Consider the following 72,089-nt stretch of genomic DNA (forward strand, 5'->3'; position numbering starts at 1 on the left):
AGGTTTACTTCTTTTCCACTCCATGCTTCTTCTGGTAGTCCAAAGTCCAATGCAATTGATGGTTTTTCATTAATTAGGTAAGCTGCAGTGTTCACAGCATCCTCGTGGAAAGATTTAGGCAGTCCAGCATTAATCCGCATATTTCTGGCACGTTCTATAATAATTCTATTCATGCGCTCAACAACACCATTATGCCATGGTTTCTTAGGAATTTTTTTATGCCTTCTAATCCCACTAAGTATGCACTATTCTTCAAATTCATCACTATAATACTCTCTGCCATTATCTAACTTGAGTCACTTCAATTTCAGACCTGTTTCATTTTCAACTAAAGCTTTCCATTTTCTAAACTTATTAAATACTTCAAATTTATGTTTCAGAAAGTAAATCCAAAGCTTTCTAGTATTATCATCAATAAAAGTGACGAAGTAACGAGAACCACCAAGTGAAGGTACCCGAACTCATCCTCATACATCAATATGAACAACTCCAATTTCTGAAGCTTTGGAACCCTTTTGACTTTTGTAAAACTTACCATTTTTTTTTCCAAATATGCAATCTTCACAAAAGTCTAAAGTAATTTGTTTTAGCCCAGATAATTTACCTTTCGAATACATTACCTTTATTCTCTTCTTGCTTATATGCCCAAGCCTTTGATGCCATATATTTGCATCTAGCCATGTGGTTGCCACTACAACTGTATTATTGGTACCAGATATAACATAAAGCATACCTTCTTTCTTTCCACGCATTATCACTATAGCCCATCTTGTCATCTTCCATGAATCACCCAATAATGTGGTAAATGTTCTTGAAATCGCAAGTTGCCCAATAGAAATTATGTTCCTTTTTAATTGTGAAACATGCCTCACACTTTTCAATTGTAGAGATGTTCCATTTGATAAGTTAATATGTACATTATCCTTTCCAACAATGTCGCAAGGTTCGTCATCCCCAAGATAGACCTTTCCAAAATCACCCTACACATAATTATGTAGGATTATTTATAACAAGTAGCACGGAATGACTCACCCAAATCTACAACCAACGAATCATTGCGTGCAACAGCAGATAAGATCAAAGTACCAAAATCATTATCATCATATAGGTTTATCAAGTCTTTAATTCTTTGATTATTATTCTCAATATGTTTCTTTTCAACTTTTCAATCCCTTTTGAAGTGTCCCGTTCACAGTTCCAACAACCATTTTCTTTTCCCTAAGGATATCTTGATTTGTTTCTCCTTGATTTTGATCACCCGCGAGTTTTATTTCCTTTCCTTGAGGTTTTGCCTCTTTCTTCCATATTTAAAGCATTTCTTGATGTCTCTGTTGCTTTTAAAGATTTTCTATGCACTTTTTCACTTAGGATAATAGAAACAACATCATCGTACTTAAAGTACCAAAACAAGAAGAGTTGCTCACGGCCATCACTAGATTCAATCCAGATAAAATTGGTAAAGCCTTGATTTCATCTTCAAAACTAATCATAATGAATTTTAATTGCTTTGTGACTGTATTGAACTCGTTTAGATGCTTAGTCACATTATCACCGTCAACTATCTTCATATTGAAAAGTATTTTCATCAGAAATACCTCATTTAAGGTAGAAGGTTTCTCGTATATCTTTGACAAAGCAACCATGATCTGACGTCGTCTTCTCCTTAGAGATATTAAACATCACAGATGAAGTCAATGATAGTATGATCGTACCAAGAGCTTTCTTATCAAGAATCTCCTAGTTATCATCTATCATGATTGCAGGCATCTTCGATTTTCCTCTTAAAAGAAGATAAAGATCTTTCTGATAAAGGGTATCTTCAATTTGTATCTTACAGAATCCATAGTTTGAACCATTGAACTTTTCGATTCTCAATTTTTCTTCTTTTGCCATTACTCCTACTTGAACCCAAAAGCTCTGATACCTGTTGTTGAGAAAAATTGGAACAATCGAGTTAAGAAACGAATCGAGAGAAAATACAAATCACACACAAAAACACAAAATTTTACATAGTTCCCTCAAGATTGAGGTATGTCAACGGATCACACCGATTCCATTATGAAAAGAAAACTCACAGTTATAGATTCCACCCTTTCACCAAAAATCCAAAAATATATAAATGCCCCAAGAAACCTATCTAGGGTTTCACATAATAGTGAAATTACAAAAATACCCTTGGAAAAACGTGGCTTGACTTACAATACTTCCTTATTGACCAATACTATCAAGATCCCCAAACCACAACAAGTTCCTCAATTCACTTTTCACGGATTAGTTGTATACCAACTAATTACACTAACTACATGTGAGATATCAAGTCTAGTGCACACCATCTAATATGTAAGGTATCGAATTGTATGTACATATGGTACTAGAGATATATGCTCCACTTCATCATCTATAGTTGGACATTATTTTGCATATGGTACTAGAGATATATGCTCCACTGAAGCATGTTGAAAATGGTGTTCTCATAGGTTTTGCATTAAGCATGTGAAGCTCTCCAACTCTTTCTCGAGATATTTCTTCTAAGACAACCATAGTTTTCAAGCCTTATAATCATGACATATTTGTAAGCTAAGGATCTTTCTTGTTACCCCTAAATCCTTCATGTCAAACTTATTTCTCAATAAAGACTTCAACATATGAATTTCATATTTTCTCTTTTTAGCAACTAACATACCATCAGGTGTATAGAGCAAGCACTATAAGGAAACCATCAACAACAATTTGAAATAGACACAGGAATGTACTCATATCGCATATACCCGTGTGTCATCATGAATGAATCAAAATGTTTGTACCATTGCTAATGCAACTTCTTTAAGCCATCATAAATTTTTTATTTTGCTCACATAGTGCTTGCTTATTTCCTTAAAGCTTTCAATTTTTGCATGTATCTACACTCATTTAAGTTTCTATGGAGGAAAATCGTCTTCATGTCAAGTTGTTCCAATTTCATTTCATGCATTGCCATCATAATTAAGATTACTCAAATCAAAATATGTTTTACGATCTGTGAAAAAATCTCATTATAATCATTTACCTTTCTCTTTAAACAACCAATGAGATATTAATCATGCCTTTTATTTTCACCTTCTTTTTCTAAAAGTGATTTTTTTATGAGACCCATTTGCAACCAACAGCCTTTCCTCCTTGAGAAATTTCATCAAATCCTAAGTTTCATTCTTCTATAGATTTTATCTCCTTTAATCTTACAATCCACCACTTGTCAATCTTTAATGCTCACTATGTCTTTGTAAGAAAATGGATCTACACTAACTATTAAGGGAAACGTGACCATATCTTCAAAGTCATACCTTTGTGATGCTTTCTAAACATGCATTTCTCTCTCTATCTATCAAATAACACTCTTATTGTAGCTATTGTGGGTCGGTCTCAACTTCCTGATTTTCAATTCTTTCCACTGATGATCTATTTTCATCAAACTCCACCTCAATTGTTAATTTATGGAAGTCAATTTACCTTCATCTTCAATTTTCTTCAGTATGTTTGTTTCTTCAAATACATCTCTATCTACAACCTTCTTTTAAATTGGATCTCATAGTCTGTAACCTCTAACCACTTTTTCAATACCAAGAAACATGCACATTTTTTTATTTTGAATCCAACTTTGATTGTTCTCCACTTAGCATACACATAAACATAACAACCAAATATTTTATTAATTGAAAATTTTACTAGTTTATCTAACCAAAGCTTCTATAGAATTTTTAAATCAATGGCCGTGAATGGAGATTGGTTGGTGATGTTACATGCCTTGTTCATTACGTTGGCCAAAAAACATTGGCAAGCCAGTATTGAGCCTCATGCATCTAGTCCTTTCTAACAATGTATCATTTATTCTCTTTGCAACCCTATTTTGGTGTGAGGTTTCTTAATTGTGAAGTGATAAGTAATTTGTTATGACTTACATAATTCAATGAATTCTAAATCCATGTACTCCAAGACGTTTAATTTGAGATATTTTATGTTCCTTTTTATATGATTTTCAACTTTAACTTTCCATTGTATAAATCTGTTGAAAACATATGACTTATTCTTCATAAAATAAACCCATGTCTTCCTAAAGTAGTTACTAATAAAACTAAAAAAGTATCGTATGCCCCTATGTGAAAATATTGTCATTGATACCAAAATATTTACATGTATGTTGTTATACCCTCAAATCCAACACAAATCCCAAGGATTCGAATACTAAATTTCAAGACAAGATAATCTATCCCAACCCATGATAAAATATAATAATAGGTAACATTTCATGTTTAACAGTGATAACATAGGGAAATAAAATTAATAATCAATAATCAGAGTTGCAGAAGCTAACATCAATTATAATCTAGATCCATAAACAAACCTCAAAGGACATAATCATTTCGAACTACATTAAGACATACAAATTAATAGTACTTAATATAACGACACACAAAACCTAAACATAAGTTTTTCAAAAATCGAAACAAAAAACAAGTCCTAAACTCTAATAAGTCTCAAATTGCGGAAGGTTGTTACTTGTTAATATACTCTTCCTCAGAGACCTCTTCATAATATTTTTTTATATACATTGACTCTTCAACAGCCAAGTAATCTGAAATAGTGAATGATTTAAAGTAAAATATCTATCAATATAGAAATAAAGAAAAATACATAATATAAACACAGTGGTGTAGTCGACAAGATACTTAAGGAACACATCGATATAATCGCCTTGGCTATAGAAAATCAATATTCAATACTTAACCTCCGATGTGGAATCCCACCTTTGTTGTCTAATTGTGTGGTTAGTTTAACATACCATAGTTGGGTAACCATTTATCCGGATCAGACTGGTCGCTGACTAAGAACCTAATATTGAGTTCAACTAACGGTAAGGTCAATCGTTTGACAACTACAAACTCTTAGTGAATATTAACTAGTCCAAAAAAGACTCATCATGTTTAAATCTATCACGACGCAATACATTTGAACCTTAACTATTTCTAAACTATACAAAGACTATCTTTTCACATTAATATTCATCAGGAAAGAAGATAAATTCCTAGATATCACAAGTTGTGCAACTCCCCAAGGTATCTTATAATACTGAGGATCAAAAATCACAAGTGTTATTCTAGATTAATCTGTCTCTTTTGAAAATACAGCAACGCATTATTCTTTTTAAGTTTTCAATGACTTTTTTCTAGTAAATGAAAGTAATTTTGTTTGTGCACATATACATAATTTCTTTTTTTCAAAAAAACAAATAATGGTAGTGATCTCTAGACAATGTTACATCGTGTCCATCCATCCATCCTTCAATTAATCATATCTCATGTGGTCGTGGGTATGTGAGATATCATTTCCATCCATCTATCAATCAATCATGTCTCGCATGACTTTGCCATTGAAAATGCTAGATCACTGGCCCATCAAATAGTAGAGAACATATGTTCTCTCTATCCATCAATCAATTCATCAATTATTCATTTTTCTTAAGTATCTACCAAAGTACATCTTTTTTAGAAATATTTGAGATTCTATAGTATCAACAAAATTCATATGATTGTCTTAATTGAGTAGAAAAGACTTGAAAAATGAGACAAAACAATAAATAATTAAAGTTGTGAATCTTAATTGAGTAGAAAAGACCCAGAAAATACAATAAAATAATAAATAGTTAAAGTTGTGAGTCTTGGTTGAGTAGAAAAAACTCGAAAAATGTAATAAAAAAATAAATAGTTAAAGTTGTGAAAATTTGGCTAAGTATTGAAAATGTGATTTTTCAAAGTTCTTCAAATGTACAACAAATTTTTGGAAATGAAAGTCTTAATAAATGAGATTTGATATCAGATAATTTTTGGAGCTTAATTCGAAAGGAGGTCAGAAAAAATAGGGATTGAAAGCTGATAAAAATGTTGAAAATCATTATGTTCTTGAATCTAAAAATTAGATTTTGATCCTTTGAAATTTTGATTTTTAAATCATTTCCATTGTTTTCAAATAGGGGGTATTCCCTTAATTTAATTAAATAACTTAAAGAACTTGAATGATTTTAATGAAAATAAGTTGCTGGATGTGTCTGGCATTATGTTGGAATGTGTTTGGCAAAAAAATAGAGATTTCATGCTAAAATCGTTATATTATAGCAATTTCGACATATAATAATTTCAACACAAAATAGATAGTAATTTTGACCATAGCGATTCTAAAGTTGTTAGTGTAGTGACCAGACCATTATAATAATTTGAAATCACTAAAGTAACGCTTCGAGGGTTAAAAATGCGTTCTTCGAAATTTCTTTTCTAGTTTTTCCCAAAAATGAATCTTTTTTACCAAAACTTGTTTTTTCTTATTTTATTTTCAAAATTTTGTAAGGAAATATAAAAACAACTCATTAATATAAAATAAAAAATAAATCTATGAAATCAAAAACCTAATCTTGGCATTATTTAAAGTGATTCAACTCTAAATAAGAAATCCAACCAAATTTTTTTTGATAAATCTATATGTCTTCAACAACTTACAACGAAAAGGTAGAAGGAAAGATTTCTAACTTGTTTTGCTTCTTTTACAATGCGATCTATTAAGAATGACTCTTAAAAATGCTATTTTCTCAAAATCCTAATTTTGATCTTCATATCCAAACACAAACTCTTCAATTTAGAGTGAAAATCTCGATGAAACAAAATGTTTCTTTCTTCATGACTCTCAATTCTCGATATAAAGTATTTGAATTGTTACTTAAAGGTCTAGGATTTTGAGTGTTCCACATTTAGAGAACAAAGATGGAGGAGAAAGAAAAAATTTGATTTTTTCTCTTAAGTTTGATATTTATATGATACTAGGGACGTAATGATAATTTATATAATTATTTTTTTGTTAAAAAATTAACACTCATGATTTCAATTTACACAAATTTATAGTCCATTCTAGATCGTTTTTTAATATGAATCTAATGGTGTACTCAAATTCTTTCAAAATATCTTTTATAAAAAAAACACATATTTCAGTTAATCACTTATGCACACTTATCGAGGTACTTACTAATTTCTCTTAACCCTTCTTTCCAAATATTTTTATAGAATTGGTTCTAATTATTCATTAAAATTCTAGGAGATTCACATAATATAGCAATCAACCACCTCGAGATACGAAATAAAATTTTAAGACATTACATATGTAGTCAAGAATACCTTTGTTGGCATGAGATATTGCCTTGAAATTGACCCTTCGTTGTTTTCCATACACAATTTTCATAAAAATCTATTTTGCATTACTTTACTCCTCTCAACAAGTTTCTTTTATGGAGTTCCATCATACTACAAAGTCATATCATCAGTGGAGGATTCTATCGATGTAGAGATTACAATTCCACCTATAACCATATCCCAACTAGCATGTAGAGGTTTTCAATTTTTCAGATATTCATTATCACCAAAGCACCCTTCGTGATTTTTATTACTCTCCCTCTTACCGAATAATTGCAACATAGAGAATCTAACTTACCTTACAATATTAGATTTTTCCTCAACTCTAGAATATATCTAACATTGCCAAAAGACCTCACAATCCCATCATACATCTTAATTTTAACCATGCCTATTCCAAAGGACTTACGCAACATCATTTTTCATTAGAATAGTACCACCATTACAAAGTTTATACTTATCAATTCAATCTTTACTTGAGCACATGTGATATAAATAACCTGAATCTTAGATCTTAGACTTTGTCAAAAAATCAGTGTCCGAGGCTAATGATAAAATATCTTTGTCAACATCACTGTCATCTGACATATAATAAAAGACACTGATCGAATTTGAAGGCTTCTTGTTCTTGTCTTCCATATCCCGTTTTAGGATTTTACAATTTGTCATGTAATGCCCCATCTTGTCATAGTAGTGGCATTCTACATTTTTCGTGGTTGTTTCTGACTTGGACCAAGATTTATTCATGTTAGAATTTTTACTACTTACCTTATTTCTGTCACACTTTGATTCATACATGAGTCCTTTTTGGGAATCATATCTAATGAATTTTTTTTCTCTTCTAATTAGACAAAAGAGCTTTAATTACCTCCTCCAAATCCAAAGTTTATTTCTCGTACAACAAGGTCGTGATTAAATGATTAAAGAAATCAAGGAGATATGCCAATTAAAGTATTGTTGTATCCTCTTCAATTTTTACGCCAAAATTTACCAATTACTTGTTCAGACTTTTGAACTCGTTCAAGTGTTCCAACAAATCTGCACCCTTGTACATATGCAAATTGTAAAATTATTTCTTCATGTACAACTTGTTCATCAAATTGTTCCCCGTGTATAAACTCTGTAGTTTCTTCCATAGAGTTTTTATTGTTTCTAAGTTGATCACATTGTGAATGACTTTATCTAATAGATTGAGATAAATCGCACTAAATGCCTTCTCGTACATCTCTTTCCAATCATTGTCATTAATCTTCTTAGGTTTTTGTCTTTACCTAACAACGCCTTGTTGATTAAGGAGATCGTTCATCATCCTCTACCAAAGAGAATTTTTCTTGTCGTTAAACTTTTTGATCTCATATTTTGTGTTTGTCATCTTTGCTGTTCAAATAATAAAAACCGTAGTTCTAATACCACTTATGCAGAAACATGATAAGAGCAAAAATTAAACGAAAGTAATCACACAAAGAATATAAGATTTAAATGGTTCACCAAATTGCCTACATCCACGGAGGAGATGGATGTCGATCCATTCTCAATGATAAAGATTACAAGATCTCGAACCCATGCAAACTCTTTTAGCCGCAAGGAACCTCACAGAGCACCCTTACACCCAAAAAAGGACCCTTTTACTTTTGATTAGCCTCATGAATCCAAGGCCAACTTAGGAATACTAGACATCTCACAACAAAAGAACTTGGGACGTATGTTGACCAATTTTTCCAAGAATTAACAACTTTAGCAAATGGAAGAGGAGATTCAATTCTTTACTTCATGCAGATGAACTAAATATGTTCTCAATGAAACACAAATGATGATTTTCTGAAGAAAAGGAATGGTACCAAAAAAAAAATTAATAGAAGCGGAACCTAGAAAAAGTTTTAAAATTAAGAAACAACCTTCATATTTACATGATTATTATGATGATCTGACGACTTCATGCCCCTCAATGATAATCTGCTCAAAAGATGTAGAAATTGTTGAAAGTCGTGATGAAATTGATTCTATCCAGAGGGGGGGGTCCAACCTAACTTTTTGAATATCATGAACATAATATATATAAAAAAATGCGACAAAAATACAGAAATGTTTACAAGGTTCACCAGAAAGCCAACTATATCTCTAGGTTCGTAGAGCCGATCCACTTTTCTAACTTGGATTAAAAACTTTCCTTCCTTTTGACTATGGGAAGCATGTGATGTAGCGTTGTAACCTCATGGATGAGATGGGTTGCCTTCAATGCAACCAGTACTCTCAGTGACCAACAAAAGCCATCAAATATGGCATGGTGTCTTTTGGTCAGTGATACCTCACTTCATCTAGTCATGTCACGAATTCTCTCTCCCTTCTGAATTGTGTTGTAATTGGGATCATCCCTACAGATGCTTCCAACTTTTTTTTACCTGAACTATGTTTAGACTTGGGAAGGGTTGCAATTACTCATGATCTAGGTGCTAGTCGCCTTCAGGCTTGAGACCACTGATTTCAATTGTTGTCAGGAGCAAGAATCGGGTATTTATCTTGGGTTAAGTGATCTATATTCCTTTATGTGACTTGAAGATGGTAAGGCTCCATGCATCAAGCCTTGGATGTGTTAATTTCTACTATTCCACAAATTCTTGAATAAAGACTAAAGTTTGTAATTTGGTTGAACTGCGTATGGATGATAAAGTTTTACTTGTAAATGTTTATTTTAAAAAATAAAATAAAATAAAGGTTAAGGTTGATAGAACTATAAATAAATTTTAAGGCCTGCTTATTGGAAAAAGTCTATAATCAAAAGGAAGGAATAAAATATACAAACACATTCTTTCTTATAGTAAATTTTATATCCACAAGAATATTAATAATTTCTAGCGTAAATTAATTTAAAATACGCCAAGTGGATATAAAAACAACATTCTTGAATTGTGTGTTAAAGAGAAAATTTATATGGAATAGAGTTAAAGAACTTGTTAAATCCTTAAATGGGCTAAAATAATCATCTGGACAATATTTTATATGAAATTTCATCATTTAATACTAGACTTGATTTTGTAGTAAATAATATGGATTCATGTTTATATCCTAGGAACAGCGGGAATGATGCTTATATATTTTTATTATTGTATGTTGATAATACATTGATTCCAGGAAATATAGCATTGTTATCTGAAACCAAGAATTAGTTAAATTTTCATTTTTGAGTTGGGAATAAAATCACCCAAGATAGACCAAACCACTTATTGACATTGACTTATTTAGAAATTGTATTGCAAATGTTATGGAAATGTGCAAATTAATTGACACACTTTGATATAGATTAAATTATCCAACAAGATGCATCCCATCAATGATGAGGAAAAGCACTCAATTTGAAGAAAACCCATTGTTTAGGCTATGGGAAGCATCAGGAATGCAATATTTTGTATGAGATCAGATTTAGCTTGTGTTGTAGGTCTCATAAGCAGATTCCAAAGTATTCCTAGATAGACTGCCACATTGGCAAGTACAAAAAGGATTCTACATCATATTAAGGAACCAAGAATCTTCTCATTTGCTATCAATGCAGTGAGTGACCCTGAGATACAAGAATTTACAGATGTTGACTTGAGTTACAACATTTCTTTTTAATTGGTGATATGGATGAAACAAAATCAATATTCGGTTATGTATTTACCCTTGGGATGGTGTTGTGTTATGAAACGACAACAAAAAAAATGGCAGTGTCTATATCTACCATGGAAGCGGAGTATATAGCCTTATTTAGTGTTACTCAAGAAACCCTTTGGTTAAAACACTATATGAACTAAAGCTGGTGAAATCCAACGGACCTAAGCCATCATTTAGATTGCAAAAATCCAAAGTTCCATTCTAAATCAAAACACATTGAAATTAAATGTCATTATGTTAGAGATGTGGTTGAAGAAAAGGAAATTGTGCTCCTCAAGGTCCCCTCGTCTAAAATGTTTGTTTATCCAAAATTGTTGACGAAGGAATTGTTTGAGAAAAGATTGTGTAAATGATTTTTAAGTCAAGGGGAGAATGCAATATCATATAGTTGTGAATTTCATATATTATGATGTATCTTTTCTAGTTGGAAACACAGAGTACATCAAACTCTATTCAAGTTGTTGGAGGGGATTGTAATCCCTTCCAAGTTCACATTTGTAACTTTTGAATGTTACAAATAGGCAGACTAAAAGAGCCTTTCTTATTTGGATTAGTGGTTAATGTGCTAGTGTTAGATAATAAAGATGCATGAGATACATTGTATCATTGTCAATGATCTCATCAAAAATAGTAGGTTGTGGTAGAGAATGATATATTTATATTCAGTGATGGTGGTAGCAAGATTGCCGAAGAATGGTGTACCAAGATCATGCTCTTAGTAGAGTTTAAGGTTTGATACCATTAAGATGAAACATTATTGATTTTTTCTTAGATGATATTATTCATGAACCCTAATAGGATATTTATAGATATTACGTTAACCAAGATATAGAAACTAGCCTAATATAAAGATTCTAATTTATCAATACTTCTGAATGTAAAATCTTCTAATTGATATTTTCTGATCAATATATCATTCTCCACCATAACCTACCGTTTGTGATCAAATGCATTGGCAAAATTATGCTTGTATGAATCTAGGTGCACAGAGGCCCTATTATTTTGATAGTTCGGCCCAGTTTCTCCTGATCCAGATGTTTTAAACAGTCATATGGCTTGTCCTACATCAAATTTCCTATTCTCTATGAGAGTAGCAATTATGTGTCTGCATTGAGATGTCTAGAGTCATTTTCCATTACATGAAACCTTTGATGAATGATATTCCCTTTGGGAAGATGTATTAATGAGATCTTTCTATATGGGTAAATCCTTTTGCCATTGAGATTTTGTCAACATAGAGCTTACAGAGAATCTATCATGATTAGCATAATCTTCCAATTCCTCTTTGGCCTGTTTGGGTGAGTAGGCACGCCCATGCATGAGTGTGCGGGTGGGTTTACAGATTCCAAAAGCATTGCATGAAACTCAATGCCTTTGAATTTTTGTTTTGTTATTCTTTTTAAAAACCTACTACACTTGGTAAATTTTAGGTTCTCTCATATTGTGGAGTGGTTTCAGAGAGAGCGGAAAGTTGGCGAAAATGTTTCCATTCACGACCTTCAAGCTTAAATTTCTATCTCAATTCGGCTAGTCCTGAAATCTGATGAGAAGTTTAAAATTTTAGGTTGCTCAAAATTTCCAGTATTCAGGTAGGTAATGGCATTGATCAATGTCTTCTATTTGAACAATGAGACAATTTTTGTATCTGAGTTAATGTGTTTAGGAGATCAAGGGCATTAAGATCATATCTCTTGCTCTTGCAGATATTAGGTACATACTGCAATGTCCAGTCTAGATTGGAGCACCAACTCTAGATCCATGACACCAATCAAGTAGACATGAACTGCAAGGTTTTGGACCTTTTTTTTATATGACCTAGCAAGATATCAAAATCATTTGGAACTAAGGAATGATCTTGAACTCATGATAGAGGGGTAACATTCTTCATTGTGGTTAGTTTATTACATTAAGAGGCTTGAAAGACATGGCTTGAACCATTCCAGAAATACTTGAGATGATGTGATGCTTTGTAGTAGTATGAATGACAGTATACCCTACATTATATGCCAGTTATGGGTATGGATGTATTTCTTATGAGTTTCTCATTTAGAAGGAACATTCAAGTTGAAGGTTCTGAAAAAGAAAATTGAAGTCTTGTAATAATAGAAGACATGGCTCTAGCAGAATTGAATGAACATGGCTCTAGCAGAATTTCTTTGTGATAGGTTTCTATGATGATGATCGAAGTGTGTCCAATTCATTCATTCCTATTCTTCAGTTGACTGCAGTCCAAGGGTTATGGATCACTAATCGAACTGAATTTTGGTGCCATCCAAAAATTCTGAGTTTGTGGGACCAAAAGATTGCCATCGGCAATTTTGCAATGTGGGGTTGATGAATCGTTCTAACTCCTAAGCATATTCTCTTCAGAGATAATAATTCAATGTGTCAACATAAAGGAGTCCACGATCAAATATTCAGAGTGATCAGACTATCTCAACCATTGGATTCTATTCCATTTGCATTGGATGGTAAATAGAAATGGAGCTGATTTCCCAAATAAAAGGTCTGCAGATTTGAGTGCTTCAATTATCTGATCTGTTATACAAGCTTTAGAACAATTGAAAAACACTCAATATGTAAGTTGGAGACAATTGGAAAACATCAAAACATTTAATAAGAAAATTCACATAGAAAGTTGGGGGATAAACATTCAACGATTTAGTGGTCACCCTTATGACCACTCTAGTAGAAAATTCAAAAAATAGCCCATAGAACACCTCAATCCTCATCAATGTAGATGGTTTCCTGCTTAAACAAGCCTCCAAAAACCTTCCTCACCTCCTTTTTTGGCTCTGTTGTTTTGGATTTTGGTTTTGATTCCTTCCTTGGTATCGAAAAGGGTGATTTTATTTTGGGTTGTTTGATGATGGCCTTCGTAGCAGGCAGTGTCCGAGCTTTCGCCTGACCCCTTACAGTGGCAATTTGTACTTGTGGTTCCTCTTCAGACTTTTGAACAGCCGTTGCAATTTGTGAGCTTAGTTTTTCCCAGGACAACCCTGAACCAATGTCTTTTGCTCTGCTCAAGAGGTTTTCTACTGAAGTCCCTGCAGCCTCTGCCTTCTTTTCTGCTTCTTCAGCAAGACTAGTGGCTTTGGCTTCTTGTTTTGATAGCTTTTTCACTTCTTTTTCGAGATTCTTTGCTGCCTCAGCTGCTTCACTAGCTTTCTTTGTGGCTTCTATTGCTTCTTCTTCTGCTTTTGCCTTTGCGAGTGCTTCCGCGTAGGCTTTCCTTCTTCCATCCTCAGGAATGGCACTGCAAATAAGAAATATTCACACAAAGTTACACCTCTTTGAATTAAATTTAAAAATATATATATACAATAAAATTATCATATTTGTACTTATATTTTTGTCTAAATTCATCTTCATTTTATGATATTACAAACTATGATCACCTGAAAAGTTCATCTATAGGCTTTGAGGGTGCAGATGGATCCGTAGAAACTTCAACTACCTGAACAAAAATACCGAAGGGTCTAATTCAAAGCTAAACATTCATAATATTCATTTGCATATACCCAATAAAATTGCATATAATTCCCTCTTTAAGTGGCTGGATTAGGAGATTATGAATGTCTAGAGAAATTACTTTCTCAACGACCATTCAATAATAACTTCATAGTTTATGTTAAAAAAACAAAATTATTGTGTTTAATGATGGTCGTAGCCAAATTGGATTTTGATGATAGTAGCCTTCAATGAGGTGCTTTACCCAATCATAATGAACAGGTAGTGAATTATGGTATATTGATGCCATTCAAGCAACCAACAAGGATACATATATCAGAGAACAAGAACGAGTGGTCTCCCTCACACAACACCACTTCCTTGGGCAATGCACACTTTTTTAGTCTACCGCCATGAATACATGGTGCACCTTTGGTATCCCAACATCTTTATCAATCTCATCAAAGAGCAAGTACGCCGAGTGGATCCCAAACCCAGATTGACAATATGCCAGAATCCAATGATTAGAACTCACAAATAAGGCTAATTTTTTGTGTAGTCATCTAGGTCTTACTAAGTCTTTTGTGCACACCTTGTGGAGGGAAAACCGACTATAACAGGTTATCCAATGTTGGGTAACTGACTATAGCAGGTTTTCCTTCCACATGATGTATCTAGAAGCCTTGGCAAAGTATTCTAGCCTTGACTAACATAGTCAAGCTAGATTTTTTCTCTTTTGTTGTCATTTTGGTGTGTCTAATTAACCTGACTATGTTCAAGCTCCCACCCTAAGGGTTTGGAAGCACCAAGAGTGCCCCAAACGTGTAAGTATGGGTGGGAAGTAGGCAAACTTATCGAGTCCTCTAGCTCGACTAACATAGTCAGGCTAGAGACTTAGTCTGCTTCCCACCTTGACAAAGGGTGTTCACGTGGGGAAAAACCAGCTATAGCCAATTAGTCAATACATGGCGTGACTGACTATTGCAGGTTTCCCACCACGTGTTAATCAGGATGAGAGCAAAACAAACATAGTCAGCTTAAGAGTTTTTCTTTCACTATTGATTAGGCAAGAGGTAGACCCACCATTTATGGGTCATTAAGTTTCCAAATGGTGCGCATCGGAGGATGGAATCAAATCCAAACACAACTTCTGGGAGTACAATTTGCACTCGAATGAATGGGCAAGCTCGTGCCAAAGAAGTCGTGTCAAGATAAATTTAGCTAGCAATACGCTTATGCTGATAATTTACAAAAGCTCTGTGAATTCTTAATTACTAATATTAGAAAGTGAACCTTTTTATAGTCGAAATAAAATGAATTGTATCTGTACCTTATTCTCCGCCACTGCAGTATTAGAGAAAACATTGGCCACAAGCGAAGCTATCTGCGATTGCGACACCTAAAATTTTTCAAAAGTGGCCAAAAAAATTGTAAGAAAATTAATAATATTTTAATAAAAATTTAACAAAAATGCAGAAATTTAGCGCATACATTACATTACTTTGTAGTCGTTTGTACTGAAACTCCCTTCGGCTGTTACAACAATGTTGTATGAACTCTCCTTGGAGAAATCTTCTGTCAAATCCGCTTTTATTAGAGTGTAACTAATGTCCGTCTCCACCACCTTCGCTAGAAATTCCGTTATAGTTAATGGCTGAGATCGTGAGAAGAGGTTATTGAAGAAGGATGAGATGCCATCGAGGACATTGTATGTAGATTGGTTTGAGTTTCCATCGTAGATGATTGCCACATGGCCCACACCGGCTAGTTGGGAGGCTTGAATGACTTGGAGAGCGTCTGATGTGGTGACTTCTGAGGTGGGCCCATTTTCAGATGGGCCAATGGTTACCACGACTTTGCTAGCATTGCCAATCGCTTTTGCGATCGATTCTGCTTCTTGGAAGTCAGATTCGACTGCGTTTAGTCGTTTTGATTCTTCCAGAGAGATGATCTGCCATTATAAGATCATCACATTGAAATTTTGTTAGGACTCCGTACATTCAAAATTGAATGTTATTGGATTGAAAACCTCACATTAAAGGTGTTTCTTAATTGAATTTTATTGTGGTGCCAGTACAAGCTCTCGCTTTTGTTTAAGATTTTATATGAATCCAATCATAATTGTAAACAACTACTAAAATTGTTTGAACGAGTGTTATAATGTTGAGATAATAATTTGAACCAAACTTTTGTAATGTTTGAATGGTGTGCTTTAATCATTAATTGAGGAGTGAAATAAGTTAAGAAATTGATGTGTAATAAGTAAAATTTGGAATGGAGGACATTTAAAATGTGGTGACTACAAGTGAGTTCTACTGTAAATGAGCCAAGGGTTTTAAGGTAAAAAAGCAAAAAATGATCCCTATGTTGAGTGGTGAGGCTGAAAGTAGCATTTCTTGAAGCAACTCCAACGCACATAGGCATCTGGAGGGCATTTTATTTTGGAGAATCAGTTTTCCTATTCAAGCAGTCTTCACTCCAACCGAACTAGCCAAAATGACTCTACAAATTCAGTTACAGTGAAATGTTTCACAATGACCATCATTTTTTACTGTTACAAGTAGAGAGAGAGAGAGAGAGAGTCACTATCTTCTTTTCTCTCTCCCACTTTCTTTGTCTCCAAAACATTTCAAAGTAAAGACCCTATATATCTGAGTGTATGGGAGTGTTTTCAAAGGGCTCTGACTTTGCAAAATAATAATTGGGAGAGGATGTAGAGACTCAGCCAAAGTGTATTGGAGTTGTTCTTAGGGACTAAAGTTGGTTAAGAATGTTGCAAAAAATAGATAAATCTATACGCAGGGAAAAAGTAAGAGAGAGTGTTACTATTGTCACACCAACTTTTACTAATGCCACACCAATTTCTTTATAAATCACCAAAGAATTGCACACAGTTGGTGAGGTGTTAGTAAAACTTGGTGTGCCAATAGCAACTCTCTTATTAAAAATGAAATGGAGGGGTGCTAAGAAAAGCCACCTACAATACTACAAAAAAAAAAAAAAAACTTAGACAAAAAGTCTTCATAGAAAAGCCCTCTAAATTTCTTGAAAATCTTGGTCCACAAGAATAAAAACCCCAAAATGGATAGAAATGTCTCCTGCTTGGAATGAACTCTTTCTTCGAATACCCTACTATTCCACTCAGATTCCCTAGGAAAAAGCTAAGGAAGGTAAGGGCCAAAGAATTCTCTGTTCATGAGTGGAATCCTTTAAATGCAAACAAATCACAGATTGAGAAAGGAAGACATGAGCTTGTTTTGAAAATCGAAAGAAATTGACCCTAAATTTCACTAGCAAAAGGATGGAAAATATGAAGGTGATTGACCGATTCCCCACTAGACTTACACAAGCTGAAAAAAAAAAAAAAAAAAAACCACTATGCTTCCATGTGCTATACATAAAACAAGGGAAGTTCATGCCTAGCATAAGATTGAAGTTTGATAACAATCATAGTAACAAAAACTCCATTTATTTGAAAAAGTCTCATTTAAAATGTTTTTTTTTAACTTCAATGATTAAAAACAATAAATAAATAAAAACTCGTCTTTTTCAAAAAGATATGTTCTTACATTTTAAACTCATTTTTACGTTTTAAACACATTTTTTTAAATGATAAAAGCTCATTTTTGAACATCTATGATTTGTTTCTATAGCCTTATAATTGTTTGTGATTTACTTAAATGTTGTTTGATATGAGATTTGATGTTAATGTCTAGATGTTATTAATTTTTTTTTTTAATTTCAATAGTATCTTAATCTGCTCAAAAGTTTTGCCGATGGTTAAATTATTTTAAATGTACAATTACGTGTGCAAATATGTCATCATGCATAGATATTCAATAGTATTTTGCTCCTAAAATTTATTTTGAAAACTTAGAATAAATGTCTAATGTATTATATTTATAAAAAAATTAATATATATTTTTTATTTACCCCCTCCCCTTTTGTTTTTTTTTTTTTCCGAAGTTTTCCCCCTGCCATTTTAAACCGGTATTCCGCCTTTGTGACTATGATTAAAAAAACAATGATGGTCTTTCTCACAAATTCTTTGGAGAACAAGGAAGGGGCTTCGGTTGGTATATATAGAGAGGGGGAAAAATTGTAGGGTCGTTAGTAAAAAAAAAAAAAAAACAAATTGACTAACTACATCTTACTAAGATCATTTAATTTCAAAGATTTGTGTGTTATAACTAGAAGTTAGTGTGGCAATAGAAGTCTCTCAAAAATTGAAGAAACAATTATTAATGTTTAAGAAAAACAACATTTTCAATATAACTAGAGACTTAAGAAACAAAGACAGTGGGTGTCTACTACATGACGCCCATGATCATAAGAAATACTTCAAAACCAACTGGTAGGACTCACTGAACAAACTGTTGAGGGTTTTGGCTTGAATTTAGCTAACAGATCAGTATGCCAAAAAATGCAATATAAGACATTTTAAATAAAACCATCATGATTTATCAAAATTTTATCTTTTTTCAACCTTTAATCTGAAGAACAAGATAAGATTTTTAGGGAGATTGAAAATGATGGTTTTTGGGCCCCAATTTTGTATTTTTGAATTTTTTTCAAAAATTTCCTCAAATTAACCTTGGAAATAATTGCCAAATCCCACATTGAGTGGTGCTAAATCCAAGGTTGGTTATTATGGTCAGATAAGCCAATTAATTTGTGGGTCCTACTCCCATATTTGTATTGTGTGAACTAAATTCACCCACTTAGACATGAGTATGACAATCAAATAAGTTTCATAGCTGGTACTAACTACTAACCTTGTATCTAGCAGCAAGACGAGCCAGCTCTTGGGCTGCACCAAGGTCCGCCACACCGGCCCTAACAGTGAATCCTTCACGTAGGAGCTTCTGCGCAATACGAGCCCCTGCTTGCCCGGTTGCACCCGCAACGAACACCGTCCCACTATCCTTACGTCTCGAATTCCCAAACGACAAGGCCGTAGATTGCTTGCTAACAACCGGTATTAAAGACGTCACATTGTTAATCTTTCCAAAGTCGAATATCAACTTAGGAGGAGAAGAAGCTTTTTTCGATTCTTCGATTTGTTTTTCGGACTCATTGTCTTGTTTGCCGACCCGAAAGAAAGGGAAGGTTCCACCACTCCCTTTGGCAATTATAGTAGATTTTTGGTTCTTGTGAGTGAGCCTTGCACGAGGGGTGGTGGTGAGGAGAAATGAATTGGAGGTGAGAGTAGGAGCCATGAATGAATGATTAAAGGATCACACAAAGACACACTTCTTGATTTTTTTTAGCAAAGCTAAGGTGTAGGAAAGGATGTGTTTTGTGTGCTTATTATTATATCTGGATGGGGAGGGTGTCTTAGACTTGGCCTATGAAATTGAGACACGTCATATGGGCTTATCTGCATCAGAAAATTGACACTCAAAAGAAAAATCAGACACCAAACGTTTTGGCTGAGTATATTATACTTAGATTTTGTTTTTGACCCATCTACCACCAGAAGTGCATCTCTCTCTTGCGGGATAACTGTGATAGTGCACTGCAGGAGCCCATATAGAATAAGAGAGCTGCTATTAGCACCCCAACATTTACTTATTACACCCTAATAAAAAAACTAAATAAGTGGATGATTGAGATAAGTAAAAAAGTCAGGATGGAATTTTTTTTTTTTTTTTTTTTTTTTTTGCTTGATTTTTATTTTTTGGGTTTAGGATGAGAGAGCTGATATTAGCACCCCAACTTTACTTATTACACCCCAATAAATAAAAAAAACCAAAATGAGTGGATGATTGAGAATAAGTAAAAGGCCGGGTGAATTTTTTTTTTTTTTTTTTTTTTTTGGCTAGATTTTTATTTTTTGGGTTTAGGATTTTATGAGCCTAATCATAATTGTAAACAGCTAATGAAATTGTTTAAACTGAGTGTCATAATGTTTTCTAATTTTGAGATTACATTTTGAGCCAAACCTTTGTATTGTTTGAAGAGTGTTTTAATCTTTAATAGAATTTGGGTGTAATAAGTAAAAGTTAAGGTGCCAATAGCAGTTCTCTAGAATAATTATAGGCCATTCTTCAGGTAAAGGTATAGGACTTCAATCGAGATAGCCAAGTAACATTTAGCATGACCGACTAAATGTAGATATAGAGAGACCATGAAAGATGATGGATCCAATGGATGCGAAACATGATTGGCCTTCTATCTGCTTGAGCTCCTCTCATTGACTGACCTTAATTGTAGTTCCTTACTTTTCAACAAAAAAATTCTTAGTATTATATTCTGACAATCAAGTTAATCTTAAAATACAATTGATCCATGACTAGTTTTAAGTGCCAAGACATTCACTATCAAAAATATGGGACAATTTATCGGAACAATTTTGATTTCATAGTTTAGTAACAAAACAATAGTAATTTTTCAAAAAATACAGAAAAGAGTTTAAAATGCTAGATTGTAACATTTTTGGAAATCATTTCAACCTCCCCATCTACATAAATAATTGGACTATCATCCAATTTAGAGATCTTTAAATAGTCCCACCATTTAAATAGGATTACTTTATGTAAGAAAATAGCACGAAAAGTTAATACCGGACACTTCAGCACCAATTGTAAATCGATGTTGGTACTATATGGACTGTACATAAATGTATATTTGCATGTTGTTCAAAATTTTGTTTCATCTGAGCCTATGGTAGAGACAAAATGTTTCTTCCATTTATAGATCTGAAACCTGCAATGACATTTTCATTACAAGGCAAAAGGAGACACAATTTTGTGTCTATTTAATTTGAAAGAAAAATAATAATAAAGCAGACAGCCCAATAGACGGACAAAACTACAAATAGCCAAATCAACTACTCAAAAATGGCTGAAAATAAAAAAAAATTGGGGGAAGAAAGACCATCCACCCACCTAGGAGTATCCACTTGCCAGTTAAGTCTGCAGCAATTAGGCTTCCTTCGTGTTTCATAAATTAATAACTAATATTTAAAATCTTGTCTCGGACGAAAAAAACGTTCAATATTTCCTTCGAGTTGGCCAAAACCACAATGTTGCATCAATTTTTTTAAAATGGGTTGAAACTTTGAACCTAATTATTCATTCAAAGAGAGACTATCAAGCACATGTTTCTATTGCCTAATATGTTAAAACATTATATATTTTTCAGCATTGCTACCATATCTGTTATTTGTTTGCATCTGAAAAGAACACTACAATATCCATTGTACAAAATATCTTGATCCCTTTGATGGTGAGATGTTTTACAGTAAGTATCCAAATTTGATATTCACGAGTGACTACTTAGCAGATAACTGATGCAGTTACCTCTTCTGTATCTCAATAATCAAATACCATGCTGTCTCTTTTTTTTTTTCTTTTTTTTTTTTTTTGTTTGGACGGGTTGCTCCAGTACTCGACATAATAAAACCATGAAGATCAAACTAAATTCTACAAAACAAACAACAGTACAATTTCAAAAGCTCAAATATCCCAATTCAATAAATAAATAAAAAAAGATGGATGTTGAGGTAACATATGGATTCTCAAGAGAACGAATAAATGAGAGCTAGACAAGTAGGTCTAATTAGTTAAGACCAGCATGTCAACAAGTGTGATCCTTGCTCATGATGAAAGCCAACTATATATAAATATATTGAATGGGTCTCGAAAGATATTTTCTGGTTAATCAGTGGGAAAAAAAAATGCAATTTTCAAACAGAGCAAAATCAGTTTACCCAAGAAATCAGAGAAGGCAATGGGAAAATGTTCAGACTGAGAATTGATTGGTCATCATGACTGACCGTTTCCGAAGCATGATCTATTAACTAGCAGTCAATTTACCAAGTCATTCATAAACAAGCAGAATGCTACCCTTCTTGCCTCACCAATGAATCAGATATGTTGTCAGTACTCCAAAGGACATAGTTGACCTACGTTCAAACCACTACAAAAAGTCATTGGAAGCCAATGACATTGCTCAAGCTTCCCCAAAAGAAATAATCTTGAAGCTAAAACAGTAGTATTAAAGGGCCCAGTTAAGGCAGCTTCCAACCTATGCTCATCCAAATGCAGTCCAAGCGAAGTTCTTGTGAAAGAAATGAAGAGCAAAACGAACAGAAATTGCACACAAGAACATAAGGGGCAGATCAAGAACAGTTATTATGGTTTTACAGCCCTAGAGATCAATATTTGTAAAATCGGGAGTTGCTAAAAAAACCCTAAAAATTTGGTCCAGGAAAATATTACATCATTAATGAATGACTTATTACATATTACATCTCCTCCAAAATCAAAACACTCAAAAATAGAAAAAACCCTTAAGAAAATATTACATCATTGCCTTTTTAGTAACCCTAAAAAATTTGGTCCAGGACCCCCGGCAGGGCAGTGTACAGCCAACAGGATACAAGACATTTACACAACAGTTTTTGGGCAAATATCAGGTAGTACTACACATAGTTGATTTCTTTCAAAGAATTCTTAAGACTTCTTCGTCAATATTTCAGTAGGTACTACTATTCTTAATCCATTTCGTTCAAAGGAGTCTTTCACGCTTCAATATCTAGTAATGATTTTTGTTTGTGCCAAGAGTATCTTGATTATTATCTCATAACACTTGTGGTTTTGTGTGTATGCAATTTTGGGTATGTTAACCACATAGAGTAGTGGGAGAGGATTTTTATATCTTATGATTTGAGTTACAGCTTATCATCAGCATAGGAATCAAAGCCCTTTTTGAGAAATTTGGGGTCAGGTATGCTAACCCCGTTGTACCATGCATCTACCTACCTCCCCTTTTTGTAAGCCTTACTTGCATCAGAGTATAGATTCCATTGTTAATGGTCATTTGATGAATATGACTAAACCATCTCGACAGGGGCTAATCCTGGATTCAATAATGCACTCAATTTTTAGCAGGACTTCTGTATGCTTGAAAACTTGCCACTCATTCATCGTTCTACCTCATCTCAGCGGTACTCCTACAATGTAAAGTTCTGTTTGGGTAAAATGGGGTTAGGCAGACGTGTACCAACTTTACTGAATAAGTATATATTTTGATCCATCATCCTCAATGAACTTTGATATCAAAAAGGTAAAAAGACCAACAGCCTTGTTTGCTTCTGTGTAAAACTTCCCATCAACCAACATCTTAGTAGCTCTCCAATTCCTTAGATTTCTAAAAACCTGAGTATGAATTCTTTAAAATATCAATTAGATTCAGATAATCTGAAGATTGGGGCAAATAAACACCTATGTTTACTGCTTTGAGCTCAAGAAAATAAATAGGAGAGGCACTGAGGTCCCTAATCAGGCCACCATAACCACCAGTCTTTTCATCAATAGAACCATCTGGGTCTAGAGTAAAACCGAGACAAGTTGGAGCAGATCTGTCTTGGAGCTATAGAAATGTCCCAACTAAATGAGACTATCAGTCTATCATGGGTTTCTGGCATGTCTTATACAAGTACATTACATGGATATAACTCCTGGGTGAGATTTCAAGAAGAATCTTGTCAATGATCAAGCCACCATAATAACCAGTCTCTTCATCAACAGACCCATCTAGATTTATGGCAAGACCGAGAGAAAAGTCCCAAATGAAGGAGACTACTGTGGGTTTCCAGAATGTTCAATAATTACATTACTTAGAAAACTCCTGGGTTAGACATCAAGAAGATTTTTTCAATAATCCAGTCATTAGATCTGAATTTTCCATCAAAACCTATTGTTTCTTTTGTCTGAAATATAAGCCAGTCACATCACACTCCTTTAAGTGGGTGCAAATAAGGTTATATGCAAGTATACGTCAGATGTTATTAGAAAATGAGCATATACTTCAGATTGAAGAGTTGGGTGGAGTGACTTCACTTTCCCACACGAGGGAAATCAATGAAGGATGAAGAGCGTGTGGTATAAGAGAAGAGGCAGGATCCAAGGAAAGAGTCGAAACCTGTGTTACAAGATTCGTTCCTCCCAGACCGAACCACAAACCAGTTAACGAACATTTCATATTGGGGTCATGGAATACAGATTCCACATGAACCATGTTGAGTGTTGTGTTATCCGCCTCCGCTCATGGGTATCGCATGCTCACTTATCGTGCCCTAGTTCGACTCATGACCGTCTTATATACATAGTTGTGTCTTCTCTTACACCAATTGGTTTAGGTAGAGTGGTTTGCAACATGGTATCAAAGGATAGTAAGAGAGAGCCAAATAGGGGTAAAAGGATCACAAGATAATGAAAAAAGAAGGGCAGTAGTTTTGCCCTAAAAAACCGAAAGTGAACCAACCAAAACCCCTAAAAAGAGTGCACAAAAAATCATCAAAGCCAAAAGAAAAACAGATCTGAAGCTATAGATGTAATCTATAGCTAAAAACAACTTCTTTGGGGGGGGGGGGGGGGGGGGGGGGGGGTTGTTTTGCAATCAGAGATCTGGATCGTGAGGAAATCAAAGAAATACGAAAATCGCGGAAACTGCTCTCCAAACCTGCTATTCAATAAAAAAACGCATCAAATGGCATCAAACCTGATTTCTGAGCAGTCCGTGAGAATCAAGAGATCAAAAACTAGCAGAAACCATTGCTCTTAAATGTTTGGGGAAGAACTAGGCCTGACGTCATGTTGATTTCCATGAGAAAACTCAGGAAAAACAAAAAGGCAAGAAACCTTTGCTCAGATACTAACTTGATAATCTGGAAAACTTACTTAGTTAGGGCAATAACCCTACTAGCCTTTGTATTAATGCTGGAAGGAATTTTTCACCCTTATAGATGAGGGGGAGAGTTGAGTGTTGTGTTATCTACCTCCACTCTTAGATATCATGTGCTCACAAATCGTGCCCCAGTTCAACTCGTGACCCTCTTATATACATAGTTGGGCCTTCTCTTTCTCTTAACATCAATTGATTTTAGGTAGAGTGTTTTGCAACAAACCATGTACTAACTAATTTGCAAACCCAACCATTTTGGTTCACTGATTTTTTTCCATTTGTTCAGCGAACCAAATAGTGAAGATACAGTGAGGTGAATCTCAATTGTGAATTTTTTCATCCTCTAAAGACATCTTCAAACATTTATTCCTTGAATCTCACTAGATACTTTTTTATTTTCAGGTAGATACATCTTTGTTAGAAGTTTACTTTTCCAAAACCTACTTTAAGATCAAATAGCTGATTTTTCTCTGTTGGGGTAGCTTCTCCTGAATGGGGTGAAAATTTTGTGACCATCAACCAAGCTCAACCTTTTTTCAATAGGCCTTCATAAAAAATCATCCAACAGTCTATTTGAATCGAGAGAAATCAAGAAAACCTTACTAAGAAAAAAGAAAATAACTTTCTCTCCATCCTATTTGGATAGATGGGAGAAAAGATCAAGAAAATAAAACTATTTCTCGTTTAATTAGATTTCATAAAGGAAGAGAAGAGAATACTTACAGACAATTTCATAAATTAGCCACATAAAATAACATACTACAATTGCTCCAAAACTGCTTATAAATGAAAGTCGCTCCATTTAATCCCATCGAAAAATATATTCATACTCAATACCAACACATAACAAAGCGACCATGCATTACTAAAAAATCTACATATCGTCCCTAAAATATTAGTTAGGTAGCATCACAAAATACATCACCATTTTGAAGCAATCACATAAACCAACTCCTTAAATAACTCTAGCACTTCACATTTGAAAAACCAAGAACTGCATATGGTCCTCAAGTGGCAACAGAAGAATTGTCTCGCCCTCGCTGGATTTTCATTATAACCTTTTATATGCATTTCCCAATCAAGTACTAACCTCATCAACTCATCATAAACGTCCTCCTCTTACACATGGTTAACTTCTCTCAATATTCATCTTAAGAATATCATTTCTTTCCTTGAGGATTTCATTTCCCACCTTCACATTGCCATTACAATTTTTTTAATTGCTTCATTTAATTTCTCATCATCCAATGAAGACATTGAATTTATCCTTTTTGAATTTGACAAGGTTGTAGATTTGTTAGGCACTTTAAAAGTTGTTTCATCTGGAGTTGTTGAAAGTTTGCTCACCGTTCACACCATTGATGCTCTATAGCCCGAAAAACTCTTGTGCCACCATTTGATCAATATCATCGATGGTATTTCCACCTCCACCATCATCAATAGTGCTCACTCTCTGTAACATATCGACGTGCTTTCCCCTTTGCAGTATTAACACTCAAACCTGTAATTATATCCTTCTCACAGAGCTTTGATAATATATCATAGTTATGGATAGGTGTATTCATCCATTTCTTTGCTCTAGATTTGTACTACAACAAGTAATAAATTTCATTAACATTACTTATAGATTAAAAAATAAATATAATTTAAAGTTATATAATAAAATACAACAGTGGACCCCACTCTCTTTAATACCCCACAAAATTGTAGCTTGCTCAAGGTTGAGCTACAATTTGTGGGGAATAAAGATTGAGACAAAGGAGTGTGGTCCACAACCCCACTTTATTGCTTTTCCTCTTCTCCCCCCTTCAACATTATTGTCATTCCACTCCTCCCCCCTCCTTTTTCAATAATACCCCTCTAGCCAGGGGCGGAGTTAGGATTTTGTTTTCGTGGGGGCAAATTACAAATAGAAAAATTTTCTGATTTTCTATGAGGGCAAAGCAGTAGAATGTTAAAAAAATTTGTGGGGGCAAATTACAAATAAAAAATTTTTCAAAACTTCTGTGGGGGCAAAACAGTACAATGTTAAAAAAAAATTTAAAATTATTAATACCTCCCTATGAATTTTAGAAATTCTTGTGGGGGCAATTGCCCCCACTGCCCCCACTGTAAATCCGCCCCTGCCTCTAGCTTTACTATCCTTCCTCTTTTACCCCTTTAACCACAAAGAAGATGCACGTGCCTAAAATACAACAGTGGACCCCCACTCTTTTTATACCTTACAAAACTATAGCTCAAGGTTGAGCTACAGTGTGGGGTATGAAGTGTCGAATGTATATTTTCTTCCACTCTTGTGTGTGTCATACCCCAATTAATCCTTGTGACTCTCTTATATTCATAGTTCTCCCCCTATACAATAGATCGGTATTTAGGAGTAATTGGTTTAGTCAACATGGTATCAAAGCGCTCAGTTCGTATAGGTCACGGGTTGATTTTTTCCACCCTTATGGGTTTGGGGGAGTGTTGAAAGTATATTTTCCTCCACTCTTGGGTGTGCCATACCCTAATTAAACTGCATGACCTTCTTATATTCATAGTTCTCCCCTTCTCCAATAAATCGGTCTTTTGGAGTAGTTCGTTCAGTTAACATAAAGATTGAGAAAAAGAGTGGAGTTCACACAACCTCACTTTATTGCATTTCCTTTTCTCCCCCTTCAACTTTACTGTCTTTCCTCTCCTCCCCCCTTTTTCAATAATACCACTCTAACTTTACTATCTTTCCTCTTTTACCCTTTTAATCCCAAAGAGGCTAACTATGCCATAGGCACAAATAAACTCTAGTAATAAGAAACAAACCTCAATCAACAAATTTCAAACTTCAAGTTCAATACCCCACAAATTTGTCAATGGATTCCATGAAAAATCATTACTCATGCCACCCTTGAATATGTCATTCCATTAATTAAAAAAAAAATTAATAATTCTCAAACGATTCTTCAGTTGTTGTTTGTTAAATTCTTTTCCAATTTTTTCACATAATTTCTTTGAACATTTTCATATGTTGTTGTGAAAGTTCCATTTACCTTGTTACCTATGTCATGTTGGTGTGAAAGTGAATCAATCGAAATATTTTCCATTTGTGTTGTTCATTTTTCGTTTTCACCTTTATAAACAACCATGTCGTTTGATGTACCATCACCATTCAATTTTTTTTTTTTTTTTTGCCCATTTCTAATATATATACAAAAACAACAGAAAATTAAACATATTCTCTCTTTGAATATTAATAATTTTCTTATATAATACAAAAAACATTCGATGCATAATTCCAAAAGAGAAGTATGTTGATCACAACCACCTTTTAGAATGATAAGAGAAAAAAGAAGGCATTTCATATTATACATAATAAAATATATATTAACAAAAAAAAACAGATATCACACTCAATACAATATATAGTCCTTCTACGTAGCAATTGTTATATTATCCTTTAATAATTTTTCATTGCCTTACTTCTTCATCAGGATTGTCTCGAGAATGATATTCTCGAGGTTGAGTTGAGTTGAGTTTCATTTGAAATTTATGATCCACTTCAACGATAAGATTTTCATCAGGATTAACACCCATTAAAAAAGTATGTAAAATATAACGTGCTAAAATTATTTTGTGTCCACTAAGTAAGTTGGCTCTATTGTGCTTCCTAAGATGGGAAATCATTTTTTCAATACACCAAAACCTCTCTCAATAGCAGTGCATAAATATGCATATCGTGTGATTAAATAACTCCAAAGCATTCTCCGGTGCACATATAGAATATTTTTTATGTGAAAATGAACACCTCTATTGAAGTGAAAAATGTTACGCTTAAACATGTATCCAGTATTAATGAGGTAATATTTACCTATTAAGATTGAGAATCATTATTACATAAATGTGTTTAATCAATAAATGAAACTATTTTTAATAACTCATTATTTACCGTTATGAAATTTTAGATTATCTTCTCTAGTTAGTTCATTTTTAATTATTCTTGAATCGAATGCAGTCCCTTCCGATTTAGGTAAGCCGTATGTAAAATGTCAAGACGTAGTCTCAAGAAGACAATGGAAAAAAAATGAAAAGGTAGAAACAGATGTCTGAAGAATATTGCATAAAGTTTCAAATGCAACAAGCACTATGCCTATAATATCACAACTTGTTTCTCTAACCTACATAATTTTAATAATTCAAGCCCACATAAAATCCTACCCAACTTTATTCTCACAACACAAACGATGTTCTGTTTTTTCACACTAGAAGGAATTCAGAGCAGACGAAGTTCTAATCTTCAAGGTTTGACAATTTTGACAATCTTTTTATATATGGATGATTAGCAACTGATTTTTTTCCAATGATTCTCATTAATTCGTGAATGAAATTAATGTTTCTGTCATAATCTTGTTCTTACCCTAGTATTTCTGTTATTTTAATCTAAACAAAACCCCTTTCATCATTGGATCTCGAGTAGGTTGGTTGAAATAACATTTGTTTTTCTAAGAAAATTGATTTGATCCTTGTTCTTGAGTAGACTCATTAGAGCTCCACAAATGGGATTTGTCTTAGCTTCTGTCTGACTTGTATCTATCTTGTCTTTGATGATAAACTATACTAATAAGATTGATTGAAATTACATGTTCAGACTTTTTCTCCCAACTTTTGTTTTGGCTATGGATCACTTGCTTACTTATTGATTTTTTAGGTTTGGCTCAAGTTCCTATTATGTATATTGCGGTTAAATTGAAAGATTTTTTAGCCATTTCCTTTAGTCTTTGTAGATTTTTTAGCAACATTTTTTTCTTGCTAAAAATTCATTTGCAACAAATGTTTATCTAGAAGGATAATTCAATTGGACTCTAGAAGACACAACTCTATACAGTTAGGATTTTGAATGTCAAGAATTTTATAGGTTGAAAGATTGATTTTTTTTAATTCTTCGTCTCTCTAATAATTTGAAGGACCGTACTCTTTTTCATCCCATTAATGGTGGAAGAATATTTATTAGTTGCAAGGGAAAAGAGAAGCTTTGTTATGGTTCTTCAATTTAGTTTTACATAATCGTTAATATTGTCATACATAATTGCAAAATGGATTTTCGAATAATGAAATGACTTCTTGATGAGTGGGATCAAAGACAAGGAATGGCTACACAACTTGTTGCTTATTTGGTATACTATTACCACATTTGGAAGCATGGATAGCTTCATTAGACCAAACTACCAAAACAAAGATAGAGAAAGACAATGAATGTGTTAATGAATGAAATTAGGACTAGACATACGAGTTGTGATACTATAGGCTTGGCGTTTATTGCATTTGAAACTTTATGCAATATTCTTCGAACAATTGTTCGTCTCACTGACACTCGAAAAACGACAATTAAGAAGTAAGATGTCAAATTTCTTTACATGTTAAAGCATAATATAAAAAATCGTATCATCTTATTTTTCTTCCATCATTCTCCTGAGACAACATCTCGACATTTTACATGTCTTAACTGGATGGAAAGTGACTGCATCGGATTTAAGAATAATTAAAAATGCACTAACTAGATGAGATAATTTAAAATTTCCTAAAGGTAAATAATTAGCTATTAACAATAGTTTCATTTATTGATTAAAAAAAATTATGTAATAATGATTATCAATCTTTATAGGTAATGTTATCTTGTTGACGTTGGATACATGTTTAAGAGTTGTTTTTTTTCCTCCTTATAAAGGCATTCGTTACCAGTTAAAAGAATATTCTACACATGCACTAAAGAATGCTTCAGAGCTCTTTAATCAGTGACATGCATCTTTACATCAAGAGATGTTTTTGGGTGTATTGAAAAAAGATTTCTCATTATATGAAGAATAACAATGCCCACTTATCCAGTTGACGCGCAAACAGAGATAATTTTAGCATGTTGAATTTTAAATAATTTTTTAATAGGTGTTAATCCTGACGAAAATCCTATTGCTGAAGAGGATCAAGAACTTTAAAATGAAACTCAACATCAAGAAGATCACTTTCGAGACAATGCTGATGAGGAAGCACGGCAATGAATAATTATTAAAGATAATATAGCAACTACCATGCAAAAGGACTATGTAGTAAATTAAGTGTAATATTTAATTTTTTTTTTTTTTTTTTTTTTGTTATTATATATTTTATTTACATATATGCAAAATGACTCTTCTTTTGTCATTTTAAAAGCTGGTGGTGATCAACATATTTTTCTTCAGAATTATGCATTCAGTGTTTTATTACGTTTACAAAGAAAATTATTAAGTTGCAAGTTATAATTAGAAAAAATATATTTACTTGTCTGTTGTTTTTTGTATATATTAAAAATTGATAGGAAAAATTGAATTGTTGAGGTACATCAAACGACACGACTACTGATAAAAGTGAAAATGAAAAATGAACAACGCAAATGGATAATATTTTGATTAGTGCACTTCCCCACCAATATGACATAGGTAATAGGGTAAATGGAACTTCAATAATCACAACATATGACAATGTTTCAAAGTAATCATGTGAAACACTAGGGAAAGAATTTAACAAACAATTGAAAAATCATTTAAAAATAATTAAAAAGAATTCTAATGAATGCAATGACATTATTCAAGGGTGGCATGAACGATTTTTCATGGAGTCCATGGAAAAATATGTAGGGTGCTAAACTTAAAGTTTGGAACTATTGATTAAGGTTTGTTTCTTACTACTATATTAAAAAATTTCTAGAAATGCATGATCATTTTTGTCATGTATTGATTTTGAATATGAATACCTTTTCCGATGGAAAACATGGAAGAATACTTATTTATGAGCAATTTTGTAATTTTGTAAGGGTAATTTAGAAAATTGTCTATAAGTATTTTCTCTTCTCTTCCCTTATAAAATCTAACCAAATGAAAGAAAACTATATTTTCTCAATATTCTCTTCCCTGTATCAAAACAAGGAGGAGAGAAAGCTACTTTCTATTTGTAGACACCCCAAATTTTCCAAATATATCAAAGATCAGGATCACATCATCAATCCATTATCAATGGTCCAATTAAGGACAAAACCATGTCAAAAGCCCATTTAAGATTTTGGTCATATTTACTATTTACTAAATTGGACTCAATCTGAGTTGCTAAATAGGACCTGGTCCTATTCAGTAAATAGGTCTCAACAGAGTTTGTTAGAGAAATGATCCCCATGCCACATGGCATTCCAAATCCAAATTTGAAATAAAAATGGACACTTGGCACCCTTGTACTCATTCTCAATCCATTAAATAAAATGTCTTAGAAGTGCTTTCACCACCCCAACCCTTCTAATTTGACTTCCCAAAATACCAAAGCACATTGGTAAAACAATTACTTATTTGTCCCTACTTTTAATAAAATGTTTTTTTTTCTTTTGTGCATATTCCAAGGTTCTGGAGGTAATTAAATTGGAAATTAACTCTTTTGTGTCCCTAGGCTAATTTGAGAATGTAATTAATTGGACCTTTAAGCCCCCAAAAGTGCTCTAGAACTTTCTTCGTAAAGAATTTACCATCCAACCTTTAGTTTGTTGAGACATAGGATGGTAAATTACCACCAAGACCCTCTTGTTAAGGATAAGTCTTTGCCACCACCAAGCTATTATTTGTAATTCTTCAAACTTGTGGGATAAAGGATAAATGGAATCCACTATCATGGTTTGATTGCAAATAAATGAACTTGTTATATGTGGACCATTGTATTCCCCAAAAAATGCTCCAAAGAAATCTATATCAAGGCTTCCATCATCAAATCCTTAAGCTAGAAAATTCTGTCCAAATCCCATCTCATACTCTCTCAAACCTTACTCTCATCCTCTCCAACATTCTTACCTCTCCCAAACCCTTGAAGAACAAGAAGACCAAGAGGAGCTCAAGTCTCGAAGAACCAAGGCAGTATGTAGTGTAGATCAGGCATCATTTCTTAGGCTCTTTTTCTTTTCCATTAGTTCAAGAAGCCTTTGTGTGCAAAGCAGTCCCCCAACTCCATCCGAAAAAACATGGTCAGGCCAATATATGAGAAATCGGCCGGCAAAGCACCTTCTACAGCAAAGTATGCTTCTATAGCATGGCATCTTCGGATTCGTAGGTATATCCCTGCTTTAGCACTTACCCCCCTCCTACTTGCATCAGCCAACATTCCATTAGGAAACGAAATATAGAAGAAGCCACCTTGAAACTCAAAAACTAATTCTATAAGTAGATTAAATCAGTGTGGCTCAGGCCAACAATGGTGTAAACCCACCAGGCCACCACTACTGGGAGTTCCCCTGTCTAACCACAATTATTCTCAAACTAGCAATAATTCATCCACACTTATCCTCAATGATGCTTTGATATAATTGGGACTTCTTTTTCCCACAATACTCACTAGTTATTTCTACAAATTCTATTGTATGATTTCTCCAAATCAGGAGCCATTTGGTGCTTATTCCTCTTCTCTATAAACTTATCCTTCAATTATCAACAAAGAAAATGTTGATTGTTGTCCCTCTGCATGAAGACAAACTGGTTTATGTTATCATTTTTTCTTTCCTACAACTTGGCTTTATTACAATCCCCACAGTTTCATATTAAGGTTCTTATGCTTAGTCAAATGATGGTGCAACTTTTTTCTCTGTTTCTTTTGTTTGTAAATATAATATAAAAACAATTATGCATTTGCCCAACAATTTCTGTCTTCAAAAGCCATTAGAGCCCAGTTTCTCCCATGCATTTCTGAACATCAATCCCTAGACCCTTCTTAATTCTATCATTGCTAGAGCTTTTTCAACCATATATATATCTCATGTTCAAGAGCCAACTATTAAGTATGAAGTCGAGGTTTTGACCCCAGGTCTGTGGTATTACTTTTACTCCTCAAGTTTCTAGCTTATACGAATTCACTTCCAAATAAGATTGATTATGATTTCAAACATTTTTCTTCCAGTCCAAGAGATTAACTACCATTAATACACCTACACTATAGAGAAGCAACAAACTAAACAGAAAATAGAAGACTAGAACTTCAAAGATGTGGTTGAAATCAAAACCACCCACAGAAAACTCAGGGAAAGCAAATAGCTACAACAAAATTCTCCCTAGACATGATGTTTACACGTGCAGAAGTGGCACAAAATGCCTGTTAAGCATGATACATATTTTACAGTCTAATGGAGCTAATGAGCGTAGACTCCAATATAGGATTATATTTGATGAGGCCTAACCTAACCCTGTATAAAGCAAACCCCTGTATCATTGACATCGCTGTGAATACCATATCACATTGCTAATGACATGATAGTATAAATAAATAAAGAAGTAGAACAAAAAGCAAGACCAAGGTCTATGTTCATCCAAAAACGAATGGGTCTTATTAACATGAGCCCTAAGGGCACACGTTTAGGTGCATTAAATACAACTTGGAAATAAGCATTTGAGGGTATTTCTGGTTTTTAAAAAATATTTTGAGAGCATTTTGTTAGGAAATTCCCAGGTGTATTTAATGCACCTAAATGTGTGCCTTTAGGGCACATGTTAACAAAACGCAAAAAGAAATTATGATACTAGCGACACTTCCCCAGACTAAATTCATTAAATGGCCAACCTAAGTGAGAATGACAATGACACAAATCCCATTTTCATTATTAAACAAAATCATGACAAGTTCCAACATTCTAAACTTTGTATTCCGTGTAAAGAGAAGTCATGTACACAATTACAAAATCAGTAAGCACATACACATACGTGGTGGTGAGCTCCACAGAGATATAACAGCTACATTCAACATCAAGATAGGATGAGACGGAAGCCTACATCACCTTGGTGAATATTAAAAACAAATTCCCAGGAGCAACTGTCAAGCTGCCAACCATAGAGAGGTTAAGCCAAAATACAATAATATACTGAAACATAATTCACATGCAAAGAGGTTTCTAGCCAATAGACATTGGGCCCTCCTTTTCCAAGAAGCCCATAAAGCATGGATGACAATTCACCTGATTTGATGATCAAAAAGTGGTTCTGCACAAGATCTGCTCAACCATGTCATCTAGTTGACAGTATTTTCATCTATCAATCAACCACAAACTCACTTTAGTATCATATTCAGAAAAACAAAAAAAAACAAAACTGCCAAGGCCTTTACATTTTATTTTAAATTGTAAGCAACAACATCTGATTCAGCAGTAATTGTAGAAACTGATTAATTAGTAGTTGGACTAGAAACATACTTCAAAACACGAATCACACAGAAAATAAATGTGCTAAGTTTCCAACCACATGAATTACCAACACAATTAAGAAGTCCTAGAGAACAATAAAATCAAATACACAACAAAGACAAGGCAATTTACCAGAAAATCTAGTAGAAAGGTCAGATTAAGTTCCACATCAAGAGAATAGCTCAAGAAATCCTCATTTCCCAGCTAGGCTGCCAGAAGTAAACACAAACCACATTAAATAGTCACGCTATATAAGGGAAGACAAATACACTAACGGTGTGTCCCATTCTAGAAAAACATGAAGTTGCTTAGAACATTTAAAGACACCACTAAAAAGAAAAAGATCTCAAATATTGAAAATTTAAAAGAACTATTTAGGGATTTATGGCTTTCTTTGCTCTAAGCGATTCAAGAGCCTTCCTTCGCAGCTCAATCTCAAGTTTTTTCTGTTCAGACTTGGTTTCTTTAGTGTCTCTTAGTTGAAAACCCCTCCTTGTTGCAGTGTCACCATCTGCAACATCAGCATAAAAATTACTCTTATCAATGTCTGAAGGTGGGGTCACAGTATCCACTGACTTAGTTTTCAGCTTGCATGCTCGTCGTTCTTCCCTTCTACGGTGTCGCTCTTCACGGCGCCGGCGCCTCTCCTCTTTCCGCAATCTCCTCTTCTCTTCCTTCTTTCTTCTCTTGGCTTCCTTCCTTTCATCCATTTGAGAATCATAACTTGCATCACTTTCTGAAGCCAATTCATGCCTCTTCGACCTCTTATGCTTTCTCTTTTCAATGTGCTCAGAATCTGAATTATGATCAACATTTTTCGCTGATTTCTGTACAGGTTCCGTTTTGCCGGTGGCATCAACATCATGTAAATGCAAGAGCTTCTTCTCATCAGTTCTGTAATCTTTTCTTGAGTGTGACTTCTGTGTCCTTTCATTGGAAGGAATATCTCTTTCAAGTAGCTTAGCAGATGGCTGTTCATAAGGAACACGATCTAGCAAAAGTCTCCCTCTTTCTATCCTCCCAGGTCCGTACTCCATGTCTTCCACCATATGTGATGATAATTGAGGACTTCTAGGATGACCTGTCCTTGTAGAAACTTTCTCACTGCCACAAAAATTTAATATCAATACACTCACATCTAATGTATAAATATTAATCTATAACGGGGTCAGTTAAAATTCAATGACCCCGACCAACCCACCCCGCACACAACCATCCGTGATGCTCATCCCCATAGGTGTTAGACAACTGTGAAATGACCAAAGTTTCCAAGAAACTTTTAGGTCAAAACAAGATAATTAGGGTGTGTCTTCTTTTGCAAACAAATCTTCCTGAAGAGGCAAGAATAAGGGGTGTTTATAGGTCAAAACAACATACTTCAAGAGTTTTTTTTTTTTTTTGCAAACAAACATTCCTTAAAGAGGAGAGAATATGGAGCGTATTATGGACAACAAACATTTAAACTCTGGGTGGAGAGAGTTGATAGACATCCCTTACCAAGGTGGTTCCCCCAAACTATTGGGTCTTTCTATCTTTTTCAGTAGCACACTGACATTCGAACTGACGTCAAGCTTAAATCTATAAAAATGAAAAAATGAAAAAAAACCTCATGTAATTCGGACCACCCCTTCATGGGCTTACACACCAATAATCCAAGTGATTGGTGATTTCTGGCCATCCCATTCTCGCAAACCCAGCCCATGATGAATGCCCAAATCCAACAACTGTATATCACTAATATGGCTGAATTCAGGCATGTAGGTCCATAAAGAGGTGGACCAAATATTCATGGGTTGGAAGGCCTAGAAGAGTGTTCCACATGCCATTTTTGGTGGTGACATCAGTGTCCACTGTGTGTGTACATGCTTTGCCATGTAATACATACACACATAAGTGAGAAACATTGACTTCAAGCAGAAGAAAATAGCATATAACCAACAGAAAAACAACAATCTAGATGAATGTGTACCTCTTTCTGTCCCCATCTTTCTTTCTCAGCTCTATGTAATTTTGGTGACCCCAAGCTTCACCAGATCGACATCCAGCTAATCCTTCAGGCAAACACTCTTCACGATGAAAATCCTTCATAGTTATCTTTCTCTGACTACCTGTGGGTGAATGCCTAGTTCTCTCTCGTGAAGAATCAGTTCTTTTAACCCCACTCCCACTACAAACATGGAAGTCCAGCATCAAGAAATATAAAAATAAAAAATGTAGCAGATAATAAAAGACTCAAAATATTCAAGGAAAACAGCAGGAAATAATCACAAAGAAATCCGACCTGGGATGACTAGTTTCTTCCTCTCTATCTGTTTCTGGATTGTCATGATGAGCAGCCCAGTCTCTAGTTTTCCTCATAGGACTTGTGCCATGAGCATGGGTTGTCTGTTCTTGTGTTTGCCTCAGAGTATTCTCAAACGAACTGGGAACACACAAACTCATAAGCTGAAAGGACTGAGAGATAATCAAATAACAAAATATTTATAACATTCAAGATGCAGACCTTCTGTCGTCACTAGGACTTGTTTGCCCTGTGTGTGGTGAAGATTCTAATCGACTTGGAGATTTTTCTGGTGAAAGAGACTGCGCAGGAATTGTTTTACAGGTATCACTTCGATCTCTTGGATCCCGCTGCGGTGACCTCAAAGAAATTGGCAGTTGACGTGATGTAGGATCCAGTCCATAGCGTCCCTGGACAGAGAGTTCAACCTCCTCTCTCTCAAGAGCATGATGAACAGGGGATCTTCTCACATGGACCCTGTAAATGATTTACATTTCAGATGAAAAAGATGTTACTAGCAAAGGAGCTTGAGTAGGATCCAACCTCAAAAGACAAATGAATCTATTAGGGATACTGACAGCAGGAGCTACCTTTTAGAGGCATAATCATCACGATATTGTTTAGACCCCACACCATTAGAGAGGATATCACGATCCCCACTCGAGCTTCTACAACTTCGATATGCAGGACTGCGGCTTTTATATGGGCGATGGGTCCTGTACATACACAATGCATTTAAAACATAGTCTGGCAGGAAAAAAGATGAGGAGAAGTAGAATTGAACTCATTAAATTTCAAATACCTGTTTCTTTGTCTAGGAGGTCGTACCGAAGATCTACATCGTTCTTTGGGGGATCTAGATGGGGGTGTTCTCATTCTTACTAGAGATGGGGACCTATGAGAAGGTGATGGAGACCTCCACCTCAAAGGAGGAGACCTGCGCTGAGGAGTTGGAAATCTCCTGCAACTATGTAAAGCGGACCTACGCCGCATGGGGGAAGGGGACCTCCTACGAAGCAAAGGTGAAGGAGTTCTCCGACGCATGGGAGGTGGAGATCGACGCCGCACAGGCGTGGGTGATCTAGGTCGTACAGGAGAGGGTGACCTATGTCTCCCAGGAGAGGGTGATCTGCGCTGCACAAGAGAAGATAATCCACGTCTCCTAGGGGAGACTGATCTACGCCTTGAATGAGGTGATCTCCATCTAAAAGGAGACCAAGGTCTCCGTGGTGAATAATTGTGAGGAGACAGAGAATGTTTTCGTGGAGAACGATACCGCTGAGGTGAAATGGAATGCCCTCGTGATTGAGGAGATCTAGATATGCTCCTGTCACTGAAATAAGCACATATTGAGTCAAATTAAAATAATGCTGAAAGTCAAGAAGCACCAAACTGTAGTAGTTGATAACATTCTAGTTCATCATGGCCAGCTTGGAACCAAGATAATAATAAACATCAAAATGATCTACCCAATGAGAATTGAACTAAATGACAAGAGATTCAATCAAACTTTATTGGAAAAGAAACATATTATAAATAACTCTTGGAAGTAGGAAAATGACTTGCTGGTCGAACAGATTCATTGTACTTCATGATGCAAGTCAGGTGGCTTCATGTAAAGGCAGGGTAATCTCAACACGCCTTAATTGGACCCATATGGGGATGAGTCAAAGGATGAAGATTTTGAAATTTCCAAGCCTATCAAATGTGGAGTTCAAATTCTCAAAAAAAAAAAAAAGTGTACACAAATTTTTTTGACTTGTAACCCACTTCACATCGGACAAAAATGATATGATATGCAATTTGTTTCATATGATAGATATGAAGCACTTTTTTCTTTTTTTCTTTTTTTGATAAATAAATATTTGATATCAAAACTACAAGAAAAACTTAGAAGGGCTAATTGGAAAACCTACAAGATGAAAAGTTAAACGAAGTATGCCAACTCCAAAATTATTTGATATCATACACAGTTTGTATGAAACCAAGCATTTTTATTTATGTCGCAGTATTTTACATGATTTTTTTTCTATTAATGATTTTTACATGAATTTACACACTTTGTTTCCTAGAAGCGCACATTTTTTTTGCTTATCGTGGGTATCCCACCCTTCGAGTGAGACTAATCTCACGGTCACACCCACCACCCTCTCAGACATTCCTACATGCAACTGGTTGAGTCGAGGGTCAACCAGACCCTAGAGAGTGGCCCCAAGGAATTCATAGGTTCATGGGGTTTCAAACACTTGACGCACGCACGCGCACGCACGCACACACACACACACACACACACACATATATATATATATTCAATCCATTCTAGCAGACTCACTAAAACTTGACTTGAATTTAAGCATGACGATCAGCTGAAGGTGGAGATCTAGAAGGCCTAAAAAGGAGACTAACAAACCATATAATGTTCTGGAACTTGAAAAACATGCCAAAATATGCATTTCACCAATATATTGTAATAAATTTGCACCAACCAACTTTTAACCTACTACATCAGCGGGAAAAAAAAAAAGAGCAAATGCTGAGAGTATCGTATCAATGAAATGACGATATATTCCACATGCTAAAATAAAACAAAATAGATGATATCTACTCATTAGCTAATAAGTGAAATTAACCCTTTTCATAAGTTACAAATTGAACAGGATAGAAATCTTCGGGTAGAAAATTCATGCATATGATATTTAAAAAAAGCTCTCTAGGAAAAAAAAACGAAATCCAAAATGTTAAGGTAAAGCTTGAGAAGGAAAAGAAATCCTAAAAGGAAACAGATCCCCAGTACATGCATGCTACCAATTAAAATACATGGTAGAAAACATGACTAATGAATGGCATACATGACAGAGATTAGAAGGGGGGCAAAGCAACCACACAACAAAAATAAACAAAGAAACAAAAACTAAAAACAAAAAAAATCAACAAAAGCATAAAAAAGTTGAGGGTGTCATGCTGGTGTGAGATAGAGTTTAGCCAATAGTCATCTATTGTCAACAGAAAATTCTGTAAAACAACAAGCCTAGTATAACAAAATGCAAAAAAGCATAACCCAGTCACCGTCATAGGTTCAATATCAATATATGAAGAAACCCAAACTCGAGAGTGACGGCACATGATATTTATCGGGGGGGGGGACCTTGACTAATATTTTTTTTACCATTATAATTTTGGGATGTTCATCAAATGACATCTTTTTGTCATATGCCATCACTTTTTCTTGTCACTCCCCCCCCCCCCCCCCCCTCCCCTCTTCCTCCAAAAGAAAAAAAAAAAAAAAAACAGCCAAGAATATCTCTCTCCTAGCTCTAACAAATAGCAAGAAAGCTTGGCATAATTGTTAACGGCACAAGAACATAACAAGTTTGACAACTCACATCTAAGTAGACCATTGAATTGGATCTTGCTCAAATAATGAGGCAACTAAGTGATGTAATACCAACATGGCAAAAAAGCCATCGTCTCCCTTTTCCTCCAAGACTAATGAAAATTTGTGTTGCAACTCCAAGAAAGAATTTGCTCGAGGTTCTATACAAAGAGTCGCTTAATTTGAAACTTCTTAAGCGTCCATCTCAGATAAAATTACTTTGTGAACTTTTTGGCTAAGATCAAGAATAAATTCTAGAATTTTTTATAAGTAACACGTTTCAGAATAACTTATAAATGCAATTGAGAATTGTAAATGGTGGATAAGGTCTTAGATGATGACGGTAATGATCAGGGTAGGGGGCGGTGGTGGTTACCCGAGTCAAAGATTGATGATCAGGGTAGGGGGGAGGTGGTGGTTACCCAAGTCAAATGGGGAAGAACACCAAGAGGAGGAAAGGATTCATGAGAAAGAAAATGATGAGGGAGATAGGTATCAAAATTTGAGTTAGAAAGTTAGTCCCCTTCCTTTGTTGCCTTAATGTCTTATTTATAGGCAAAAAAAAAAAACAGAATGAAATAACTTAAATTCCCTTCTACCATCCAATGACCCACTTTGTAATGTATTTATTAGGCAAAAGGAACCAAATAGGCGATCAGGCAGGCTATGAGTCTCTCAACCTCACAGCCTACGTCATCTTTGTCCCCCCATGTTGACTGAGCTTTTCCACCTGTATTTACGATCAGTCCTACTTTCTTTCTCAAGAAGCTCAAACCATGAGTTTGACCATAAATCATTAAGGGCCAAACTCCCCAATACTTATACTTAAAATATAAGTTGTTAATCAAAACCCATTGATGCTCTAGCTTTCCCTATGTTGGGGCTTCAACTCACCTTGTCCTGCCCCTAAATGAAGCAAGTCTAACCCATGTGCTTGACCAAAATTCTAAGCCCAAAGTTACCCAACCCAAAATTTGAAAAGACCTAAGGTCTAAACACAATTCAAGCCCACTTTTTATGTATTTTAATGTCTAAATCAATCCCAATTCAAATTATCAAATCATATGCAATTTATATTGTTTTTTTATAATCGAATCAAGCAAATGAGCACGAATTGCTCATTCTTGTAATTTTCAAAGGGTCACCGCAACCTCATTTTTAATGAATTGTTGTTGGCTATGGTGAGCAGACCCCAGACGGCGAATAGAATGACCTTTGTTGAATGCTTCTGACACACCATTGCAAATACACAATCAACAGATATATCAAACGAATAATCAAAATCAACCATTAAAAATATACAATCCAAATAACTTACATGGTAAACGTGCTTACAAGTCATCAATTGGTATATGGTCTTTACCTTGAATACGTTATATTCTTTAGAAGGTATAGAAAGTTATAACAGGGTATATGACATACTCGTTGAATATGTCATCTTCTTTAAAGGGTATATGATGTTCATAAGAAGGTATATAATGACCAAAACATGGAATATAAAGATAATAACAGGGTATATGAGCTGAGACATATATATGAATTTCACATTATCTAATTCATATGTTCCTTTCTAACATGAAACACAACTAACTAATGCTAATAAATGGGTATATAAAGTTGCTAAGGTAAAGATTTGAAAAATTAGAAGTAAGGATCCAGTGCAACTTTCCTATAGAATGGGAATGGTGTCTACGTGGCACTATGGGATAGGAGTTTAAAGCACGTTAGGCTCTGAACTAAGCCATTTTTTGTATGGCACGCAGCCCCATGTGTTTTTCTCCAATGAATACTATGTCATGTAGGCATAGTATTTTGCGAAAAGGTACACCTCTCATATATTTTGCAAATCTCAAAACAAACAATAAACAGCCCCAAACTACATTCTCTGTCCTTACATCTTCTCCAGATACGAATCTCTCAGTCTCTTTATCACACTCTCATCTGAAGAACTGCAACAGTCTCCTCATTTTTCTATCTTTTTCTCTTTTGTTCTCCTTCCCTGATTCTCTCTCTCATGACAAGAACTCCTACTAGAATCTTTCTACGTTCAGTTTGCAAAAATCCACTGATGCATGATATTTGTTAAAAAAGTATTATTTTTTATTTATTCAAAATTAGTTGTGATTTTTAGTCTTTTGATCGTTAGTGTTTTATATGTTTGTTGTTTTTATCTTGTTGATTTCTATTAAAATGAACAGTATGTTATTTTGCCAAATTTTCAATTTTACTTCATTATTTTGGTAATTTCTCTTTAAAGAAAGTATCATCTATTTTGAACACATTACCACATCGCCTTCTAATTCTTCCTTACCAATTTTTCCTATATACATTGTTGCAAGATCCTCTTAATACGACTTAAGGTAATAGAATTTACTTCCGATTATGTTTTATAATAACTTTTCTTATTCTTTGATAGTATAAAAAGATGAATCATTGCCAACAAGTTACTAACTCCGATAAAGTAGGTCCATCTAATATTGATCAACATGAGACACGCCTTCATTTACTAATCTATGAAGTTCTAGTTGTGGTAGTCAAATGAGGACTATACACATTAATGATGTGTCCTTACGTGATCTAAACAATTGGGATCGTAACGTTGAGGTTTTCGTCCAACAGAAATTCATTTGCGATTGGCCAAAACAACGGTTGCCTTGAAATTTGCCTAGACTTATTTGATAGGATGTCCCTACAATTGAGAAGATGAATTTTAAAAATATGCTTAGGTTAAAGACTTTCTTGTTGAAGGAAGCTGAGGACAATTTTATTCAGTTGATGGGGCATGATGATGATAATAACATACATTTTGTCAAAGTCCAGCAGCATATAGATATATTGCGGTCTACATGTTATACCTACATTGATGTCCTAAATGATTTGAAAGTAAAGTTTATGAGTTCGAATGAATCACTAGTACATGGGTTGTTTTGAATAAAATGTAAGCATCTTCTTAAATGTTTTACATTCAACAACTTTTCCGATCCGTATTATTATCTATTAACTACGATTAACAATGGTTGTACTATTTGTGTTGGTATGGCATTTTGGATTTTTATTCACATAATTTTACCCATATTCACTATCGTTGTATTTTTTTTTTTCATATTTCTTTTTCAAGTAGGATAGCTCATCCTCTTTTTTGTAAATTCCTTCTCCTTCTGAATATATTTCAGTTTGCCTATATAAAACAAAAGGTGTATGGAAACAATAGTCAGTGGTAATTGGAGTTATTAACTCCCAACTTTAATTATATTAGGTTGTTTGGTTTACCAAGTCCACGAAGTTACAATTCAACGTTGTCCTCAACACTCATTTGTAAGGGAGTTACAACTCCCACCAATATGGGTTAGATTTGCAACTCCACCCAAAAATATCTCTCTTGAAGTTCTACTCCTACTTAGATTTACAATGTGGTTCTCTCCATCCTCGCATTCCCCTTCCACCGCCATATCCCTCGTCCTCATCCTCCTCTCTCCCTCTCTTTCTCTCTTATCTTCTCTTATTTGTATCCTCTTTGTACTCTTTCCACCCTCCCCTTACCTTACTTCTCCCTTTCTCTCTCTCTCTCAATAACAAAGTTGAAGTAGTTGAAGTAGTTGAAGTACTAATTTTTCTGCATGATCATGAGTAAACTTGTAAAATGTATCTGCATGATCATGAGTAAACTTGTAAAATGTAGAAGTACTATCGCATCTCATTCTCTTATTAGTCTTCGATGGTTGACCGTAGTCCGGGAGGGTAAGTCAATCAATATGACTTTCTAAAAGGGTACCTCAAATATTTAATAAAACCTAGGAATATGTTAAAATTACAAGGAAAAAATCACTCTAAATCTATCTATTAACACCAAGTGTATTTTTCATGACACTAGAAAAAAAAGGAAAATTTACTTAAAGGACCTTGATTTAGGGACATCTTGTTAAATATTCTCTATCTTCTAATTAGCATCTTAATAGTCCATTTTGTAAAATCTATATTTCTATCAATCCTTGAGACTAATTTTCCCTCATACATTTTTTTCAAAATGCCTAAATTACCCTCAAATAAAACATGGAAGGAATGACGTCGAGGCTCGACATTATATCATCGAATTATTGTTAGTGCATCCAGAATCAGAAAGGTTGATGTATTGCATTTGTTAGAGTGACAAGAAATTTATTTCCTAAGCTGGCTAACCAACAACAAGGACTCCAATTGGAGCATCAAAGAATGTATTAAGTAGAATGATTTTAAAACACTTATTGATACATCAATATTTACTAAAAGCTCTGGAAGCATGTGAATATGATTTAGGGGGTTTAGTACAATCACGTTACCGAAACCACCTTCATATTTGAACTTTGCCAAAAGAAGGTTGTATGGGTTATGACTTTGCTTTAATAGCAACAAAGATTGCCTAGGATGCTACAGCACAATCTCATACTTCTTGTTGAAGTAATCTCTGAAGGAAATATATTTTGATAAAATAGTACACGACTCTCCATTTTATAGATTGAAATGTGAAATGAAATGATTTAAATGCCCTTCTCTCATCTAGTAACCCGCATTGTGACGTATTAATTAGGCGAAAGGCTCAAATTAGGCGACACTATGCTTTTCCACCTTATTAATTTTGAGTCCACATGGCACACAAGTGGACCGATTGAAAAAGCCCTTTCTTGGGTATCCTTTCTTGCAATTAAAAAAGTAAAGTTCTTCATTATTTTACCAATTTAGACAAGAGAAATTGAGAATGGTTGGTTAAGGGAAGAGATTTTTCATAATTTAAAGGGGGTATTTTGGTCCCCAAATTAAATTACTTGCATGACAAATAACACTTTTGGAATGTTAAACTTCTAAAATTAACCCCTAATTCTTACTGAGAACCATATGTTATCACCTATGATAAAATACCCTTGTTGGAAGACTCATTTCAAAGCTCAACAATGGTGGATCCTTCCAAAGAGATACCTTTTCATCCTTCTGTAGAGGAAACAATGAGAAGAATCTGCTAAGAACAGTTTTTACCACCACTAGAAAACAAAAACAGAAGAAAGTTATCTTTGCTCGGAGAAGAGGCGGCTCTGCAACTGTTGCAAAGAACTCAAAATTTAAACGATTACATCATCCATATGGTGGGAATGTATGATCTTGTCTTTAATCAGGAAAGTGTTTTCTTTTCAAGCCCATATAAATCTAGTATTGGTAGTTCGATGTCAATATCTCAACAAAGTAATTGAAGAACATCATGTTTAAAACTACTTCAATAAAGTATATTTCTTATGTTATTTCATTAAAGTATTGCTCTTTTAGAGACTACTACAACAAGAAGAATGAGATTGTGCTTGCAACATCCTAGACAACCTTTGTTGCTATTAAAGCAAAGTCATCCCACACAACCTTCTTCTGGCAAAGTCCAAATATGAAGATAGTTTTGATAACGTGATTATACAAAAGCACCTAAATCATGTTCATATACCTTTAGAGTTTTTAGTAAATATTGAGTATTAATAAATATTTAAAATTATTTTACTTACAACATTTTTTTATGCGCCGATTGAAATCCTTATTATTGGTTAGCCAACTTAGGGAAGAAATTTCTTGCCACCTAACAAATGCAATACATCAAGCTCTCTGATTTTGAATACACTAACAACAATTCAACGATATAATGTTGAGCATCAGCGTAGTTCCTACTATATTTTACTCGAGGGTAATTTTGACATTTTGAAAAAAAAAATATGAAGGAAAACGTGTCTCAAGAACTGTTTAGAAAAATAGATTTTATTGAATGGACTATTAAGATACCACCCAAAAGATAAAGAGTATTTAGTAAGATGTCCCTAAATTAGGGTCTTTTAAGTAATTTTTCTTTTTTTGTTATTATCATGGAAAATACTCTCGGTGCTAATAGATAAATTTAGAGCAGATTTTTTTCAATAATTTTGATATACCACTAGGTTTCATTAAATATTTGAAGCACCCCCTAGAAAGTCAAATAAACAGACTTATTCTCCGAGACTATGATCAAATGTCAAAGACTAGTAATAGAATGAAATGTGTTGGTATTTTTAAATTTAAAAATTTACTTATGATCCTAAAAAAAAACCAATAGTTCAACTTTGTAAATGAGAGATAAGAGACAAACAAGATAAGGGGAGGGCAGAGAGAAAGAGGGGATACAAAGAAGAGAAGAGAAAAAGGGATGATGATGAGGAAGAGAAGGGGGGACATGGTAGTGGAAGGGGAAAGTAGGGAGGGAGAGAACCACGTTGTCAATCTAAGCAAGAGTTGAACTTCAAGAAAGGTATTTTTGGGTAGAGTTGCAAATCCGACCCATATCAGTGGGAGTTGTAACTCCCTGAAAAATGGGTGTTGAGGACCACGTTAGAGTTGCAACTCTGTGGACTTTGTAAACCAAACCGATTAGAATTAAAGTTGGGAGATATAACTCCAACTCCCTCCGACTCCCATTTCCAAACACACCCTTAAACTCAACATAGCTAAACATGTTTGTTTTGCTCATTCAACAAAACAAAGCGAAAAAAACAATAGTGAATATCGATAAAACTACAAAAATAAAAATCCAAAATGTCATACATTAATATTACAATCATTATCAATCTTAGTTAATAGATTACAGTACATATCGAAAAAATTATAATATAAAATATTTAAGGAGATGTTTAGATTCTATTCAAAACAATTGATATACTAGTGATTGAATTGAACTCACCAGCTTTTCCTTCAAATCATTTAGGACTTCAATGTAAGTATCACATGCAAACCACAATATATTTATAAGTTGCTGGACTTCGACAAAATATATGCTACTCTAGGCAAATACAAACCAATCGTTGATTTAGCCAATCAACATTAAATTTCTATTGGACAAAAATTTCATCTTTACGATCCCAACTGTCTCAATCACGCAAGGTTACATCATCAATGTGTTTAACCCTCATTTGAGTACAACTAGAACTTCATAGATCAATAAATAAAGGGAGGTTGAAGAGTCATCGGTCTTAGAATCGCATATTATGTGTCCATGCTTGTTAAAAATTAGTTTATATAGTGCCTTATCAATTGCCAAAATGTTGACGCCATCAACTTTAGCTAGTTAGATGTCCGGGGAGATGTCAACTTGACTATCAAGGGGTGTTTCATGTTGATAAGTATCAAATGGACCAACTCTATCAGAGTTACTAACTTATTGGCCAGAATTCATCTTTTTATGCTACCAAATAATAAGAAAAATTATCATAAAACCATAACTGGAAGTAAATTGTACTACGTTGAGTTGTATTAAGAGAACCTTGTAACAATGCATATAGAAAAAATGGGTAAGGAAGAATTAGAAGACGATGAGGTAATGCATTTGAAATAGATGATACTTTCTTTAAAGAGAAAATTACCAAAACAGTGAAGTAAAATTAAAAATTTAGCAAAACAACATACTATTCATTTCAACAAAAATCAACAAAATAAAAATAACAAACAAACATAAAAAACACTAACAAAAAAAATATGAAAAACAAAAAAACATAAATTTTAAATAATCAAAAAATAAAATATTTTTAGCAAATATCATACATTAGTGGGTGGGTCCTTACAAACTAACTGTAGAAGGATTCCAGTGGGAGTTCTTGTGATTAGAGAGAGAACCAGGGAAGGAGAATGAAAAAGAAAGAGAGAAATTAGGAGATTGGTGTTCTTCAGATGAGAGTGTTAAAGAAACTAAGAGATTCATGTCTGGAGAAGATGTATGGACCGAGAGTGTAGTTTGAGGTTGGGGATTATTTGCCTTGAGAATCGTGGTATACATGAAAGGTGCACCTTTCCGCAAAATACTGATATAGATATATTTGCCGACACTTGTCTCAATGCCTATGATCGAGTTAAGATACATCGAAGAAAGAAATCAACAACATTAATTGAATCAACTCGACCCAAGCTTTAACCAATCCACAAGACCAAGTTTCAACTTTTCTTAGGACTCTTTCTTTTAATTTTTTTTAAGATTGATTTATAAAAGAAAAAAAGAAGAGGCGTCTTCCTTTTCTTTGTTTTTTTTTTTATTTTGAGCATAAGAACCCGATATTGGTTCTTAATTTTAGTGCTTGCAATTGATTTCCATCAATCTCAAACCTAGATTAAAGTTTCTAATCTGTTTTGTTCGATATAGAGATTTTTCATTACACTAGTTCTTAGGATTTCACCCTAGAACCAGATTTTTAACATAAACTCCAGGTTTGTGTTCTATCCTACATCAAATATTATACTTACATGGTATAGTATTCATTGGAGAAACACATAGGGTTACATGCCATACAGAAAACGACTTGGTTTAGAGCTCAATGTACTTTAAACTCCTATCCTATCAAGTCATGTAGACATCGTTCCTATTCTATAGGAAAAGTGCACTAGATCCTTACTCCTAATTCTCCAAATCTTTACTTTCTTAGCAACATTATATACTCACTTATTACCATTAATTAGTTGTATTCCATGGTAAAAAAAATACATATGAATTAGATGATGTTAGATGCATATATATGTCTCAGCTCATATATCATGTTATTATCTTCATATACCCTATTATTACCTTTATATACCATGTTCTAGACATTATATACCCTCTTATTAACATCATATACCCTATGAAGAAGATGGAATATTCAGTGATCACCTAATATACTCTATAATAACCTTCATATATCTTCTAAAAAACATAACGTATTTAATGTAAAAACCATATACCAATAGATGACCCACAAACACATTTATCATGTGAGTTATTTAGATAATATATTTTTAATTATTGATTTTGATTATTCGTTTGATATATATGTTGATTGTGTTTTCGCAATGATGTGTCATAAGCGTTTAACAAAGATCATTTTTTCGTTGTTGGAGTGGAGGTCCACCACAGCCGACAATAGAAAAAATGATCCTATGTAAATCTAAAACATGTGTCCAGGCATATTCACAACCGATTGCTACACCCAACATTCCAATAACTAGTGAGTCTTAATATTTAATATGATATTTAGTTTCTATGATTTTAGGCATAGATTTGCCTTTAACTGGTTACAAAAGTTTTGAACATGGTACTACTAAACATTCTACATGTACAAGCTATGTGCGAACTCAAAGTTACTTTTCTTTGACATGCTAAGAGAATATTTGGAAACTAGACCATCAGCGTTGCCAGTCATTTGGGTACATTTGGTTTATCTAATAGGATTTGGTTCAAATCAGACCCAAACCAATTGTTTTTTAAGCAAATTTAGATCTTAATGTTGATGTCTAACAAAGACGTGGTCAATAGTATGAATCTTATCAGATAACTTCAAATCTACTCTACAAACCCAATCCATTTACAGCCCTACTTGTCGTTGTCATTAATCACCGTCCCTACCACAATCATTATGATTACCATTACCAAATCATTTCTACCACCATTGTCATCATATCATGCTTCACTGTCAATTTTTTAGAAAATAGGTATAACATGTGTTATTGCACAGAGAAACGAATAGTTAGTAACAGTACATGTTATTCTTATAAATGGTGGATAAGGTCTTATATGATGATGATGATCATTGTAAAGAGAGGTGATGACTACCCCTAGTCGAAAGGAGAAGAACACCAAGGAGGAAAGGTTCTATAAGAGAGATTGGGATCAAAATTAGGGTTAGAAAGTGGGTTTCATTCCTTTGTTGCCCTAACGTCTTATTTATGAGCAAGAAGATGAATGAAATGTCTTAAATGATCTTCTCTCATCCAATGACCTGCTATGAAAAGTATTTATCAGGCAAAAGACGACGAATAGGCGATTGGGTGGCTTGTGACTTTCTCGACCTCCAAGACTACATCTTATTTGCCCCCCATCTTGAGTGTACTTTTCTACCTTATTTATTGTCAGTCTATATGGCACACACATGGATTGATCCATTTTGCACCATCTACATTAGCCCCTTGCACGTCGTAGAGGATATGACAACCTTTACAACGAACAATCCTTGGAGCAGATTATGGCAATGCAAAAGTAAATGAAGCACACACAAACATGTGAGGTGTGCCTCGAGACATAAGCCTCATGGACCTCTAAAAGCATAGCTACAGAATGTAGACCTTTAAGTGCCCAAATTTCAAGCATTAAACAAGACTTCAAGAAGATGTTGATTGCTAAAGATTAAGCATTTGGAGGTTAATGAATACAAAAGAAAATCCACCACAGCCTCCAATACTGACAGGTTAACCACCATTTCGTAGTGGTCAAGCCCAATGAGAAGGCTACTCTAGTTATAGTTGCACATAGTAACTTGCAACAAATAAAATTAAGGAAAGAACAAGTGCAGTTCAGGTTTTCACAGCACTCACAAGAGCATCTATTAGAGAAAGAAGGAAGCGGTCCCTCTCCTCACCCTACTTATGGTAATCTGGCTCCTACCTTTTAGAGCACTTGAAAGTGTTCACTATACTGGCAAACCAAGCCTATGCATCTTCAATGCCACCAATTCATTGCAAAGCAAGCCACAGGTAGCAAACCAGTTGAAGACATGCTCAATCACGTTACAAGATGGGGGAATGCAAAAGAGAAAGTAAATACCATCAAATACAATATGGGTAAATAGTTTTCATTTCTAACCTATTCTTTCCTCCAGAGCCATTCATCTCATCAGAATCTTTGTCTCCTTCAGGTTGTGGACTAGAAGCCTTCCACGGCAAATGCTTCAAAATTGAGTCAGATGCTTCATCCACATCACCTGCGACATGAACCTCGCCGTCCTACAGTAGTTTGAGGTAAAGAAGGATATGAACCCAAATAATTGCAGAAGCTAGCTGAATGCAAGAACAAATGCAAACAACCGTCAAAAACAAAGAACCCAATTCTAGAGAAATTAAAATGGCATAGAATTAATCAGTTTTACCATCTTCTTCAGCTTCTCTTGTTCAAACGCTTTCTTCTTCTGAATTTCATGAGTAATCCGGTCTGCCTCAGCCTATAACAAACATATACAAAATCAACAAAAATTCAAAATGAACACTAAAAAAATTGAAATTACAATTAAAGGAAGATGAAGCAAACCTTCTTTTTCCTAATTTCCTCTTCTTTAGCATCCAAGAACTGCTGAGGGACGCCGCTTGCATTCTCTTGAGCACTAAGAAGGAGAACCCAAAGCTCTTTCATGAACTTGCCAGTATTTTTTTCCATGAATCCAGTAATCTGGATTTGAATCTCCTTACCATTAACAAGCTGCATAGAATGAAGAAAGCAATTCAAACACATATAAAATGACTTATATAAACCAATGAAACAAAAAACCAAATAAAAAACTAAATGCTCACCTTCTTGTCTAGAAGGCCATAAATGAAATTGATAAGAACTTCATCCTCGAATCCGAGAATTTCTGTTACCCTGCTAGCAATCCAAGGTTTGACAACATCCATCTTCACCTTTGTCACATCCACCTAAAGAAATCATTTGAGATAAATAAATTCTCCAATATACAAAGTAAGTTAGTTTACGTTCGATCAAAACCTCACAAAACTTTTCCAAATCTAATAAATCTTAGATTTATACATAACTAATTTTCGATAAAATCGAAGCCTTATTGGCAAATTAAATGGTTAGAACAAACCAGATGATCCAATTCAGGAGCGAATTTTTGCGATTTCAACAGCTTTGCCTGCTTGTTCGAGAATCGAGTATCCTGATCAGCCGACGTACCCTAGAAAAAAAAAAAAAAAAACATATTATATATATATATATATATAGATGAAGAACCAGTTCAAAACGATCCAATCATTTCGAGTAAAGGTTTCGATTTTAGATTAATCGAAAAAATAATGGAAAATCTGAAAGATGAGAAGAAATTTGTACCCTGAAGAAACCGCCTGACATTTTCTAGTGTTTTCTTCGAGAGAGAGAGAGAGAGAGAGTTTCTGTAACCTGGACTGGGAATCTCAGGACATGCTTGTTCGTTTAATTCTTTGCACTTTGAGATGGGAATATTATTGGTTTTTTAAACAAATGAGAGATATCTATGTAAAACGAAGGTCGGTTGTGTTGTGTTGTGTTGTGTGGGCCTGGTTAGTGATTCCGGATGATGCAAATTTCTGACCCAACGATACGCAAGACCTTTGTCTCCAACGGTTGATATCTTCTGCCAAGTAAGTTACGTCCAAGAGGGCACGGATAACGATGGGTCCATTTAGTAAATCTCAGCTTTTTTTTAATGTTCTGTTTAGGCACGGAAAACGAAGGGTCCATTTAGTAAATCTTCCTTCTTAATGTTCCCTTTGAAAAAGTTGTTGATATTAAATTAAATTGTTGATACTAAATTAAGTTGTTAAAATTGAAAGAAAATTATTGTTGACATTGTTGAAATAACTTCTTGAATTGAATATATTATTTGATAATATGTTATTTAATTGTGCTGTTAAAATATTAAACTATTTGGTGACCTTGCTGTCTAGAAATTATTAAATAAAATTAAAAATAATATTAAAAAAAGATATTATTTATCTGATATAAGTATTAATATGTTAATAATAAGTATAAACATAAGATGTAATCCTCTACCTCCTAAAAGCAAATTCATTTTTCTTATATTTTCTTTTCAAAAAAAATTAATTTAAAAATAATATTTTTAATAATTATTATTTAAAAAATATTTTTTTATTAGTACTTCAAAGAGATATATCTCTACTAAACTAAATAACGTTGCATATTCCTGAAGTTGTTGTGTAGAGAACTGTAAATCCTTATTATTGAGATACTAATCCGAAGCATTTAATGATGTTTTCTCCAACATGATTTTTGGTTCATGCTTCAACACGACTATTGGTTCATCGTCGTCTCTTTTCCTCTTCACTTCTATCAAATCGTCACCTCTTTTCCTACCCAAAAACCGTCATCTTCGTCATCTTTCAAAACTCCTACACGACTCTCTTTTCCTCTCTGATTCTATAAAATTGTTGCCTCCTTTCCTACCCAAAAATCGTATCGAAACTATAACTATAAATAGGTCGTGCTCTCGATGCTCGAAACATTCTTTACTTTCTCCTCTCAATTTCTTTATTTGAGCTTTAGATTGCAGAGAGGGAACTTTAAATTCAAAGGAGGTTATGCTTGAATGCGTAGAGGTAACTCTTGTTTTTTCGATTTTAATTTTCTATATTTACGTCTTTTAAATCAAATTTATCGATTTGCCCTAGAAATTGTTCGATTAAATTTAGGTTTTTTGTGCTTTCTACGAATTATTATGAATCTAAGGTTTGTTTATTCTTTATTTGATTTTTACAAAAATTACAAGATAATCTAGGGTTTTGTTCTTTTTTTAGAATTTCAATTTTGGAGAAATAGAGTTTTGTGATGAAGGAATTTGTGTTTTTTTCATGTTTTAGGATTTTGTGTAATATTTTTAATATTTTGAACTTTGAAACGCAGGCTGATTTGGTTCATTTTCAATTGAAAGGTTTTTGAGTTTTGATTGGTTTATTATATTTCTTGGTAATTGTGATTTTATGGATTCATTCTTTATAAGTTATTCACATTAAATAAAGAGTTTTATATTCACTCATTACTTTTGGAGTCCGGATAGTCAAGTTATCGTCAAACGAAGCAATATATAAAATACTGATTTCGTCCCGCAACTTATATAAATAATTTTTAAAAGGAAAATCATTATTCATCTTCTCTTTCAAGGCACACAAACCAACAGAGACTTTTTTTTTAAAAAAATTTGATTTTTTTCCAACTTTCAACCTCAGATTCCCTACGAACGGGTCATCATCAACTTCTGACACAGAAGGGAAAAACGTTCGCAGTATCGACCACTACAAAATCCACCTAATTTCTTTTTTTTTACTCTTCTCTTTCTTCCCGTTTGTCAAAAATCAACTGTATGAGATACGAAAGTTTCAACTTTTAAACCTCGGATTTTATCTATTTTGAGGCCAAATCGTCCTTCGCCATAAAAAGGAGAAACGACGATGACATCGAGATCATCGAGCCAAATTCAAAAATCAGCAATCTCGACGCGTGATCCACCTCGATTTTCGAATACATGCTTCAATTATCTCGCGCAGGGATTAATAAAAACTCTCAATTTCTATTGGTAATTATAGATTGTAAAAATTGTATTTAGGATTTTAAAGAAAACTTGTGATATGTTTCAAAAAATATAGAATTCTTTTTGTTATTTCAAATTCATGCCCGGACCTTCATATTTTATGTGTTTAATTGTATTTTATAACAAATTATACATGGGTAAGACATTTTACCGGGTTATTTCTGTTAGTTGGATTATATGTACTGTTTGGACCCCATTTTGATATAAGTTTTTGTAAATTTTCAATTCAAATAATAAAAATGAATTTCAAAGTGTGAAAAATGATTTAATATCACAAAATGAATGAAGTGTTTGAAAACGTAAAAAGTACAAGAATTGAAAAAAGGAGAAGAGATGATGAAACAGTAAAATATAAAAATCACACTCGAGGGATAATGTCTCCTTTTTACATTGTAATATTGTATGTAGGTTAGTGAACGGATATCTATGGATAATGATATTGATTGCATGTTTATTTAGTTTCTGTAGTGCGGAGAGTAGTTTATGTTTATGTTCTATTATTTATTTTAAATCACGTGGGCCATAGTTACATGGTAGGAAACTAGATATCCAGTATTAACTCTATAATATTAATTTCTTATTTGTTTTCAAAGAAAAGAAATGATATGTATATGTAGTTATTTTATAAACTGTTAAAAAACTTATGAATACTTGAAGGGATAGTCTGTCATATCATCCGGAGTATTATACTATCTTGGGATGTACAGTAAGGACAACCAAACTCATATATAATATGAGACGCGTATGAAAGTGGAATCACAATTGGAATTCGGGTTTATTCCTTTCTATCTTTACGAATGAACTTGTAATGTAAAGGTGGTCGTATACGAATGAGATTTTATATTTGAGAATCATATGCATGTCTGATAGGCATAGATGAAGATGATTAGTCAGTAATCACTAACAATCTATAATAGTCAAACGTGCTGACCCATAAAAAAAATTCATTGCTTATAGTCACGTCAAATAGTCAGCTTGAGCCTAAATGGTCAATCAAGTATGGTAAATGCCATGATTGGACAAAAATTCAAGAACTAAAAGACAGTAAAGTGTTGTAACATCATGTCTTGATTGTGAGTGATCCAGTCATGAATCTCAACTCTCTAATTCCACTACACCACCATTGTGTATTATGTATCTATTGTCTTATTTTGATATATAAAATAAAATGTATGTTTAATATTTCCATTTGATTAATTAGATTTGTATAAAAAGAAAATATTATAATGAGTACTACTAATTGATGTAATGTGGGTTTAAAATGTTTAATTGTTCATCCCTGACTATATGTACCAATTAATCATAGTTTCTTGTATAAAACTTTCCATATATTAAAATGATTCAGTATATTTGTTTGTTTATGTTAAGAGAGGTTATTGGCAGAAATTGTTTACTTCCTTAGTAGATAACCATTGTTACTCATCATTTTTTTCATATTATTTTAGTTTCAAAGCCTGTAATTTATGAGACAAGCGTAGAATCAACGAGTAGAGACCATTGAGTAGGGTCAGATAAACGACCAGAGTCCGTTACCTAATGAGTACTGGGATTATACCCCCTAGTAGTGTTAGTTCGTCCAAGTAGTATTATGGATTTTGTACTGAGTGTTAGGACTTTTGTTAAAGTGAGAAATTTTGTATAGTTTTGTATTTTGTTTATTCTTCCATATTCTGATCTATCATATATATATATATATAGGGTCCCGTTCAGCAACAAACATTTTGGCAAAACATTTTTCAAAACATGAGTTAGAGGTTTTGGAATGGACTAATTTTTGGTGAGGATGATCTCTACGGTGAGGAGATCATCCTCACCAAAAATCAGCCCATTCCAAAACTTGTAGCCCCATGTTTACAAGTAAAAAAATCATGAACCGTCCATTTTTTGTAAACCATTTTTGATGGGTTAGAAGTTTTGAAATGGGCTGATTTTTGGTGATGATAATCTCCTCACCGTAGAGATCATCCTCACCAAAAATCAGCCAATTCCAAAACCTCTAACCCGTATTTTGAAAAATGTTTTGCCAAAATGTTTGTTGTTGAACATTTCCCATATATATATATAAACTTCCGTTAGTATTATATTTTGTATGTATATATGTTGGATATAATGTATATTGTTTATCAGATACAGCAGGTATTCAGTGCCTTGAAATGTTAACATAAACAGAGGAAACCATGCCGAAATTTTGAGACGCCACCTAGTATCTCAAGATTTGACATGAGATTTTGTGTTAGTGTTTCGAAGATGCCACAATATCATTTTAAGGATATACATGATGAGATGGGTGTATTGACTCCTCCAAACAATTACCTTGCACTTGGTCTACTTAACTCGGATCAATTACATACTTTCACAACTATCATGGATAGAATTAATAACAACAAGAGCGGTGTATTTTTTGTTGCTGGTCCAGGCAATACTGGAAAAATATTTGTATATCGCGTTTTACTTCCTTAAGTACATTTAACAAAAGATATTACTTTAACTACTACAACCTTAGGTGTAACGGCTAATATAATACCTAGGGGACGCACAACACATTCCAGATTTAAAAGTCTATTTATTCTTAATCACTCAAACATTTGTGGTATTTACAAACAAAGTAGTCTCGCAGAATTAATACATGTCTCAAAATTGATTATTTGGGATAAAGCTCAAATGTCAAAGAAATTAGTAATTGAGTTATTTGAAATGACTCTACAAGATATAACGAGTTCATCATTACCTTTCGGAGGAAAGGTTGTGATGTTTGGCAAAGATTTCAGACAAGTTCTTCATGTTGTACGCCGGGCTACATGAACACAAGTTGTGGATTTATGTTTGGTTAAATCATACGTATGGAAAAAAGATAGAAAAACTTTTTATACGAATAAATATGCAAGCTAAGAGTGATACTGATTTTTATAATCTATTATTACGTATTGGTAATGGTACCAAGGAATGGGTTTTTTAAGATGTTGTCAAATTTTCAAATGACATATTAATAAAGTATAAGGAAGAAGAATTTATCAAAATCTATACTCATAGAAGTGATCTATCTATTACTTAATGAAAATGGACATTATTTTCAGTATGTGACAGAAAGAGCATTATTGACTACAAAAAACGATTATGTTGATGATTTAAATGACTTGATTATTAAAAGATTCTTAGGAGAAAAAATTTATTATTATAGTTTTGATTCAGCTGTGGATGAGACAAACAACAACTACCGGCTGAAGATTTTAAATAGTCTATCACCTAATGGACTTCCCCCACATAAGTTGATGTTAAAACTCAATTTTCCTATCATGCTTCTAAGAAATTTAGACCCTCCAAATGGACTTTGTAATAGAACGTGTCTTATTTGTTGTGGTTTCAAAAAAAATATCATACATGTAGAAATCACAGTTGGTCGGTATATTGAAATTACCTAGAATTCTAATGTATCCCACTGAAAATAACGAATATCCTTTCACATTTAAGATAAGGCAATTTCCTGTAAGAGTAGCCTGTGCAATGACTATAAATATAGCATAAAGGCAAATTATACCAAATATTGATATATATTTACTAGAACCTATTTTCTCATATGGACAACTATACGTATCAACGTCAAGAGAGGTCTCAAAGTTAACAACAAAATTTATAATTAAGCCAATTTTCGACTATAATGAGCCTGGCTATACCAAAAATATTGTATACAATGAAATTTTTGAGTATGTCATTAACTTACCAACCATAGTTTAATAACATTGTTTTAATATTTAATTTATCCATTGTGTAGATTTATTCTAATTTTTATAATATTTATTGACTAAATTTTTTTATATTTGTAGAAAATAATTTACAAAATAAAAATAAGTAGATTGAGTCAGACTATCAATATATTTCTTCTTTGAATCATAATTATACAAATTGAACTTTAAAATGTCGTCTTGCACATAAAGGGGGGGAATATGTCTATAATAGGAAAAGTGATCTGGATCAGTCATGAAATTAATTTTCGTAGATGAAGAGGTTAGTAATATCTATATTTTTCTTATTAAAAATAATGAATAAATATTTTTTTTATAAATTTATATTAATATTTTTTTGTATGCATTTGATAAGGCTATTAAATACAAATTGTTCTAATCAACGAATCAATTAAATTATTTGAACCAAATCTAAAATGTAATTCATTTTATTATATTTCTAATGAAATTATCAAAGAAGCTGCATCGAAGTATAATATAGAAAATACAAAGTATGAGATCATACTGACAAGAGAAGTAGATTAGATGAATTTGAATATACGACAATGAGTATATATATCATTAAGTACAATTTTGTAACCTTAGACTTATTGTCAAATTATGCATTATTAGATCAGCCACTGATACGTAATAATTTAATTATATAATTAAGAACATTAATTTTATAATTATTTAATTATTATCATTATTAATACAAATAAAATAAAATTATAATAGATATTAATTTTTTCTTATTATAAATATAGTAACTGTCATAATTGTAGTTGATGCATCTATTAGTATAATTAGAAAAAAGAAGGAATGGAGATTTTTCGACATCAAATCACATTAATAGATTCATCGTAAGTAAATATATTTTCTAAAATTATTATTATTTATTTATCTTAAATTGATTTATTACTAAAATATTTTTCTAATTTTAATAAGTTCGTCGTCCCCAATACATTTGACATTATAGGCTAATTTAACCAAAACTATTAGTGAAAAATTCAGTCAAATTGTTAAAAGATATCCTATAATAATTGCAACATCTTTGTAAATACAATCATTTAGAGGTACGAATTTTAATATATTTTATTTAAAAAATTTTAATGTTAAAAAATCTCATTTTAATTCTTATATTTAATTGATATTATCTCTCACCATCTTATTTTTTTCCTTTACAAGATTTACTATTTCTTCTACTACAAATTTAATATTAAAGATCAATCCTTCAAATGAAGAAGTCCATAAATTGAGAGAATGATATAAAATATTTCTATACTTTTTAATTTTTATTTTAATATGTAAATATTAGAAAAATTAGATAATTCTTTTTAAATTTTTGTATTTCAACTTTAACATCAAAATCACTACTTAAATTAAAATTAAGTTCTTAGTTTCAAATCTAGGGTTCATAATTGAAGTAAATACTAAGTTATGTAGAATAATTTTTTAATATTTATTAAATTTATAATTTATTTGTGTAACATTGTTATTATTCAAATTCAAATTTAAAAGTTCTTTAATTTGAGCTAATTACATACAAAATTCGGTCGATATAACATATTTTCATTTAGAATAATTTTTTGTAATTTCGACAAAACTTTGAGAATAATCACAAATATTAGATTCATTATTCAATCATTTTCTTTTAGTTGTGTTTCATTATTTGTCTTATAAAAATCTTTTTATTGAATTTTTGTAACGAACCACGTGTTGTAAATTATAATAGGTGAAATTCTATCGATGTGACACATCTAATGATAAGCTAGTGGGTGGTAAGCCAAATAATACACAATATTCATTAAATTATTCATATTTAATATGTGATACTGTTATAATACTAATAATTTCTCTAATATTTTTAAAAATATTATTTATATATTGAATCCCATCTTATACTAGTAGGGCCTGTGTCGATTGACTTTTCTAAGTGCATTTGACTCTTACAAGGAGTCAGAAGCACGTTAAGGGTGTTTGGATAAATAGCTCTCGGAGAGAACTACTTTACTTTGGAGTCATTTTGGTATTTTTTCACAAAATACCAATATTGCTACTTCTCTAAACTACTCTTGCGCGGAGCCACAAAACACTATGAAAATAATGGGATTGAAACAAGTATGCCATTCATAAATTTTGAAAATTACAAGCATACCCTTAAAAAGGCAATTGGAATAATATTATATTACTATTTATTGATGTGGTAGCTGCCTTTTGGTGTAGCGTTTGAGACAAGTATGCCCCTCATAAATTTTGAAAATTACAAGCATACCCTCAAAAATGCAATTACAATAATATTATATTACTATCCATTGATGTGGGGGTAGCATTTTGGTGTAGCATTTGGGACAAGTATGTACTTCATAAATTTTGAAAATTACAAACATACCCTCAAAAATGCAATTTATAATATTATATTACTATTCATTGATGTGGTGGTAGCCTTTTAATGTAGCATTTGGATTTGTAACTCCTCCAAGTATTCACTTAATGATTTATCCATGAGGATTCCAATTGTAAAACCCTTAATTTTTTATTCATATATTGAAAAAGAAAAAATAGTAGAATTTTGAGAAAATACTGAAGGTGGGATTTAGGATAAAATTGTAGGATTCTATTTTGGTCATTTTTAATGAAATCTGACTTTACCATACTTTATCTTTTAAGCACGCTCAAATGTGAATCTGAACAGAAAAATTATAAAATCCTCGATTATCGAGGCGGATCAGGCTAAAATAATGATTTTTTGCTAAAACAATAATTTTTAAAATTTGATCATACCATTGAATTCATAACGAAAAATTATAGAAAATAGACTATTTATCTGTCATTTTTAGAGATCAAAAAGTCGAATTATCGTTAAAAACGAAAATGACGTCAATTTTAGGATCACATCAGACCAAAAATGTAAATTTTTGTTAGAGATAGAATTTATAAAAATCGATCACACCATACATCCAAAATAAAAAGTTAGACGAAATAGAGTATTCATTCGTCACTTTTGGAGTCCGGATGGTCAAGTTATCGTCGAACGAAATAATAGGTAAAATACTGATTCGTCCCAAAATTTATATAAATAAATTTCTTTTTAATTTTTTTTATTCATCATCGTCCCCAACTCATCCAAAACAACCATGACATTTAAATGAATTTTTTTTACCGATCTTCAACGCCAAATTCACTACAAACGGTTCGTTTTCAACGATCAACGTAGAGGAAAAAAAGGTCTGTAGTCTCGACATCTACAAAATCCACCCAAGATCTCTTCGTTTCATCTTCTCTTTCACACCGTATTTTCAAAAATTAGTCGTATATATATATATATACGGGAATTTCGAAACTTTGACCTCGAATTTCGCTTATTTCGGGGTCAAACTGTCTTCCGTCGCAGAATGAAAAAATGATAACGACGTCGAGATCTTTGAAACTACCTGGTCAAATTAAAAAATCAGCCGCTTTAAAGTTCGGTCCGTCTCAATTTCTACGCCAATTATCTCGATTTTCGTACACACGCTTCGATCATCTCGCACAGAGATAGTAAGGAACTCTTAATTTCTATTAGTAATCGTACATTGTGAAAATTACATTTAGAATTTAATTAAAAATTTGTGATGTATTTTCAAAAATATAGAATTCAATTGATTATTTCAAATTCACACTAGAACTTACATATTTGTTATGTTTAATTGTATTTTATAACAAATTATACATAGGTAGGATATTTCACCGGATTATTTCCATCAGTTAGGTCATGTGCACCACTCGGACCCCGTTTTGATATAAGTTTTGTATTTTTTTAATGTTATTGAAAAAAATGAATTTCATTAATTAAAAAATTATTTAATATTCAGTGAACTCATATTGATTTGATGAATATTAGAAAGTGAATATATATTTTTCGAAAGATTGATAACTGCGAAAATTGAAAAAAAAAAAGGAAAAGGGGAAGAAATGGTAGAATATCAGAATCACACCCAAGGGGTGATGTCTGCATTTTATATTCGAAAAAATGGGGTGTTACACCCCGTGCACGTGCCAAATTTGACCTGTGATCAACTGGGATAGTGGTGTGGTAGCAGTGCTACACATGACAGGTTCCATAAGCTGACACGTGGCTATGGGGGGAGGAAATACGGCTAAAGAGTGATGTCTACATTTTACATTGTAATGTTGTATGTAGGTTGGTGAAGAGATATTCAGGGATAATGATTGGTTGCATGTTTATTTAAATTCTGTTAGCGCGAGGCGTTGTTTACGTTTCCGTTCTGTTATTTATTTTAGGCCGGGTAGTCACAATTGCATGGTAGGAAACTGGATATCCATTCTCAATCTTGTATTGTTAATTTCTCTTTTGTTTTCAAATAAAAATAATATATATATATATAACTATTTTGTGAACTGTTAAAGAGTTTGTGAATGCCTGAAGGGATAGTACTTCATATCATCTGGAATGGTGTACTATCTTGGGATGCACAGTAGGAACCGCCAAGCTCATATGTAATATGTGACGCGTATAAGAGTGGAGTCACAATTGAAATATGAGTTTATTCCTCTTTATCTTTACCAATGAATTTATAATGTAAAGATGATCGTATACGAATGAATTGGATATTTGGGAATCACATGCACGCTTTATAGGCATAGACAAATATGATTAGTTAATGATCACTAACAATTTATATAGTCGAATGTTTTGACACATTGAAAAGAAACTCATTGCTTACGATTTCGTCAAACGACCAGCCTGAGCCAGATAAATGATCAACCTAGTGTGGTAAGTGCAGCAACCAACCACAAAATCAAGAACTAAAGGCAGTAAGAAATTGTAACATCATGTCCCGACTGGGAGTAATCCAATCATGAATCCCAACTCTCTAATTCCACTACTCCACCATTATGTATTATGTATTTATTACTTTATTTCGATATATAAAATGAAATGCATGTTTAATGTTTCCATTTGATCAATTAGATTTGTATAAAAAAATGTTATAATAAGTATTGTTGATGAATGTAATGTGAGTTTTAAAATGTTTAGTTACTCATCACTGGTTATATGTACTAGTTAATCGTAGTTTCTTTTATAAAACTTTGCATATGTTAAAATGATTTAGTATGGTTATTCGGTCATGTTAGAAGAGGTTATTAGTAGAAATTGTTTGTTTTCCTATTGGGTAACCATTGTTACTCACCCTTTCCTTCCTTATTTTTTTTAGTTTCAGATTCAGAACGTGGCGATGCAGGTATAAAACACAAATGAGGATTATCTGATGTGTCAGATAGACAACTAGAGTCCATCACCTGGTGAGTATTGGGGTTATATTCGATTTGTCCAAGAGTATTATAGATTTGTGTTAAGCGTTAGGACTTTTGTTAGAGTGAGGAATTTTTGTATAATCCTAAATATAAATTTCTTCTTTCCACACTCTGATTTATCATACGTTATTAGATGTATATAGGTTTCCGCTTGTATTATATTTTTTATGTATATATGTAGGATAATGTATGTCGTTTATCAGGTGCAGGTTGAACGCCTTGGAATGTTAACATAAACAAATGAGACCATGCCGAAATTTCGAGGTGTCATCTAGTGCCTCGATATCTGACATGGGGTTTTGTGTTAAGGTATGGCGAGGCGCCTTGGTTGAAAGTTTCTTCTTGCAAAATTGATGTGAATAATTACATACAACTTTCCTATCCATTGATGTGGTGAAAGCTTCTTCATATTGTAGACACCCCATTTTTGCATCCGCCTAATTAATCAACTCGTCAACCAGATCGCAACGGTTCCCAATGATGGATGATTATTCCAATACTTTATTTTGTTACCAGATATGTTTCAGAAATTCGTATGAGGTATCTCGAGTTGAAAACTTTAGAAACCACGCTACGTTAGGAAAATACGACCCTAGAAACATAGAAATCATCATCTTGTAGACCAAAAAGAAGTTTCACGATAAAAATCACTAAAAATGACCAAATTATCAAAATACCCCTAACATCAAAACAACCCTAGAGCCTACGTTACGATTAGGAAAACTCATTCAAACACATAAAGTAACAAATCGAAACCAAATAAATCATTTCGTCAATTTTCACAAAATTCGATAAAATTACGAAAATGCCCCTCATAAAGTTCACCACCATTTCATACAAAAAATTCATAAATGACAAAAACCAATATTCCCATTGAATTCCTTATGAAAAACTGATTCCAAAACATCCTGGAATATTGAAAAACGACTTAAAACGTAAAAAATCCTCTCCGAGGGCAAAACGATAATTTCATAAATTTAATAATTAAAATTTTCGAAATAAATAAATAAAATATTAAATAATGTAAAGTGAAACATTAATAAAATTAATTTAAAAATTTAAACTAAAAAATCGATCAATCAGGCTTTCAGGCAAAATTGTTGATGGTTGCTAGGATATTTATTTAAGGACCCTTCCATCTGGGGGCCCAAAGAATTAAAGATATAATAAAAGGGGGTTCTCCAAAAATTAAAGTCAATCAAGTAAGACTAAAGTCAATCAAGTAAGACTAAAGTCAAGATATTAAAAGCCAATCAAGAAATACTAAAGTCAAAGTCAAAGTCAATCTCATAAGAATAAAGTCAAAACCCTAAATCAAAATTCTAATATAAACTAATCAAGTAAATCTCATAAGACTAAAGTCAAAACCCTAATATAAACTAATCAAATTAATCTCATAAGATTAAAGTCAAAACCCTAAATTAAAATTCTAAAGACTAAGTCAATCTCATAAGACCAAAGTCAAAACCTAATTAAAACTCTAAAAGAAACCTTAATCAAACCCTAATGCTTCTAAAAAACTTTATAAATAGGAGCCTCCACACCCTATTTTCGTATCAAAGAAAAAACCCTAGAAAAAATAGGTGAAGAAGCCTCCACAACCTCCCCAAAACCCTAATTTTGAAGCCTCAACTCCTTATCTAACACCCATACTTCGATTTTAGCCTAAAAAATACCTAAAAGCCTTTCAAAAACACCCCAAAATTCATAACAAATTCGAAGCATCCAGATCCAAGAAGGAGATACCTTGCCTCGGAGATCAAAAATTAGATCCGGAGATAGAACGAAACAAGGAGTAGGGTACAAGGAGCAGTTTCACCAGATCTGAGGGAATAAAACCTTTACATATCGAAGGTAACATTTCTGTTATTTTTTATCTAGGTTTTGTCATTAGCAATGTAGTCTTATTTGGGATAAGTAGAGACTGGCATTGGCCGGACGGGGTTGGTGCCTAACACCTTCCAACTCCGTAATGTGATCCCCGGATTCAATTTTTCTTAAGTAGATTAGTTTTTTATCCGTTTTAGAGTCAGTTTGGTTCCTAGACCATAATAACTAGGTGGCGACTCTCAAACCTCAAGGGTCAAAAGCGGATCCACGCACCCCGCGGATCGAGAGCGCTTTCACATATTTTTAGTGGTTGTATATATTTGCTCACAATATTTTTCATTTGTTTATAATTGTTATGTGTTTATATAAGTTTTATGGATAAAAATAGTAATTACTTTTATTTTTTTTTAGTATAATTTATTGAGTTATATGTTAAAAATAGTAACTGATACTTATAAGGGTATTCTGATCATTTTAATAGAATTCAGAGTAGTTTTCAAATACAAAACTTTATCAAAAGTACTTCTCAGAACCTGCATCCAAACGTACAATAATTATCCTATTCCAAACAGTACTTCAAAAAGTACTTCTAGGAGTACTTATGTTTTAAGTACTTGTGGCTCTTATCCATACAAACACTTAAATTTTAAATATGTGCCGCATAATAAATATGTAATAATTCTTTTAAAATTAATTCGTCAAATAAAACATATTTAAGGTAAGTTACGACATGATTATTACTACTATAATTATCTAATGTAATTGTAAATATTTTATTAGTAATTTCATAATGTAATAAAATATTTTGCAAATCTTCAAAACTTACTAAGTCGGTATGTTTTGTATTTAATAAATAAAAAAATATAATTCTTTTATGCAAAATTTAATTTTCATCTATAAAATGTGCCATAACACACATTTATTGTATACCTTGAATTGAAGTCCATAAATAAAAAAATAAAACATATTTTGCTAGGTGCATTTTATAATAAAATTTCTATTTCTATTTTGTTAATTTAAAATATTTTCATTACATCTCTTGTCAATGTATTTCTAAAAATACTTTCAAAACTAAGAAAATACATTTTTTTAAATAAATTCTTTATAATGTATTTTTTAATTACTAAAAATGATATTTCTTCGATAATAAAAATTTAACGGTTTTCCATCGTACTCTTTCGACATCAGATGACCATGTGCTTATTTTACCATTAATTGATTGACTAAGTAGATTTTAAGTTATATCGGATTGTTCTTTTCTTGAACACGTATTTTTTATGTGTTTATTCAATGTGCTCATTCCAATAAATATACTAGAATAAATTAAAATTTTACCACAATAATTATATTTTACATTTTCCGTTTTACTTCCGTTTGGGTTCATAACATTCATTAATATAAAATGTTGCTTTGCTTCAAATCAAAATCTTTTCGATTTTTTTTGGGAGAATAAGATTAAAGGGTTTTGACTCATTACTAGCCCCACATAAGTAAATGAATTAAAATCAATATTAAAATTTTGAGGATCATCACAATTTTGAAAATCAGCAATATTAATATTTTGAGGATCCATTATATAAAATTAACACTAAAATAATATTAAAATAAAAATTAATAGAGGTTGATTAGACTCCATTTGAAAGTAGAGAAAAAATAAAAAAGAGGAGGAGAAGGCATTACTATTAATATGAAGAAAAAAATTAGAACCACTATACTTTAATGTTAAAAATTCTTATTTTGATTGGTTGATCATGCTATGTGTCGATTTGATCAATTGATATTGTCACATAGAAGAAATTCTTGATCACTTGATGATAACTTGGTTTTGAGCACTTGATGATGATTTCATCACTTTGAAGATAATTTGATCTTGATCTTGCTACGTAGAAGAATCTTGATTGTTTGATCATTAAATTAATTGAGAATAAATATCAATTTAATGGAGACCTTAGAGAATTTACTATAAAATTATGAAAATAAATTAAAGAAATTGAGAGAATTTAGAGTAGTAAATTATGAAAATAATTTTGGTATGTTTATAAATAAATAAAAACTCAATATTTCCTCTTAGCCCCATCCCAACGGATTAAAAATGATAATAAATCCATTGGGGGGGGGGGGGTTAAAAAACTTTCAATTTTTTTTACCATTTTTCAAAAAATCCGGGCTGGGTTTCAGGTTGGCCATTGAGGAGGGGGGGGGGGGACAATTGAACTCGAACTGATTTTTATTGGATTTAAGTCTAGGTTTGGTTCTTATTTTCAGGTTGGTTTTTGGTCTGGGTTTCGGGTCACATGTAAAATGTACATCTCTAGTCTTAAGTTCGATTTCCCTTGAAAAACAAATAAATAAAAGACTAATGAGAAAGGGACTCGAAATTCAATCGCTTGACGTGACTTATGGATAGAAATCATAGAATTTTTTTTCGGTATACACAAGGTACAAATCTATGGTTTTGTCATTTGTGCACATGCCACACTAAGCGAGAGAATTTCAACTCAATTTATTGTGACTAAAAAAAATGTTAATGATTTTCTAATGCCTCTATCTGACATACGCCCCCATCATAGAATTGTAGATCATTTGCCACAAGATGCACATTATCATAAATCTTTTCTTGTGTATCTCGAGGCTAATGATTTATGGTTTTGTGATGCTGGCATATGTGAGAGAGGAGCATCATATTATCACAACTCAAAAAAAAAAAAAAGAGAGTGATGCTAAATGGACACTATATTTTGTCAATGCCCCTTTCTCCCTCCTGTTCACAGTGAAAAAAGTAAACTTTATGATTTGATTACCTTGTGACATTCAAAAACATGATATAATGCAATGGAGTTGTAGAGAATAAAATTATATGGACTTTAAAAAAATAGTTACTTTTCACCATTGAATTTTATTTTTAAATTTGGATGCTTGATGGTTGTCCATTTTCAGCACGTTGGATCAAGATTGAAAAATAATATTTTTTTAATTTCTTTTTTCTAAATATGAATAGTTTTATGAAATCTAAAATGTTGTGTTGTTGAATTGTTAATGTGATAATCAATGTTGGCCCAATGACCCTTTTTAAGATTTGAAATGTAAAAAAAATAAATATGTGACAGTGGGCAAGAGAGAAACTCTCTCTTTCTCTCTCTTGTTGATGTCATTCACGCGACATGTCAAATGTTTATTAGGTTGCGAGCCAACACGTTAGAGGGCATCTAGTGTGTGCACCAAAAACTAGAGAGCGATTTTGTTGGTGGGCATATTGTTGACACATAATGACCGCGCAATTTTATTGGAGGATTGCTTGGAATTTTTTTGTAGCAGTGCCTCCATCTTAATTTTTTTAACAATCCTTATACTCTTTATTGATTAAATACAAATCCAAACACCGCCATTTTCAATTGAAATAGCAAAACACTTGTCTTACTAATGTGGTAAGATTTTAATCCTTACTAAGGGTCGTTTTACTCATATGGATAATCACATCACCAGTCCAACACTACCATTGCCCTCTAAGTTTCATAAAAACTCAGATAAAAAAAATAAAATTCAAGAAACAATATTTTTTTTTGAGCTTGATCCAATTTTTTGAAAATTGATGGTTACCAAACTTTCAAATAACTCTCAAACTTAAAATTGAAATATAATAGTGAAAAATGACTATTTTTTTGGGATTTGTGTTTTCAAAGTTCATATACTTTTGTCCACTACAATATTGAAGCATCCGATCATGTTTTTGGATGCCACAAGGAGAGCCCAAGGTTACTTTGACACAATAAAGTATTTTAGAAAAGCCATTTTCCTACTAACTTGGTAAAATTTGAAATCTTACTAATGATCGTTGAGCTCAATTGAATTATAAAATTGGCAAATCTAATACCAAGGTTTTTCATTATGAAAAAAAAATCAAAAAAGTAATTCATGTAAAACAAATTATGCTTTTTTGATGAAAATGATTTCCTTGAAAATTCAAATAAAAAAATGAAAAAAAAAAATGAAAGAAAAATATTTTTCTAATTAACCTGCAAAAATAAAAGGAGGTGTTTCGACTTTTTACTATGAGAGACATTTTAAGATAGGTGTTATTGGCACCCAAACTTTTGCTTATTACACCCCAATTAAAAATAAAGAAAATAATTGAATGGTTGAGAATAAGTAAAAGTTGAGGTGCCAGTAGAAACTCTTATTTTTTTCTTAGATTCTTTTGTCTTAGGTTTAAGATTTTATATGAACCTTTTTTTTAATTGTAAAAAATTATTGAAATTATTTGAAAAAGTACTATAATATGTTATTTTGTTGAGACTGTAATTAGAGGCAAACCTTAGTAATAAATAAAGAAAATGGGTGAATGGTTGAGAATAAGTAAAAGTTGAGGTGCCAATAGAAACACTAATTTATTTTTTCTTAGATTCTTTTGTTTTAGATTTAGGATTTTATATGAACATTTTTTAATTGTAAAAAGCTACTAAAATTGTTTGAATGAGTGCTATAGTATGTTATTATGATGAGATTGTTATTTGAGGTAAACCTTAGTAATATTTGAAGAGTGTGTTTTGATCTTTAATTGGGGTGTGATAATTAATTTAAGTAATTGGAATGTAATAAGTAAAAGTTGGGGTGTCAGTAGCCCCTCCCTTAAAATATCTCTCATAGTAAAAAGTTGAAACACCTCTTTTTTTTTATTGTTGTAGGTTAATTAGAAAAATATTTTTTATTCATTATTATTATTTTTATTTGAATTTTTTGAAAAAATTATTTTCATTAAAAAAATATATAATTTTTTTTCATAATTTTTTTATTTATTTATTTTCTTTTAAGGATCATGAACTTTTGTTTTGGATTACCAATATGATAATCCATTTGAGCTCAATGATCCTTAGTAAGATTTCAAATCTTACTAAGTTAGTAAGAAAAATGTTTCTCTGAAATATTTTACTATTTTCGACTAATCTTGGGCTCACCTTATGGCATCCAAAAACATGATCGGATGCTTCAATATTGTCGATGATAAAATTATATGAATTTTGAAAAAATAAATTCCTAAAAAAATTATTTTTCACAATTGTATTTCAATTTTAAGTTTGGGAGTTATTTGAAAGTTCGATAATTTTCAAAAACTTATATCAAGCTCAAAAGAAAATTATTTTTTGAATTTTATTTTTTTAATCTGAGTCTTTCGATGAAAGATAAGTGATTTGTTATTTCAATTGAAAATGTCGGTGTTTGAATTTGAATTTAAATAATAAAGAATATAAGGAATCTAATAAAACAATCCAAAGTGATGTGGTCACTTCCACGAGCAAGCATTTTATATTCGTTGTTCTAAAATAGATAATTACATGTCGTGCCATTGGTGAAGTGAGCAAGGACACGTGTATCTTATTGACGTTCGGTAAGATGAATCAGCTACATGAGATTATTTAATAAAATGCCTCGAGAAGTGTAGAATCGATTATTATTATTTTGTTTTGGTTCTTTTGGAGAAATTGAAACCTTGAAGCCAGTCAAAATGTCAAACTAATAGACCACAAACAATGTCACCAATAAAAGGAGGAAACACAAACTCTCCACTATAATCAGATGCAACGATGTCTTACTCTGCTTCTTCGACTCTCTTCAGTCCCAACTTCTCAAACCCATTTCAATCCAAGAAAACGAAACTACTCCACATGAATTCACAGAGTTTAAGCTTCCTAACCCAGAAAGAAAATTCCAAGGGAAACTCTTTCACCCAGAAAAATCATGTATTTACGGGAATACCCTTGCTATCAGAACGGAGTCGAGGACTCAGATACAATAAGGTGAGTGATTCGAGATTTGCTTCTCATTTGTAGATTATGGGTTCGTTTTTGAATGCTTTGGTGTATAGTATAGGTGGGTGCCCAAAAAGAGCATTCTTTAGGAGAAGAAGCCAAATCGCTTGGTTCTGACGCAACAGCACAAGAGGTTTTTGCTTGGTCTTCTGTAATTTTTCCGTACGTTCTGACTGCCCATTTTAATTTTATTATACAACAACTAGATGTGTTGTTTTACTTATTTTTCACTATTTTTGGCTAGATAGTGAAAATCCCAAATTTTTTTTCTTTTTTTTTAAATTTGTATATAATTTTAATTAATGGGTATTTATTACATTGTCCATGGTAAGGCATTTGGCTAAATTTTGTAGGTTCTCTGCACTTCATAGTACTTTTCATCATCTGAATTATGGAATTAGAAGGAACTGAATTCAACGCAGAAAATCTTTTATGAATAAA

The 72,089-nt window shown here is 32.9% G+C and overlaps 3 protein-coding genes across 3 annotated transcripts in view; 1 reads left to right on the plus strand and 2 right to left on the minus strand.

Annotated features, from left to right (window-relative positions):
• Window positions 1–13,450: 13,450 nt before the first annotated feature.
• Window positions 13,451–19,820, minus strand: PTAC16 (plastid transcriptionally active 16). Its single transcript, XM_086425503.1, has 5 exons — window positions 19,082–19,820; window positions 15,808–16,257; window positions 15,637–15,705; window positions 14,255–14,313; window positions 13,451–14,112 (listed from the first exon to the last, which is right to left on the minus strand). Exons 1-5 carry the CDS (start codon window positions 19,523–19,525, stop codon window positions 13,578–13,580), a joined length of 1,557 nt encoding a protein of 518 aa, XP_086281629.1. The 5' UTR covers window positions 19,526–19,820; the 3' UTR covers window positions 13,451–13,577.
• A 14,780-nt stretch (window positions 19,821–34,600) lies between these two features.
• Window positions 34,601–52,886, minus strand: LOC147384521 (uncharacterized). Its single transcript, XM_086425504.1, has 14 exons — window positions 52,723–52,886; window positions 52,481–52,570; window positions 52,188–52,310; window positions 51,928–52,095; window positions 51,770–51,841; window positions 51,487–51,626; window positions 38,283–38,813; window positions 38,071–38,196; window positions 37,703–37,957; window positions 37,481–37,621; window positions 37,169–37,366; window positions 35,332–36,303; window positions 34,975–35,047; window positions 34,601–34,840 (listed from the first exon to the last, which is right to left on the minus strand). The coding sequence occupies exons 1-12, from the start codon at window positions 52,741–52,743 to the stop codon at window positions 35,574–35,576; spliced, it is 2,595 nt and encodes an 864-aa protein (XP_086281630.1). The 5' UTR covers window positions 52,744–52,886; the 3' UTR covers window positions 34,601–34,840; window positions 34,975–35,047; window positions 35,332–35,573.
• Window positions 52,887–71,311: 18,425 nt separating this feature from the next.
• The window catches only part of LOC147384522 (Major facilitator superfamily protein), a 5,052-nt gene continuing 4,274 nt past the window's right edge, over window positions 71,312–72,089 (plus strand). The window contains exons 1-2 of the mRNA XM_086426305.1: window positions 71,312–71,636; window positions 71,710–71,810. Of these exons, the coding sequence (XP_086282431.1) occupies window positions 71,424–71,636; window positions 71,710–71,810 (314 nt within the window). The 5' untranslated portion in view covers window positions 71,312–71,423. The remainder of the gene's footprint in view (window positions 71,637–71,709; window positions 71,811–72,089) is intronic.

This window comes from Akebia trifoliata, chromosome 15 (assembly GCF_017979445.1).
Source record: "Akebia trifoliata isolate Shusen 1 chromosome 15, ASM1797944v1, whole genome shotgun sequence".
Classification (NCBI taxonomy): domain Eukaryota; kingdom Viridiplantae; phylum Streptophyta; class Magnoliopsida; order Ranunculales; family Lardizabalaceae; genus Akebia; species Akebia trifoliata.

What these genes read in the sequence shown, in the direction of transcription:
- LOC147384521 (XM_086425504.1), bottom strand. Translation starts at nt 52,743, where the DNA reads ATGTCAGGCGGTTTCTTCAGG. An exon ending in CTCCTGAATTGGATCATCTG is followed by an intron (nt 52,311 to 52,480) that starts GTTTGTTCTAAC and finishes TGATTTCTTTAG; the next exon opens with GTGGATGTGACAAAGGTGAA. An exon ending in AAAGATGGGGACAGAAAGAG is followed by an intron (nt 36,304 to 37,168) that starts GTACACATTCAT and finishes TTTTTGTGGCAG; the next exon opens with TGAGAAAGTTTCTACAAGGA.
- PTAC16 (XM_086425503.1), bottom strand. Translation starts at nt 19,525, where the DNA reads ATGGCTCCTACTCTCACCTCCAATTCATTTCTCCTCACCACCACCCCT. An exon ending in CTGCAGTGGCGGAGAATAAG is followed by an intron (nt 14,314 to 15,636) that starts GTACAGATACAA and finishes ATTTTTGTTCAG; the next exon opens with GTAGTTGAAGTTTCTACGGA. An exon ending in CCTATAGATGAACTTTTCAG is followed by an intron (nt 14,113 to 14,254) that starts GTGATCATAGTT and finishes TCTTATTTGCAG; the next exon opens with TGCCATTCCTGAGGATGGAA.